The sequence below is a fragment of the Lolium rigidum genome, chromosome 3 (assembly GCF_022539505.1).
Source record: "Lolium rigidum isolate FL_2022 chromosome 3, APGP_CSIRO_Lrig_0.1, whole genome shotgun sequence".
Taxonomy (NCBI): domain Eukaryota; kingdom Viridiplantae; phylum Streptophyta; class Magnoliopsida; order Poales; family Poaceae; genus Lolium; species Lolium rigidum.
The window spans coordinates 316,047,195-316,119,283 of NC_061510.1; the positions used below are offsets into that span (position 1 = coordinate 316,047,195).

General features: G+C 45.1%; 1 protein-coding gene and 1 pseudogene across 1 annotated transcript; one reads left to right on the plus strand and one right to left on the minus strand.

The window, feature by feature from the left end:
- The first annotated feature begins 4,081 nt into the window (after positions 1-4,081).
- On the plus strand, positions 4,082-7,767 carry LOC124696894. The gene is made up of 8 exons (XM_047229556.1): positions 4,082-4,217; positions 4,544-4,631; positions 4,773-4,890; positions 4,986-5,668; positions 6,243-6,478; positions 6,576-6,830; positions 6,944-7,096; positions 7,211-7,767. The coding sequence occupies exons 3-8, from the start codon at positions 4,816-4,818 to the stop codon at positions 7,432-7,434; spliced, it is 1,626 nt and encodes a 541-aa protein (XP_047085512.1). The 5' UTR covers positions 4,082-4,217; positions 4,544-4,631; positions 4,773-4,815; the 3' UTR covers positions 7,435-7,767.
- A 4,881-nt stretch (positions 7,768-12,648) lies between these two features.
- Positions 12,649-38,723, minus strand: LOC124696896 (annotated as a pseudogene).
- Between the last annotated feature and the right edge of the window lie 33,366 nt (positions 38,724-72,089).

Sequence of the window (72,089 nt, forward strand, 5' to 3'; positions counted from 1 at the left end):
CAGGAGTAGAAACAATAGTTATGAGGCACTCGAAAGGAATATTTTTTGGGCAATGACAGTAGATAATGAATGAAGGAAGCGAGAAAGTCATCAATTCTGGTCTTGCATATCTTGGATTCTGTAAAATCTGTATATCAATTTTTATTCCGTAGAATATTGTAAGCCATTTATGTCCCAATTTTACTTTCCTGTTTACCAAAGTCAGCGTAGACTTTTAACTAACTAATGGACCTGTGTTACGGGCAGCATACGTATTGGGCGCATAAACGGAGCACTTGAAGAACGACAATAGGGAAGCCTCATCTGCCAGTGAAGATCACACATATAAAGCGAACATACGGTACTGGGAGACAACAGAGAAGCATCACCTGCCAGTGAAGGACACACATGTTGACATGTGAAGCAGCAGCCAGGGCACATCTTCCTCGCTAGAGAACACCATCTTGTTATAGAATGAAGAGGAATGCCTCGGTGGAAGTAGATGGTGGCAAAAGGAGAGCCGCAAAGAATGAATAAAGGGCAACCAATCTACAGAGCTACCAAGCAGATGTCAATCCTTGCATCATCGCCTAGTACGTTGTTCTTCCCTTAGTATTTATTACAAGGTAATATATTGAAAGCAATTATCTTGTGCATTTTGGTCTTCAAAATAGATAAAATTTGGAAAGAAATATATCTGTTCAAATTGGAAATTTGGAAAGAAATATACCAAGAAGACCTTGCCTTCTGGATAATTAAACCACGCAGTACATTGTTCAAATTTCCAATGCTTTCAATGGGTCCTTCGGGTCAATTTCATGGAAAAGAGGGAGATCTGACCTTGCCACCTCAATCTCGTGAGCTCAGGGTCGTGAACATGCATATAAACTTATATCTTAGAGATAATCCTTAGGCACACATATATCAGAACGTCCAGAAAAACACAAACACATATAGGAATCCAACATATCTGGTGAAACCAATACACTATAGATATGCCAATTAGTTTTCTGGTAACTACACTGTGAACCACTCGCTATTTTTTACTGATCGTCTTTCTTGGGTGGACAACTAAGCTTCTTTGCAGTAGTATCAACAAAACAAAAAATTGCCAAGTTTCATATGGTGTTTCCTACTACAGGCTAAAACACGGAATCTCTAATGAGGCAGCAGAAGATAAGGCTAAAATAAAAAACTTCATCACCTAGTAACCTTTAATTCTTGTGCCACACATAATAGAACATATAAATGAGATTCTTTGGACGTGAAGAATACACCTGTGGACTGGCACAAACCATTATACATTGTTTAAACCAGCCTGCATATATAAGAAACGACAAAGAATTCTCTTTAGCAACATCAAGGTTAGAAGCCGATGCAAATACATAACAAGCAGGCAAAATTAGCAACAACTTGTTTCAACCACACAAAATAACAGTCGCCTTAAGGTAATTGCACCGATAACTCAACGTGAAGGGAGGCAAAAGCAACTAAATCTTTTATGACCTGGAGACTACTAAATCAAGTGAAGAAAATGGTCAGCTGCGATTAGGAATTTGTGTACGTTTCAACTAACTGTTGCCTCGCAGCATCCTTTGCACAATATTAACATATGTGTGAATCTGCAAGTGCGTATTTCCAAGTAAAACTTTGCTACACCATATTCATTATTTACCATGTGGAATACCACATTCAGCAAGCCCAACCAAATAATAATGGCTTATGTGCAACAAATAGTAGATACATAATTTTGTTGACATAAGAGGTAAATGTTCTGGATCAAACAATTAGCAACTTCCACATAGAATAATTAGCAGGCACCACAAATAGTCAAAGAATTAGTTTGAATTCATGAAATATAAGCTTGCATAAGTAACAAACATCTTTCTTAGATACTGAACAATGATCTATCCCCATGGCACAAAAGAGTAGAAATACGTAACTGCGGTCATATACCTGTATCTCTCGCTCTCTACAAGTATTTGTTGTGCAGTTTTCTTATATAGTAGCTTTATCAACAGCTATGCAGCATAAATCCAGGAGTAGAAGCAAAACACCTCTGACAGGAGTCATGCTATGCCAATCATCTTGGCAAGCAACCCAGAATCCAGTGCCTTGAGTGCGAGATACATACTAAAGAATAAAAAATAGGTAAGTTATTTCTTCCAAAAAGAGATGAAGTTAGGCAAAGAAGAGAGTGCAAAATTATTGATATTACATCACTTGTTGACACTCACGCTGGCTTCATTTAAATGACACTACCTTCATTTAGATGCTAATAGTTCCATACTACTATATCGGAAATTATGATCTTTGCAAGCAAGGTTGCCTCGGGCTTGTACAACATCTTAGTTAGCTCAGTAACTATTAATAGTATACGTGTAGTTAAAAGTAAGATTATCACTGAAGTGGTACTGATATTACCCAAAAGATAAAGCTAAGATTATTTTAACATCTTGCATGAGTCTTTCAGTTTTCTAGGAAAAGTTTTCCTCTAGTTGCAGTATATTCAGTACATACAAACCTAATTAAGGAGACTAAATTAAGAATATTTGGTAGACATGTGTAGGATTCAGAATTCGTAGCATTAGGGTCATAAGTAAATCACATGAAGCATCAGTGGTGAATGAATTTGACCTGAAAACATCAGGGAGAACACATCTTATGTGTCCAAGAGGCTGTGATGTTGATTTGTAAGCCATGATTTCAGTCGACCAAAGTCAAAAATAGAGTATACATTTTGTTTCCAATGGCAACATGCCTTTATGGTTGGTGTTATTTCGTAGGCACTTATATAGGAAGATACTGTAGTATGGTCAGTGTTATTTCGTAGGCAAACCTCGTACATACAAACCACCATGAAGCTATTAGAGTAAAAATAATTCCAATAGATAATAGAAGTATAGAACCCATGATATAAATTGGGTGAAAAGAAAATTCTTGGTAATCCCGTAGGAGTGGAAGGCTTCCTGCTCCGCCGTCATCTCGCACTTCAATTCCATCTACCAAACCGCACACGGACTGGAGTAGCACATACGTGAGAAAACTCAAGATCCGAGAAATTTCAACATAGGTGGTCTAATTCATAGCTCGCCCACGTATCTCAGCAGTCCTAACACGCACAAACATAGAATAGCATTTTTTAGCAGTAAAGGAACAAATCACAAACCAATACAATACAAATCGTATCAAGAACAGGAGAAGGAATCGTGGAAAGAACAACCAAAATCCGGCCAAAAACTCACCAATTTGGCCGAGCCGGGAGGAGAAGGCATGGCCACGTCACGATGGTCCTCCTCCACCTTGCTCCTCCTCTAGGCCAGCCCTTCCCCAAGCCCCGCCCCGCCGTGCCATGGCGGCCGCCGTGGAGACCCGCGTCTCCTCCGTTGTCAGTAGCGGGATGGAAAAGGCGGCGGGGAGGAGGCGGGGAGGGGCAGCGCGCCGGCCCATAGGAGGAGCCGGAGGATGGGACGCGAGGGAGGGAGGACAGGCGGCCAGCCGAGAAGGCGGAGCGGCGCCGGCCCGGCAGCCCGCCTCTCGCGAGCAAGACGCTGAAGGAGGGCGCGAATGCGGCTAGGGTTTCTCGGGAACCTCTTTTATACCGGCGCGGTAAAAACAACGGACGGCCCAGATTTAATGAGGTAAGATCAATGGCCGAGAGACTCAAAACGTCGTGAGACCCCCCTATGGGGGCATCATATACAACGTTAGATACGAGCCAAGGTTCATCCAGACTAACAAAGGCGCCTTTTGTGATCCCGTTGAAACCAGTAGGGAATTGATGGGCTCGACCCGTCTAAAAATCAGTTTACCGAACAATGCAAGGTGTGTCTCAGAAAACCTACCCAGTCTGCCGAACAAGCCCTCAGTGGGATTATTACTCGAAAAAACAAAAAAGAACCAGAGACACGAGAGCAGAGCAGCAGCAGTAGGCTCTCTGCTCTCAAAAAAAAAAGCAGCAGTAGGCTCTCTCCTTTCTCCTTTCTCCTCACTCTCAATCCCCACCCCTGAGCTGGACGGCAGCGCGGCGGGGTGGCTGGAGGCGGGTGGCCGGGTGGACCTCAACTCGCCTGGATCTCAGGTTAGTCGCCGGCACCGGCTGCGGTGAGCAGCCGCCCGCAGCCGAACTCGAGGTTCCTGCCAATGGCGCGGTCAGCCTAGCTGCTAACTCTTCTGACCTGCACTTCTTCGACCTCCGCCGGAGGCTCTGCAAGCTCCTCTTCCTCCCTCTCCCTAAGGTAATTCTGTCTTCTAAATTTTCTTTTATTGTCTTCTTGGCCGGTTATAAACTTTGCATCTAGACTAGGTCACAGAAATTGTTGTTTACTGGTTTCTTTTTCAAATATGCAGTGAGAGGGCAATGAATCTTATATCCACTAGTGCTACTTTGATCCCGACAAATAAACTCAGCTCTTTCAAGGCCGGTGATGTTTGTGAAATGGTGAAGAAATAAATATGGACAAGATCAATCTAGTTATAGAAGTTTCTGAAAATGCTACAAATTCTAGCTTTTTTCTGTCATTTCATTTGGCCTTCCAAAATTAATTTACATTTCATTTTGCAGCTTCGCCCCGCCCAGCCCCAGAGATTTTGTTCAAGATCCGCCACACTGCCAACAAGTACTATTTACCTCACCATTGTCCCCAAGCATTAGCAGCTCTTCTTCCTCCTTCCCCTCATCCTCAGTCAGTTCTAGTGGGAAGCAACAATGGAGAACTGCAGCAAGAAGCCGAGGCTCGGTCTCACACCCATGGACAGGCTAAGCAAGAAGCAGCGGATCGTGAAACCAGCAGAGCAGTTGTGGTGGAGGACGACGCCGCCCTGCCGGTAAACAAGATGGCCATCGAGACCGATAGGACCATGTATGACTGCCCACTCTGCTATCGGCCCTTGAAGCCTCCCGTGTTGAAGGTATCTGTTGATCCATGCTTGATTCTGATTCACTCACTTTCTTATGAACATCATGTCATCTTATCTCTGTCCTTTCTTTTCTATCTGTGGTGCAGTGCCGAGCCGGGCACGGTGCGTGCGGCAGCTGCGCTAAAAACCACTCTCGCAAGTGCCATTTGTGCGCGGACGGCGGCGAGTACGAGCACGTCCACTGGTTGGACCCCTATGTCATGGCGGCCAAGGTTCGGTGCCCAAACGAGCCGTTTGGCTGCCGGACCTTGGTGACCTACTTCTTGGTTGAGGACCACCGGTTGGAGTGCCCACACGCTCCTTGCTACTGCCCCGAGCCTGGTTGCACCTTCCCTGGCTCGCCGCCGATGCTCTACGACCACCTCAAGGTGCACCACGACTGGCTCGTCACCTCCATCGCCTTCGGCAAGAAACTCGATCTCGAGATAGATGAGGCGCAGCGGCGCCATCTGCTGGCTACGAAAAATGGGGAGCACTTGTTCCTCCTGGTCATCACCGAGGTGGTCGGCGGAGGGCGTGAAGTCAGGCTCGTGCGTGTCTGTGGCAAGGATGCAGGCCCATCGGGGTACTGGTGCAAGGTGTGGACGCATGCGCCCATGGACCCAGGGAACGGGTACAGGAAACCAGTCCTGATGTTGGAGGACAGGGCAAGGAGCTGCGCGGTGCCCTCAGAGGAGGCGGCCATGGAGGTGGGCGGCAGGTACTTGTCTGTGCAGCTCCTCGACATGCACCCGAGAGGAGGGTTTGCTCTCCGCCTTCGCATCACGAGGTACCAGCTCCAAACAGCTGATGGCGCTTCTGCTCCTGCTTATCCAGTCCCAGCCAGGGCTGATTAATAATTAGTAGTCACATCAGCTTCTTTTGTCTAGCTATCTTATTGTGGGATTATTGCATGGTGTGGTTTAGTAGTGAACTAGTTTCAAGTAATTCGACTATTCAAGGATGTTTTTAGTTAGGCGTTGGACTGTGTTTTGATGCTAGTATGTAATGCTTGCGTGGAAATTTTACCTGAGCAACAACGGTGAATGATCTACCTGGAAAAAGTGTGCCACCTAGCAGAGATATGCTAAATTCGAGTTGTTGGGTGATTAGAAGTTGGATTGTAAACATCAGAGATTTGGTGAGATTATTAGTACTTCTACTTACGCTCTTCATGTTATGTCCCTATCTTTTTCAATGATGTATTTTGAAAATCATCAACCACTTCAAGATTTCATATAATTTTCCATCTTTCTTAATAGCTTAGAGTTAGCTTATCTATCTATTTTATATTATGGGATTATATTGGCCTAGTAATGAACCCTTGATTTCAATGACATTGCTGCAATACAATCTCGGTATAGGCTGCTGCTTGACTCAGTAAATGCTTTGGTAGCTGATGAAGGAAGGCAAGATGGGCAGGCTGCATTTGTCTCAGCTGGTGAAGGAAGTCAAGAGGCTACTGAGTCTGGAAATGTTTCCTTGGCTGCCACATCTCCCTCAGTTATGGAAAAAGCGCCTCTGGATATTGCTGAATCACAGAATTGTCCAAGCCCCCAACATCAGTGCCACTTGCCAGTAATTATTTTTATCTCTCTCAGTTCAGTTCATCAGTTGTGTATTTATCATGCAAATAATCCACATCAAGGATGCATTGTGGAAAATTCCTATTCAAAGTTAACAGTGACATACTGCAGGCTTGACTTCTATCACTCCGAAGGTTCTGTCCTCTGAAGTTGGTGATCCAAAGCATGATGTGTTTGTCCTAGCTGGTGAAGGACGGCAAGATGTGCAGACTGCATTTGTCTCAGTTGGTGAAGGAAGTCAAGAGGCTACTGAGTCTGTAAATGCTTTGGTAGCTACCGCATTGCTCTCGGTTATGGAAAAAGTGCCTCTTGATACAGCTGAATCGAAGAGTTGTCCTATCTCCCCAACATCAGCACCACTTCCCAGTAAATCCTTCTCTATCCCTTTGTCAGATCAGTAGTTTGTTTACCATACAAACTATCCATATTAGCAAACATTGCAGTAATTCTTATTTGAAGCTAACGCTGACATGTTGCAGGCCCGGGTTCTACCACTCTGAAGGCTTTGACCTCTGAAGATGGTGACACACAGCTGGTAGCTACTATATCACCCTTGGGTATGGAAAAAGCGCCTCCTGATACTGCTGAATCAAAGAATTGTCGTAGCTCCCCAGCATCAGTGCCACTCCCCAGTAAGTTCTTCTCTATCCCTTTGTCAGTTCAGTTATGTGTTCACCATACAAACGATTCATATCAAGCAAACATTGCAACAATTCCCAATTAAAGTTAGCGGTGACATGCTGCAGGCCTGGCTTCTACCACTCCGGAGGCTCTGACCTCTAAACATGGCGACACAAAGCTGGTGAGAGCAAAGCATCCTAAGAAGAACTACCATACCAGTAATCCAAGGAGAAGCGCTAGATTGCGTGAATGTTTTAACAATCCTGTGGAAGAGCTGGCAGCTGATCACAGGAGGTCTTGCATGCTCGATCCAGCAGAAGAATCAGTTGCCTCTATTGACAATGCATAATCTAAAAAAAAACCTCTACTGACTCTGCAAACTAAGGTAGTTGACTGAATAAAACAAATATTTATGCAGCAGTAGCTTTGAGATCAAAATCAATTAGTCAGAACATTTCACACGCTGAATTTTGTCGAAAGAGATGTAGCTGATATTCTTAGTTCAGAATTCAGTACCCTTCTGTTCATTAATTTACAAAAGAAAATTGTTGGGTGAATTTTCTAGTGATGGATTTGAGCTATGTGAAAAATAGTGTTGGGTGTTGCAAGCCAATTTTCTAGTAATGCTGTAATAGCAGTTAACAAAACATGCTTCAGTCATGGTTACTTGGTTAGCATCTTACATGTTCTTTTGCCAGCCTTTTTTGTCGTTATTCTTGCTTCAGAGTTAACAAGAGATTGCTTTTGCAATATTTAGCCATGGCATGTTTTATATTTTGTTTGAACTATGCATGACTGCTCAAAAGACGTGTTGCTAATTCACGCAAATTTAATAGAGACAAAGAACTATCTTTTAGTATTTAGTTATTTACTTTTGCATCATCTTGTGTATTGTCATATGAACCATGAATAATCTAATCAAGGATGAGAATATGATTTCCATTTGTTGGGAATAATGTGGCCTGGGTAAGTTGTCTAAGCTTCTCCACCACACTAAATGTTTATCTCTACGAAAAAAAAAATCATGTGCATGGTCCCTTGCTATTACTCCTATTTTTAATAGGAAAAGTATCAGAGATTTGGTGCGATTATTTTATTTCCCTGCCTACAATATTATTTTCCTTGAGGAATTTTGGAAGGCCAAGATTTTCAAAATTCCATATTGTTTTCCATCTTCCTTAATAGTTTAGAGTCAGGTAGCTTATTATCTATCTTAGGCGTGGATCAGAGTGTTTTTGGGTGATCAGAGTGTTTTACGTACGGAGTACATACAATGCTGGGTAGCTGATCAATGGGGCTAACCGAAAAAAAGGAGCGCATGTGTACCAATATCTGAAGTTCTGAACTGATCCATGCGAGTTGATCCACAGGTTGGGGTAAGAGCATCCTCTTCCAGTCGCCAGTGGCGCTCCAAAGGCTGTTTCAGTCCGAACGTGCTCCAAATATTATCCGGCGTTCCTAGCCATATAAAAGCTCTATCGGTAATGCTGGACACGATTTTTACACTTACTTTTTGTTTGGAGGTCATGTGTGGGGATGCGGCTAGAAACGGGAGCTTCCCCAAAGCGGCACCAAGCCGCGGTGTTCTCCAAACGACCACCAAAGGACCAATCCAACGCTTTTGCTGGCCGTCGTTTGGGGGAGGGACTGGAGATGCTCTTAGAGCATCTCCGCCAGTAGCCCCCAAATAGGTGCCGGCAGGAGCGCCGGCACCTCCGTTTGGGGATGTCGGCACTGCATCCTCTATTTGGGGGAGCTGTTTCCACACCGCCGCCCCAAACAGGCGGCCCCGATAGAATTTTAAATTTAAATTAACATTTAAACACCGAATTTAAACGAAATTCATACGAAATTTATACAAAAGTACGTCGAATTGATACAAAACGAAATTCAAACGACATTTAAAAACCGAATTTAAAAACGTAAACTTAATCAATCTACTACGGGGTGCGCGACGGGCCTGCCTCGTCGTCGTTCTTCGCCTTTGCCGCCTGCATCCGTGCCCGCCTCTTGGTCCTTCCTTCGCGCATCTGGCGGTGGAGCATGGCGGCTGGCGTCGCAGGAGCTTGCCGGCGGCGCTGTCCCCGTGCTTCCCGCCTTTGCTCGTTGTCGGCGCCCCCGCTTGCTCGCGGGCGAACGCGTCGTAGTGGCGATGGGCGTTGAGGGAGGCGAGCTTCGCCGCTCCGCCTCCATCAGTAGGCGTCCCGCCTCCTCCGTGGCCGCTCGCTGGCGCGAGATCTCGAGGGCGTGCTCGAGATTAGCGTCGTTGATGAACTCCCGATGCTCCTCCTTCAACGTCCGGAACTGCTCCGCGTTCAACGACGTCAGGATCACCGCCTGTTCCGGGTCGGGGGTGCCTGCGGCTGCTCACCCCACTTTGCCGCCTCCTCCGCCGCCTCAGCTTCCGCATCGGCGTAGTAGGCCTCGCGCCACACCGCGAACCTTGGGTCTACGTCGTCGTCGGAGCTGTTGTCCGCGTCGGGCTCCGGCTCCGGCTGCGGTGGTGGTGGTGGTGGCAGCGCACGGCCGTTGAGGCCCAGCATTGAGTACGTCGTCTTCAGACGGCGCACCATCTTGAGGTGGAGAGAATGGCGCCGGCGGCGGTGGTGGTGATGAGAGGATAGCACCGCGGTGGTGGATGGCGTGCGTACTATATAGCGGCCACAACTGCCCGCATTAACGGCGACGTACGCGACTGGACGACGCGCCCTCGTGGCCGCTTCGGTTTGCGCGCGACATATCATTAAACGCCGACGACCAACCTTCCCGCGTCGCGGCCAATGCGAACCGCCGCGTCTTGTCGCTGACAAGGCGTCCCCACCCGCGAAAACCGTTGTTCCGCGAGGCGCCAGCGTGCCCGATTCGTGTCCTTGGTCAAGGGGCCGGCACGAGGTTGCCGGCGATTCTATTGGGCTCGAAAATTAGCCGGCGCTGTTTGGGGCGCGCCGGTGCGAGCCCATTTTCGCTCCCGGCCCCCAAAAAGCTATTGTGGCCGCTATCGCGACCGCCGGTGGAGATGCTTTAAGTGATCCGTGGGGATATGAGTATGACGGAAGAAGTTTTAATCGGGAGTTTAGACCATCAGAAACGCGAGGTATGTGGCGTGTTTCTGATCCCCGTGGAACCAAGGATTATTTCAGTGTAATCGGATCAGCGATTGACGGGGTCAATCGTTGTTCAAAACACGTCTACCGAACAGGACCTGGAGTGATTCAACGTGTTACATAGTGCTGGAGAAAATTACACTTCAAAACCTTTGAAACCCGGCCTACCGAACGAGGCCTAAAGATAAAACTCTAACCCTGAGAACGGATCAAGAGGGAGAGCCAGGTTTTTCCTCTTCTCTTCTCTCTATAAATCTCTTGCTGGATGTCCTTGCAAGCAGGGATGAGTCGATGACGATAACATACCATGGACCGAAGGAATGAAGCAAACACTTGTTCTTAAAATCGGTAGATGAGATCATGCGGATTTTCCAGCAGGGAGGAGATGAGGGAAAGGGGGATAAGAGGAGTCAGCTATGCAAACAATAAATATTTAAAGTACACCCATTTTCTTTCTTTAAGAATCCTCACAGCACACACGGAAAGAGATTTCTGCTAGTTACATCAGCTCCTTCAGCAGGAGGTTTCTGCTAATTTCTTTAGCTCCTTTATCTTTGTGCGTAAAAACCAAAATAAGCCTAGTACTCTTCACACATGGTTAACCAGCATATAAACGGAACAACTTTCCTCACGACATCTATGGCAGTAATGTAATAAATTCTTATTCACGGTTGGAGCCTCCCATGTCACATAGAATGCGATATTCGCTTTGCCAGTATATATACCTTGCTCGTTGCACTACGCGGTCTACGCTTTGCTTTGTGTTTTAGCATTATGTCTGTAACCGGCAATAGAAATGTTCATTTATATGATTGCGAGGCATCATGAATTACTATACTCCCTACCTGGATCCCTGTATTAGTGTGTCAAACTGCGGAGATCACAACCGCTTCAGGATCAGCACTGATCTTAATATTGCCAGCACATCCATGGTTCTTAGAAATATCTTGACTACGGGCTTCTTCTCACTCTGATCTTCATCATGGTTTGGTGTTATTTCATGTACAAATAAAATAAACAAGTAGTCAAATTTCTTATTTATGAACCAGTTGTATTTTATATTGTCTATGGCTGAGTCATTTCGAAGATTAAATGGAACGGATATTCATGAAACACTCTGAATTTCTTATACCATAGATTAGTTCTTGAGCAAAAAAGATGCCATCCACAAGGATCGCAAATATTTGAGCTAAGGTCATGTGGATAATTTGTAGGTACCTAGCCTAGCTCGTACAAATCAAATCATTGCATCAGTGCCAGAAAGAAAACATGCATGGCTGACTAACTATCAACAAATCTAGCATTACTTGGTAGACCACCTTGGATATTAAAGTTGTTCCATATGATATTTTGGGCATACACATTTTTAATTATATAATTAAAATAAGCTTTACAGGGCTATATGATGTGTGGTGCCGGCATTTGTATGTTAGTATGGCAATGGGGTTGCATTATCCAACCATCAATACATGCATGGAGAAATCTTTGCAGGAGGCTAGCAAGAATTGTTTACGGGGACGAGGATCCTCTATTTGCATTTTTTTCACAACCACACAAGTTCTCTCTTATAATTGACAGTAAAATGGATTGGTTGACGACGTGGGCTTAGCCCAGTGGTTGGGGTCGTAGTGGCGCACCCTAACGACCGGAGTTCGATTCCTGTGAGGAACGAATTTCGGAATTATCACGCCAAGTCTCGCTTCTACTATATCAAAAAGTGTCTAGTTCCTCCTAGACACGGTTTAAAAAAAATTTGGATTGGTTGATTTACAAAGAGTGAGCACTTTTTTGGTTTGTTATATGCCAAACCAAAGGAAAATGATGCTGGTTTCTCGACCTACGGTCACGTTCACTAATTGTTCTTCTCTACCTCGAGCCATGGTTTTAGTGATTTGGCAATGCAGGGATGTGCCATTAGTCCGCTGAGGGCCAAGGACGACAATCAACCTTTTCTTCATGTCGACGCAAGAAGGAAGATGAGAGTATACAGTGGTGGCTCTGTTGGACCGAGCTGAATGGCTCTGTCTTTTGGACAATGGTGAAGAGCCGAAGTCGAGGGGGTGGCTTGAAAGAATAAAGGATTAAAGATGGAACTCTGTTGTGCCTTCGTGTTTTACTTGTGAAGACAAAACAGGAACAGCCGCATGCCCGCATTCAACTACTGGTCCTACAACTTTACGTCAAATAAATCTTGATAGCCATCATTCATCAACACAGCAAATGATGAAATGAAAAAAAAGACACTACTGGTCATTGCTATATATATACTGCACCTGTTCTTCCCCTCCCCAGGAGAGGTATAGCCATATAGAAAATGAAATTGCTTCAGCTCGGAAGTGATCTTCTACTTGGTGCCTTACGCGCGGGCATCGACGTTTGTTTACAGTAGTTGTATGTGGAGCAAAGGTCACTATACTTGTACCACAAAAACATCTGATCAAAATTCCGAAAAGACCTGCTCATACATTTAGATTGCTCCTGATACCAAAAAGATGCACCACGATGTTTACAAACATGATGAGGGCCACCATAACATATCTGGACCTAGCAGACCTGTTAGAAATCAGAATAAAACTCAGCAACATATAGGGGTCTCTCGATCCAGATTTTTAAAAATAAACTAAAACCTGAAGAAACAAAAATAAAAAACGAACCATATCCTCAGCTATGCTTTTGTGCAGAATCACTTACTAAATGCTCAATTGCAATCCACAACTGGTGTATTGTATAAAGAATTCATCATCGAAGAACGCCAGCGAAGTCTTGTCATGCATACAGAAGTGCCAAACTTGTGCAGCTGTGCTTGATACCAAAAAGACACACCACAATATTTTCACACATGATGAGAGCCACCATACCATATCTGGACCTCGCAGACCTGTCAGAAATCAGAATAAAGTTCAACGACATATATTCATCATCCAGAATTTTTTAATAATTTAAAACCTGAAGAAACAAAAATAGAAGAGGGACCGTATCGCCAGCTATGCTTATGTGCGGAATGCTTTGCACATACTGAATGCTAAATTGTAAACCAGAACTGGTGTATTGTATAACGAATTCGTGAGTCTTGTCATGCTGTCAGAAGCGTAAAACTTGTGCATCTCAGCTAGCTTTCTGTTCCCAAACATCCTTCTCCTCAAAGTCCAGTGTGGCCTCTCGCTGCTTTTGAGATTGGAAAATCAAAATTTCAATACCAACTAATTACTTCTGTCAAAGTTCAGTGTGGCCTCTCGCTGCTTTTCAGATTGAAAAATGAACATGTCAATACGAACTAACTGCTTTTGTCTTGAAAAATTCCGCTTCCCATAAAATTAGAATGAAACATCGAGTTCTTGTGAACTGATCTATCTTGTTTGGTACTTTGGTAAGCCAGACTTCATTGACATAGGAATTTTGCTACCCATGGATTTTGTCTCGTGGGAATTGAGGCGAGGAGACACTGGTAGAAAAATGGCCTTCCATCCAGCCCCATTAGTCGCCAAAATATAGGAACCGCGACTAATGGGGTCTTTAGTCGCGGTTCGGGTGGCGAACCGCGACTAAAGAACTGGGCCCAGCGCGCTCGCTGGCCAGCTGGTGGACGGGATGGGCTTTAGTCGCGGTTGGCCAGGCCAACCGCGACTAAAGGTCCTCAGGCCTGGACCGAAGGCCTTTAGTCGCGGTTGGCCAGGCCAACCGGGACTAAAGGCCCATCCCTATAAAAGGGTCTTAGCTCACAGCACTTAGCCATTTGGTGCCACTTCTCTTCACAAGCTTCACAAGGGGGTGTACATTTGCTTTTGGTTCCTCTTATGCACACAAGGTGTTTGATAAAATGCCCCAAGAGCATGAAACAAACATGATATGAATTGTTGGAGCCACACTTGAGCTTCCTCATTTATTATTTGCTCCTCGATCGCGGTTAGCAACTTGAACCTTTCATGCATGTGTGTCATTGATAAAATATGCATGTGTGTAGTTCATTGTTTAATTTATATTGTTTATAGCTAGTTAGTTTAACAAATGCATAATGCAGATGAATCGACAATGGATGTACGGTAACCGACTCTCCGGCGAGTTCACTACGGGTTTGAAAGATTTCCTCGTAGTGGCTAATGCGAACAAGCAGAAGGGTTTTGTTATCTGTCCATGTGTTGACTGTAAGAATCAGAAGGGTTACTCTTCCTCAAGAGAAGTTCACCTGCACCTGCTTCGGCACTCGAAGAATTGTCCTCAAGGAGGACCCGAAGAAAAAAAAGGGAAAGAGAAGAGGATAGACAAATCTTCGGGTCCATTGACTCGTCATTTGTTCCGAGCAAGAGTATCGGTGATGTGCCTACCGACAATATAGAAGAACCCAATATATTCGGTTGTCTCATCACGCCCGAGAAAAATGTAGAAGAACCGGCAAAATGGGTCATTGCATCAGCCGAACAAGGCACTCGACAATATATTCTCAGAACGCCAAAGTTGCGAACAATTTCTGAATGCCGCAAAACTTTGCGAAGGTAAGACCCCAGATCCGTTCTGTGTGGCGTAGCGCCGTCTCTGACGTCGGTTTGCTACTTTTATCCGTATCAACAGATACGAAGAAAAATCCTAACGGACGCGTTAGGTACCCGATAAAATATGACTGGGACTCGACAGAATGGTAAGACCTTAAGCGGCACCTGTCGAGTTAACACCAGTATCCCGGGATCATGTCCAGGGACGTGATCTTGAAGTAGGTTTTGTGGATTGCCACTAGAGCAGTTAACTAGTACCTGATCCGTCAGATGAACTAGCCCCAATTACCATTATCCCTGTACAATATAGATATGGATGTCAAATAAAAATAGCAACGGCCTGGAGTCGATAAAAAGAGGGCTGCACCAAGTTCTTTATCGAGTAGTACAACTCGAGCCTGTGCCTAGGTGCAAGCACCTGCGCATAGGCTCGGGGGCTACTCTTATCAAGAGTATTGTTCACCCTTCCGATAAGATACAAGAAAGAGGAAGAATTGTGGAGTCGATTAAAAGCAAGTTGAGCCTACACCCAAGTGCAAACACTTGGCTGTAGCCTCGGGGGCTACTCCCATCGGGAGCGCTGGTCGCGCACCCGATAGAAATATAACTTCGATAGCATCTACGACAATCAAGGTTTGAAGACTCAACTCGATTCTACGACTCGAGTGGAGCCTACTCCCATCGGGAGCACATGGATTTCATCAAGTCCTCCAGAAATATAGTTAAATTCTTCATCGAGTAGTACAACTTAAGTCTATGCCCAAGTGCAAGCACTTGCCCATAGACTCGGGGGCTACTCCCACCGGGAGCGCTGCCGCGCACCCGATAATTTCAAGAATCGTCGACATCATCTACGCTACACATGATCTACGACATGGATCTCGCCTTGTATTTCTTCGACTTCGGAGATGGTTATGCTTGAGTTTCTATGCAAGTCTTCGACTTCCCTATAAACTCGGGGCTACTGACATGGGCATACCCTTCGGGTACCCATTATTAGTATACCTGGCTCGGCCCAATATGGAGAAGGCCCAACAAGGCAACCCGAAGAAGTAGTCGACTAGGACTCTTGTAAAACCCTAAGCTGGTTGCATATATAAAGCTAGTCAGGGCACCCGAAATAAGGGAGAGAAGAGATAGACAATAGATAGACAACATAGCTCCGTCTACGGCGGCACCATGTAAACATATTATGCTCATATACTGGATTGCTAGCAGCACGTAGGGATCCTCCACCGAGGGGACCCGAAGCTGGGTACGTCGCGTACCTAATCTCGTTCCCGGAATCTCCATCGTCGCTCTCTCCCGAAACCCAAGTCTACAATACGTAGGCATTGCCGAGGTGATACCTCGTCACATGCCAAGCTATAATTGTTGGACCAAGCATGGAGAAAGAGGGGTTATAATGAAAGAAGATGAAGAAGGGGATGATTTCATCGATGAAAACTATCTTGATCATTTCGGTGATACTTTCATGGAGGATGCTGAAGGTGAAGGGGAAGGTGAAGGGGAAGGTGAAGAAGAGGCACATGATGAGCCCGTTGATGATCTTGGTCGGACCATTGCTGATGCACGGAGACGCTGCGAAACCGAAAAGGAGAGGGAGAATTTGGATCGCATGTTAGAGGATCACGTGAAAGGCGCTGTACCCGGATGCGATAATGGTCTGAAAAAGCTGGGCTGCACACTGGATTTGCTGAAATGGAAGGCACGAGCGAGGTGTAGCTGACTCGGCATTTGAAAACTTGCTGAAAATGTTGAAGAATATGTTTCCAAAGAATAACGAGTTGCCCGCCGATACGTACGAAGCAAAGAAGGTTGTCTCGCCCTCTAGGTTTAGAGGTTCCGAAGATACATGCATGCATCAACGATCGCATCCTCTACCGCGGTGAATACGAGAATTTGAATGAATGCCCGGTATGCACTCGCATTGCGTTATAAGATCGAGGCGATGACCCCGGTGACGATGTTGAGGGCGAGAAACCCAGGAAGAAGGTTCCCGCCAAGGTGATGTGGTATGCTCCTATAATACCACGGTTGAAACGTATGTTCAGGAACAAAGAGCATGCCAAGTTGTTGCGATGGCACAAAGAGTACCGTAAGTCGGACGGGGAGTTGAGACACCCCGCAGATGGAACGCAATGGAGAAAGATCGACAGAGAGTTTAAAGATTTTGCAGCCGACGCAAGGAACATAAGATTTGGTCTAAGTACGGATGGCATGAATCCTTTTGGTGAGCAGAGCTCCAGCCATAGCACCTGGCCCGTGACTCTATGCATCTACAACCTTCCTCCTTGGTTGTGCATGAAGCGGAAGTTCATTATGATGCCGGTGCTCATCCAAGGTCCGAAGCAACCCGACAACGACATCGATGTGTACCTAAGGCCATTAGTTGATGAACTTTTACAGCTGTGGGGCAGACCTGGTGTCCGTGTGTGGGATGAGCACAAAGAAGAGGAATTTGACCTACGAGCGTTGCTTTTCGTAACCATCAACGATTGGCCTGCTCTTAGTAACCTTTCGGGCCTGTCAAATAAGGGATACAATGCATGCACGCACTGCTTACATGAGACTGAAAGTGTACATTTGCCAAATTGTAAGAAGAACGTGTATCTTGGGCATCGTCGATTTCTTCCGAAAATTCATCCAGTAAGAAAGAAAGGCAAGCATTACAACGGCAAGGCAGATCACCGGCCGAAGCCTGCAGAACGTACTGGTGCTGAGGTATTTGATATGGTCAAGGATTTGAAAGTCATCTTTGGAAAGGGTCCCGGCGGACAATCGGTTCCGAAGGGAGCTGACGGGCACGCAGCCATGTGGAAGAAGAAATCTATATTCTGGGAGCTAGAATATTGGAAAGTCCTAGAAGTCCGCTCTGCAATCGACGTAATGCACGTTACGAAGAATATTTGCGTGAACCTCCTAAGCTTCTTGGGCGTGTATGGGAAGATAAATGATACAAAGGAAGCACGGCAGGACCAACAACGTTTGAAAGACCCTGATAACCGGCATCCGGAATGGTTTCAAGGTCGTGCCAGCTACGCTCTGACCAAAGAAGAGAAGGTCATCTTTTTTGAATGCCCGAGCGAGTATGAAGGTCCCGTCTGGATTCTCGTCCAATATAAAGGGAATAATAAACATGGCGGAGAAAAAGTTCCAAAACCCGAAGTCTCACGACCGCCACGTGATTATGACGCAATTGCTTCCGATTGCTTTGAGGGGCTCCTGCCGGAAAATGTTCGAGTAGCCATTGTGAAGCTATGTGCATTCCTCAATGCAATCTCTCAGAAGGTAATCAATCCAGAAGTTCTACCACGGTTACAGAACGATGTGGTCCAATGTCTTGTTAGTTTCGAGTTGGTGTTCCCGCCATCCTTCTTCAACATTATGACGCACCTCCTAGTTCACCTAGTCGAAGAGATTTCCATTCTCGGTCCTGTATTTCTACACAATATGTTCCCCTTCGAGAGGTTCATGGGAGTATTAAAGAAATATGTTCGTAACCGTGCTAGGCCAGAAGGAAGCATCGCCAAGGGCTATGGAAATGAGGAGGTAATTGAGTTTTGTGTTGACTTTGTTCCTGACCTTAAGCCGATTGGTCTTCCTCGATCGCGACATGAGGGGAGACTAAGTGGAAAAGGCACGATCGGAAGGAAATCAACGATATGTATGGACGGCCATTCTCCGACCGAAGCACACCACACAGCTTCGACCAATTCCAGCTTGGTGGCTCCGTACTTTGAGAAACACAAGAATATTTTACGCTCGGACAACCCGGGAAGCCTGAATCCTGGATTAGGAAGGCCCACATGGAGACTTTCGGCAGTTGGTTGAGAAAACATTTAATGAATGACAATAAGGTTGTAGATCAGCTGTACATGTTGGCCAAGACACCATCTTCGACTATAACGACTTTCCAAGGGTACGAGATAAATGGGAATACATTTTACACGATCGCCCAAGATAAAAAGAGCACCAACCAAAACAGTGGTGTCCGCTTTGATGCAGCAACCGAGAATGGGCAAAAGGTCACATATTATGGTTACATAGAGGAGATATGGGAACTTGATTATGGACCCTCCTTTAAGGTCCCTTTGTTCCGGTGCAAATGGTTCAAGCTAACAGGAGGTGGGGTAAAGGTGGACCAGCAATACGGAATGACAATGGTGGATTTCAACAATCTTAGTTACCTTGACGAACCATTCGTCCTAGCGAAAGATGTCGCTCAGGTTTTCTATGTGAAGGACATGAGTAGCAAACCGAGGAAACGTAAAGATAAGAAAACGATCAGTACATCATGCGATGATCCAAAGCGCCACATTGTTCTTTCAGGGAAAAGAAACATCGTGGGAGTGGAGGACAAGACAGACATGTCAGAAGATTATAGTATGTTTGGTGAAATTCCGCCCTTCAAAGTAAACACCGACCCAAGCATTAAGTTAAATGATGAGGATGCTCCATGGATACGGCCCAATCGTAAGCAAGCAGGGACACAAGGGAAGAAATGATGTGTAATAATTTATTGTACCAAACTTTGTTGAATGGATCATGTGAATTATATTATCCGTGATGTGTTCTGGTGTCCATTTTCGAATAATTCGATTGATTCGAGATAGCACAGATGATACATGAAATTTGGAGTGATTTAGTCATACTCCTGCCTAGGCGTATAATATGCATACTCGTAGTCTTCATAGTCGCCGCGGTTGTACTGGTAGTCGTCGCCTTCTAAGTTGCCGCCGTCGTCGTCGCTGCTGTCGTCGCTGTCGTCGGGCGGCGCTCGTGGCTCGAACTGAGGGTAGCGCAGGCGGGGGATATCGCCGGCCGTGATGTAGTCCATGACGCTCTGCAGAGTCCGGCCGTACTGTCAACACCCGGATTTTTAAGTCCGAATGCCTATTATGTCATACATCGCAATCCCAGGAATAGTGTTGTTGCGAGGCATAATAGTTAAGTATCACAGTCATCATTCATTACAAACCATAATGTCTTACAACTTGGAATCACATGATCCATATTACACGAATAGTTGATCTATTGATCAACGAACAAACACAAGTTCATTGCGGAAGCGTAAGATACAAGGACTCTCTAGTCCACAGGCCAACGCTTGACGTTAGAAGCTCCTAGTTGTGGTAGACGTCCTGCTGGTCGTCATCCTCGTACTGCTGCTCGGCTTCATAGTCTGGCCATTTGAATAGCCAGGGACAAAGCCGTGAGTACTTTAAGTACTCGCAATCTAATACTAATGTAAGTACTAAACTTACTATGGAAGTATTCTAAGCTCTAAGGTTATTTGCATAAAGCCAATTTTATTTGAATAGACAGTTTGGTAAACAACTCCTCATGTGCTAACTAACTCAAGTGGGAACATTAGTGTCATTCCCACAACTCAATTGTGATTCAAAACCCAAGTCACCGTTCAAGTTCAAAAAGATGTAAATTCTGATGACGGAAACAGTATGGCCTTTCCACTCGTCCATGACCGCGGACGCGGCTATTCGAATAGGTTTACACTCTGCAGAGGTTGCACACTTGTGCCACAACATTTGATTACATCCGTCAGGGATAAAACCCCGAAAAATCGTAACTCAGTACGCGGATCATCAACCATAACCTTTCACTTACATATCCTAGTATAGGCACCTCTCCCCATGAGCTTGGCCTCCCGGTGAAAACCAACTGTTAACCCGGGAACTGCACAGGGCTTGGGCCGGACATTCACCTCGTTACACGTCATTTCTCATCGTTTCTTTTGTTGTAGAGGCAGCCTTCAGCCTAACCCCGATGACGCTTGTTTAGAGGGAACCCATACTAAGATACATAAATTTCCAGCTAAGCCTTACCCATAATCGGGTATTGTGGGGGTACTCAAAAATTGGAATGGTATCGCATCCAACTCAATCATCGGCTTTTATCCAAAATCATCAAGTCAAAATCATGTCATATTCACCTTCAAAATCTTTCAATGGAAATGACTCATCATTCCAAGGTTTTCACCATCATCATTTCATAACACATGTTCCCATCTAGAGTGGTCATTTTTAGTATTTAGCACTAGCCACTAGGTATGAGGGGTGCTAAGTATTTGCCTTGCTTCTAGGCTAAGTTTGATACTCTTGTACTAATCCAATACTAACCAAGTGAATCATAAATCAAAAGTACTTTGATAAAACAAAAGTAAATAAAGCTTGTAAAGTAAAACTGGGAAATAGGATCATAAGCATAAAGTAATTGGGGTAATGCCTTGCTCATGGTGAGCTTTGCACTTTGCAAGAGTATTATCTTGCCTTGGTTGGGAAAGCTGGTCAAAGTGGTCTTCTTCTCCTTGGAAGTAGACCTCCTCCTCCTCCTGGTACTCCTCGGTACTAGCGTCTAAAATACGAATACGGGGTACACAATCATCACACCAAACTTATCTAATTAAACTAAGCACAAACATGGTTCACACACTTAAACTAGCATCACACATTACTATTAGGTGGGTGGATGTGTTTTTCTTATTATGTAAGAAAAATAATTTCCTCTCATACTAATCTTAAATGTTACTTTGAATTATTTAGAGAAATAATTTCCTCTCATTATCTTATTAAGATTTAATTTCTCTTATGCATAATATGTGACCTAGGTTGACCCAAGTCAACCTCTTCACACTTATCATTTGGAGAAAATGATTTAAATGAGGTGAGCACCTCATACCATTTAATTCTAACATATCAAAGATTTAATATCACCAACAAATCCTATGGGACCTAACTAACCAGAGTCTCCACTTCATTTGGACTTGGTGGTGACAAGATTTAAATGAGAGAAACTCTCTCATGATATTTCTTAATAGTTTTGGACAATATCTTTTACTAGAAAATAGCCATAAAGTCATTTAAATCAACTAAACCATGATCATTCAAAGTAAGCATGGAATATTTTTGTATAAACAATTAGTATAAGTGAAATGTGAATTATTGGAGGTGGAATTAACTGAAAGGCATTTATGGTTGATTTTTAAGAATTATTATAAGACAGAAAAGTCCCTGCCTTGTTTATTTTGTCATTTTAATTCTACAAAGGATCTAGGCTTCTATCCAGTGGCATTGTGTAGATAATTTCATGAGGTTTCCAAATATATAAAATTTGTAAAATTTGGCCGAGTAGATTTGTCACAATTGAAATTCAAAGTTTGCAACAGATTGTATATTTCATCTAATTTCCAAATTCGAATTCAAACGGTGGGCTTCGCGCGGGAAAAGAACTTGGGCTGCAGAGAGAAAAGAGTTGGGCCGGCCCAAGACTGCGTCTAGCGCAGCGGGCCGTTCGACGGTAGGTCCCACGCGTCAGTGGGACTTAAATCCCGAAGCGGTACGGGGAGAGGAGAGCCGTGCGATTAGAAGGGGATCGCACGGTCGAGAGAGGCCTTCGTCTCCGGCGAGAGGGGACTCACTGCGACGGCGGCAGGGGGTCGGCGAGCTCGTCGGAGCTCCGGCGGTCGAGGGCGATGTGCGCAGCGACGTTGGAGTGGATGAGGAAGCGTCTGGAAGCAGTTGCGTCTCCAGTGGTGGCCTCCTGCTCCGGCGACTCCGTGTACTGGCGGCGGCGGCGATCTTGCGATTGGAGCAGTGGGGTGGCTAAACGGTGAAATTGAGGTGGCGAGGAGTGTTGTGAGGATGAGAGGAAGAGGATGGTGTGCTCGAATCAGTGGGAGAGGGCCTCCTTTTATAGCGGCGGGAGGTGGCTGTGGCGTCCGGCTGGGGTCGTCGTCGTCGTCGTCGGTCCAGGGCTGCGAAAGGGCAAGGCGTGGGCGCGTACGGTGGCTGGCGTCCTGGCGAGGCTGACGCGCGTGCTCGTGGCGCATCCGAGGCTCTGCAGAGATGATGCGTTTGACGGGAGTGCTCGGGCCACGGCGGACAGGCGGCGTCGTGGTCGTCACGGCTGACGTTCCCGCGGGCTAGTGGGCGTGTCCAGGCGGTCCAGTGAGCCGTCGTGCGTCGACTGGTGCTGAGAGGAGGGGTCGAGGTGGCGCAAGGACGCGGGGCTTGTCACGCTCTGGCGCGTCCAGAGGGAGTGCCATGCGCGCTCTGGCGCGGCATGGGCAAGTCCTGGGCGCGTCTGGGCGCCCGTGTGCTGACGCGTGCGAGCTCGGTCTTGGTCAAGGGATGGCATGAGCGTGTCCAGGGAGGTGAGAGGAAGCCAGTGGACATGAGGGTTCGGGCCAGAGGTGGCCAGAGGTGAGAGGAGCATGGTGGTGGTATGTCATGCCACGGCATGGCCAGATTCTTGATGATTTGATCAAACAAAGTTTAGTGCAAGTGGTGCTACTGGTGTTGAGGGGTGAGAGGGTTCTCCAGAAGTGCAGAGAGGGCAAGGTTGGACCAAGTCCATGGTAAAAAATGGAGTATGGGCTCAGATATTTACCCTGCCTGCAATGTGTTCGACAGAATGCCCGCAAGAAAATTATTTTCGAATTTTGAAATTCTTTTTGGTGGGTTGAAATCATATATTAAGTGGAGCATTTTGGTGTTGGTGGTGGTCAAAATGGATTTGATATGCAAAATCACATTTTGCATATGATCTTAAATCTGTGAGAAAGTTCCAACTTTGCTTGCTTGCCATTTGAAATTGGTGAAGATTTTGGGGTGATGGTTTTGGGCAAAGTTGTAGTGCTTGATGTTGTCTTGGATGAGGTGAAAAGAGTTGACAAAGTTTAGAAGTGGAAAGAGGAAAGCCAGGGGCTCAAAGTGGCCATCAGGTTAAAAATGACACAAGTGACCATATTGCATGTATGTTGGAATTTGAATTTGATTTTGGTTTTGGTTGAGTTTCTTCACTTCCAAAAGTATTTAAAAGTGTTTAGTAACCATCTTCAACCAATGGGGCAAGCCAAAGTGGTCTAGGTTAAGATTTGCAAAAATGGCATAGGCCTTATGTGAGAGTAAAAAGGATTTTGGAAATTTTTTTATATTTCAGTTTTATTTGGTTAGGGGTGATCAAGGGATCATTGCTAGGGTTTTAGAATGAGAGTAACACACATAAACAAGCATCATGGCAATAGCACACTCAAAATAATTAATAAGGTGATCTAATATGCATAGTCCTATATGATGGAAAAAGTTTTTGTTGGCTTCAATTTTTGGGTTCTTGAATTCTCATTCTTGTTCATTTCATTTAAAGTTGGGATGTTACAAACCCTTCCCCTTACAAAAGATCTCGTCCCGAGATCTAGAGAAAACTAGGTACTAAAGAGATCCGGGTATTCCTTCTTCATGTCTTCCTCGCGTTCCCAAGTTGCTTCTTCTTCGGTGTGATTACTCCATTGTATCTTCGTGGAACTTGATACTTCCGGTGCGGGTGGTCCTGAATGCTTCTTCAAGGATGCGAATAGGCACTTCGCGGTAGGTTAGATCCTGGTTGAGATCAATGGCTCTGTGGTCGATGTTCTTGAATACTTCGGTCTTTTCCGGTACTTCTAGGCACTTTCTAAGCAGTGAGATGTGAAACACATTGTGTACGGCGGACATCTCTTCCGGCAGTTCCAACTGATATGAGACTTCTCCTCGGCGACTCAGAATCTTGAATGGTCCGACATATCTGGGGGCGAGCTTTCCTTTGAGTTGGAATCTCTGCATTCCTTTGAGGGGTGAGACTTTGAGATACACAAAATCTCCGATTTCGAATGTCATCTCTCGGCGTCTCTTGTCGGCGTAGCTCTTCTGTCTTGATTGGGCGGTCTTGAGGTATTCGCGGATCTTGTGCACCTTCTCTTCGGCTTCGCGGAGAATGTCTGGGCCGAAGACTTGGCTATCTCCGACTTCTGACCAGTTCAGAGGGGTACGGCATTTCCTTCCGTACAGGGCTTCAAAGGGGGCCATCTGTAAGCTGGCTTGGTAACTGTTGTTGTAGGAGAATTCTGCGTAAGGTAGGCAATCTTCCCATTTGGATCCATACTCTAGCACACAGGCTCTCAACATATCTTCAAGTATCTGGTTGACTCTCTCGGTCTGTCCGTCGCTCGCGGGTGGTAGGCGGTGCCGAAATTCGGACGGGTTCCTAGTCCTTCATGCACCTTTCCGCAGAATCTTGAGGTGAATTGTGATCCTCTATCTGACACAATTGACTTCGGGGTTCCGTGCAGGCTGACTATTCTGGAGATGTATAACTCAGCTAGCTTTGGGCCTTGGTATGTGGTCTTGACAGGGATAAAATGTGCAACCTTGGTTAACCTATCGATGACTACCCAAATGGAGTCATTTCCTCTGCTAGATTTGGGCAATCCTGTGATAAAATCCATACCGACAGAATCCCATTTCCACTCAGGAATCTGTAAGGGTTGCAACAGTCCTGCGGGTCGTTGATGTTCTGCTTTGACTCGCTGACAGATATCACACTTGGCGATGTAGCTTCCGATCTCTCGCTTCATTCCGTGCCACCAGAATTGTTCCTTCAGGTCTTGGTACATCTTGGTTCCTCCGGGGTGGATTGAATAAAGGGTGTCATGGGCTTCTTGCAGAATGACTTGTTTCAAGTCAGAGTCCGATGGTACGCAGAGACGTTCTTTGTACCAAAGAACTCCGGCTTCGTCTACGGTAAATCCTGGTGCCTTTCCCGCAGCTATCTGACTCTTTATTCCGTCAATGCTGGCATTTCCTTTCTGGGCTTCCTTTATCTGGCTCATCAAAGTGGGTTGGAGCTCAATGCTGGCGAGGAATCCTTCGCTCACTAGCTCTAGTCTGAATTGTTCAAACTCTTGGTACAGGCTTGGTTGCTCTATTGCGATCATGGAGTTTAACTGACACGGCAGTCTGCTCAAGGCATCCGCTACCACATTGGCCTTTCCGGGGTGGTAGTGAATTTCCATGTCGTAATCCTTGATTAATTCAATCCATCCGCGCCGTCTCATGTTCAGCTCCTTCGGGTGAAAATGTACTTCGTGCTCTTGTGATCCGAATATATCTCGCATCGATTACCCATGAGGTAATGACGCCAAACCTTCGTGGCTAAAACTACGGCTGCTAACTCCAAGTCATGAGTTGGATAGTTCTGTTCATGTTGCTTCAGCTTGCCTTGATAGGTATGATATCACCTTGCCTTCTTGCATCAACACACATCCAAGACCAATCTTGGAGGCATCACAATAGACATCGAAAGGCTTGGTGACATCGGGCATGATCGAATTGGGGCTGTGGTTAATCTGAGCTTGAGTTGTTGAAAGCTTTCTTCACATTTGTCATTCCAGTCAAACTTCTTGTCCTTCTTCAGCAGTTGAGTCATTGGTCGTGCGATGCTGGAAAATCCTTCAACGAATCTGCGGTAATATCCCGCTAAGCCCACAAATGCCCGGACTTCAGTCTGGGTGGTTGGGGCTTTCCATTCCTCAACGGTTTTGATTTTAGCGGGATCTACGGCAATTCCTCCTGCAGACAAGATGTGTCCCAGGAATCCTACTTCCTTCAACCAAAACTCACATTTGCTAAACTTGGCGTACAACTGATGCTGCCTAAGGGTTTCTAGAACCACTTCCAAATGTTGTTCATGTTCTTCTTCTGATTTGGAGTAGATAAGGATGTCGTCGATGAAGACAACGACAAACTTATCCATAAAGTCCATAAAGATCTTATTCATGAGATTCATGAAGTAAGCGGGGCATTGGTCAGTCCGAAGGACATGACATTGTACTCATACAGTCCATATCTGGTGGTGAAGGCAGTCTTTGGAATATCTGTTGCTCGGATCTTCAGTTGATGGTAACCTGTCCTCAGATCAATCTTTGAGAAAACTTGGGCACCGGTTAGCTGGTCAAACGGATCTTCTATCTTTGGCAAGGGATATTTGTTCTTGATGGTGACATCGTTAAGCTTACGATAATCCGTAACCAAACGAGTGGCACCGTCTTTCTTATCCACAAACAAAGCCGGTGATCTCCAAGGTGACGCACTTGGTCGAATCGGACCTTTGTACAAGCATATCATCCAGCTTGCTTCTTCGGCTCCACTAGTTCTGCGGGGTTCATGCTCGTAGGCTCTCCGGGCTATAGGTCCTGTTCCGAGGATTAACTCGATGATGAACTCGATATCCCGATCCGGGGGCATACCGGGTAGATCATCCGGAAACACATCGGGTATCGACAAACGACCCCGATTTGATCCGAGTTGGCTTGGCTACACTTTGGTTGCGGTGAATTTTTCCGGGTAGTTTTTCGGATAAGTGTTCTATTATTATTCCGGTGCTACTTGTCATGGTGATGGCCTTCTTGGCGCAGTCTATCAATCCATGATGTTTCGCCATCCAGTCCATACCCAGGACTACTTCCAATCCTTTGGTTCCCAAAACAATCAAGTTTGCATAAAAGTCTATTTCATGGATTCTGATGGGTACATCTTTGCAGAATTTTCTAGCTTTAGTGGTTGATCCAGGTATCTGAACTACCATGACATGTTTCAAGCTGATTGGTTGAATCTTACTAGTGCACACAAAATCTTCTCGTAACGAACGAATGCGATGCTCCGGAATCAAACAAGACTTTTGCTCGGTATTGAGTTAACGAGAGAACATACCCAGCACCACGTCAGGTGCTTCCTGGGCTTCCTCAGCATTCATGTGGTAGAGGCGACCTCCGCGGTTGTGCGGGTTGTTGGGGGCGAACTTCTTGCCGGTGGAGACACGGCGTTGCTGCTGAGCTGGTGGTGCGGGGTTGCCTGCGAGCTTGGCGAGCCTCTTGGGACACTCATTGGAGTAATGCCCCACTACACCACACTCATAGCAAGTGATGGTGGTCTTGTCTTGCTTGCTTGCGACGGGGATTGCATTGCTCCCGGTCCTTGGTGCGGTGTTGGTGTTGTTGTTGCTGTTGTTGTGGTTGGGGGCTCTCGGCGGAGCGCGGTTGAAGTTGTTGTTGGTGTTGTTGTTGTAGTGGCCTCCCGGCCTCGGGGTTTCCTCCACTCCGGTCTCGATAAACCGGACGTGGCATCCGTGCATTGGGTTTGTTGGTCCCGAAGCCTCCGCCTCGAGTTGGGGCGATACCTTGGGGCATTGCTAGGCCCACTCGGTTCATCATGCGGCGCTTGCGGTTCTCGCTGGCTTGGTGCAGTTGCCCTCCATTTGGATGGCGGAGTCAACAAGGGCTTCGAGGTCGGCAAAGGGGATGTTGATCAACACAGTCTGCATCTCATCATGCAGTCCGTTCAGGAACCTTTCCTTCCTCTTCTCGCAGAGTATCGGCCTCATCCGGGGCGTACCTTGACAGCAGTGAGAAACTTGTCGCGGTATTCCACCACGGACATCCGGCCTTGCTTCAGCTCACGGAACTCATCTCTCATCTTCTTTATCGGACCCGGGGCACATGGTACTTGCTGAACTTGAGCTTGAAATCTGCCCAAGTCATGAACTGTCCCGCGTTCATGGCACGGGTGCTTGTCCACCATGCTCTTGCTGGTCCGGCTAAGTAGTGCGTGGCAAACAGCACTTTCTCATTCTCTTCAACTCCAGCTACTTCTAGATTGTTCTCCATGGTTTGGAGCCAATCATCCGCATCAAGTGGTTCCTCGGCCTTGCTGAAAACTGGCGGGTTGGTATTCTGGAAGTTCTTGAGCTTGGATCCTGGATGATCATGGTGGCCTTGATTGTTGTTGGCAAGCTGTTGAAGTGCTGCAATGTTGGCTTGCCTTTCAGCTCTTTCCGCTTCCCTATCTTCCAGCATAACTTGCAACATCTGCATCATTGCGTCTTGATTCATGTTGCGGGTTGGAGGGGCCATCTGAGTATTGAGATAGATCATGAGATAAGAGGGAAATTTTCTATGGCTTGTTTTGTGTTTAAGTTTAAAAGCTTAAAACTTGAAGTCTTTTCATGATGACACAAACATACATTCATTCATAGCAAACAACACACATTACAAGCTAACACACTAAGGGTTTTAAGAACCCTTCTTCTCCAAGCTACGATACATTGGGGCGGGATACAACTCACACCTACGATAGTGCACAAGTGAACTACTCCTCATCCTCATCGACATCGATGGGGGTGTGGGCTTCATCTCCGTCGTCCGAGAAGTCGTAGTCTTCCCCTCGGTGTTCTCATCATCCTCGAAATCGTTGTCGTCACTCGGGTAGTCGCTTCCTCCCCGAATGTCTTCTCCATCTTCCTCCATCTTCTTCATCTGCTCCTCCCGGGCCTTGACAGAGGGCCTCGAGTGCTGCTATCTTTGCGCGGAGGCGAGTGATGGTGGCATCCCTCTTCGCCCGCTGCGGCGGAGAGTCCCGCGGTCATTGGCGAGCATCTTGATGGCGTCGCCTTGCTCGATGATGCGGGCGTGAGTCCGGTTGGCGTACTCACGGGAGTGGTCGAGATCCCGCTGAGTGTGATACAAGCATGAAATCGAGATGCTCCACATGGTGCTTCAGTGCCGGGTGGGATGGCATGTCCATGGGCTCTCCAAGCAGAGTTACGCCTCGCGAGGTGAGAAAAACGAGGGTGGTTGAGTGCCTCCCCGCTCATCCCGCACAGGCGTGCGAGTCCCTCCCGAAGGGCGCGGGCAAGTCCGTCCAGCCAGCTTGCTCTCCATGAAGGAGAAGAGGATCCTCTCAGAAGTGGGAGGCTCCATCTTGCCCCTCAAATCCGCAGCTGATGATCCACCGCAGCTCGCCTCCCGGCCGGTTCGCGATCCGGGCTCCGTGGAACTCCGGGTGCGGGCGACCCAGTGTGGTCGGACAGGGCGTTGAGGTCGTGCTCGAAGATCAAGCTTCCCCATTCCCGAGCTGGTAAAACTTCGTGTTCACGGGCTCCATCCGAAAGTGAAGTGAAGGATTTAAGTTAGAGAAGTGAACAAGTGTGGCAAAATTTTAAGTATTTTTCTAAGGAAGAACATGACTTCTTATTTTTCCAAGGAACTCAAAGAGAAGGCAAAGATTTAAATTTTTCAGAAATACTTCTTTCCTTTTTGAAACTAAATTTTTCAGAACGTCCATTTCTAACTAGGGTCTCCTATGGTCAAACAATGGCTCTGATACCAACTTGTCAACACCCGGATTTTTAAGTCCGAATGCCTATTATGTCATACATCGCAATCCCAGGAATAGTGTTGTTGCGAGGCATAATAGTTAAGTATCACACCATCATTCATTACAAACCATAATGTCTTACAACTTGGAATCACATGATCCATATTACACGAATAGTTGATCTATTGATCAACGAACAAACACAAGTTCATTGCGGAAGCGTAAGATACAAGGACTCTCTAGTCCACAGGCCAACGCTTGACGTTAGAAGCTCCTAGTTGTGGTAGACGTCCCGCTGGTCGTCATCCTCGTACCGTCTGCTCGGCTTCATAGTCTGGCCATTTGAATAGCCAGGGACAAAGCCGTGAGTACTTTAAGTACTCGCAATCTAATACTAATGTAAGTACTAAACTTACTATGGAAGTATTCTAAGCTCTAAGGTTATTTGCATAAAGCCAATTTTATTTGAATAGACAGTTTGGTAAACAACTCCTCATGTGCTAACTAACTCAAGTGGGAACATTAGTGTCATTCCCACAACTCAATTGTGATTCAAAACCCAAGTCACCATTCAAGTTCAAAAGATGTAAATTCCGATGACGGAAACAAGTATGGCCTTTCCAATCGTCCATGACCGCGGACGCGGCTATTCGAATAGGTTTACACTCGCAGAGGTTGCACACTTGTGCCACAACATTTGATTACATCCGTCAGTGATAAAACCCCGAAAAATCGTAACTCAAGCACGCGGATCATCAACCATAACCTTTCACTTACATATCCTAGTATAGGCACCTCTCCCCATGAGCTTGGCCTCCCGGTGAAAACCAACCGTTAACCCGGAACCGCACAGGGCTTGGGCCGGACATTCACCTCGTTACACGTCATTTCTCATCGTTTCTTTTGTTGTAGAGGCAGCCTTCACTCTAACCCCGATGACGCTTGTTTAGAGGGAACCCATACTAAGATACATAAATTTCCGACTAAGCCTTACCCATAATCAGTATTGTGGGGGTACTCAAAAATTGGAATGGTATCGCATCCAACTCAATCATCAGTTTTTATCCAAAATCATCAAGTCAAAATCATGTCATATTCACCTTCAAAATCTTTCAATGGAAATGACTCATCATTCCAAGGTTTTCACCATCATCATTTCATAACACATGTTCCCATCTAGAGTGGTCATTTTTAGTATTTAGCACTAGCCACTAGGTATGAGGGGTGCTAAGTATTTGCCTTGCTTCTAGGCTAAGTTTGATACTCTTGTACTAATCCAATACTAACCAAGTGAATCATAAATCAAAAGTACTTTGATAAAACAAAAGTAAATAAAGCTTGTAAAGTAAAACTGGGAAATAGGATCATAAGCATAAAGTAATTGGGGTAATGCCTTGCTCATGGTGAGCTTTGCACTTTGCAAGAGTATTATCTTGCCTTGGTTGGGAAACTGGTCAAAGTGGTCTTCTTCTCCTTGGAAGTAGACCTCCTCCTCCTCCAGGTACTCCTCGGTACTAGCGTCTAAAATACGAATACGGGGTACACAATCATCACACCAAACTTATCTAATTAAACTAAGCACAAACATGGTTCACACACTTAAACTAGCATCACACATTACTATTAGGTGGGTGGATGTGTTTTTCTTATTATGTAAGAAAAATAATTTCCTCTCATACTAATCTTAAATGTTACTTTGAATTATTTAGAGAAATAATTTCCTCTCATTATCTTATTAAGATTTAATTTCTCTTATGCATAATATGTGACCTAGGTTGACCCAAGTCAACCTCTTCACACTTATCATTTGGAGAAAATGATTTAAATGAGGTGAGCACCTCATACCATTTAATTCTAACATATCAAAGATTTAATATCACCAACAAATCCTATGGGACCTAACTAACCAGAGTCTCCACTTCATTTGGACTTGGTGGTGACAAGATTTAAATGAGAGAAACTCTCTCATGATATTTCTTAATAGTTTTGGACAATATCTTTTACTAGAAAATAGCCATAAAGTCATTTAAATCAACTAAACCATGATCATTCAAAGTAAGCATGGAATATTTTTGTATAAACAATTAGTATAAGTGAAATGTGAATTATTGGAGGTGGAATTAACTGAAAGGCATTTATGGTTGATTTTTAAGAATTATTATAAGACAGAAAAGTCCCTGCCTTGTTTATTTTGTCATTTTAATTCTACAAAGGATCTAGGCTTCTATCCAGTGGCATTGTGTAGATAATTTCATGAGGTTTCCAAATATATAAAATTTGTAAAATTTGGCCGAGTAGATTTGTCACAATTGAAATTCAAAGTTTGCAACAGATTGTATATTTCATCTAATTTCCAAATTCGAATTCAAACGGTGGGCTTCGCGCGGGAAAAGAACTTGGGCTGCAGAGAGAAAAAGAGTTGGGCCGGCCCAGTACTGCGTCTAGCGCAGCGGGCCGTCTGACGGTAGGTCCCACGCGTCAGTGGGACTTAAATCCCGAAGCGGTACGGGGAGAGGAGAGCCGTGCGATTAGAAGGGGATCGCACGGTCGAGAGAGGCCTTCGTCTCCGGCGAGAGGGGACTCACTGCGACGGCGGCAGGGGTCGGCGAGCTCGTCGGAGCTCCGGCGGTCGAGGGCGATGTGCGCAGCGACGTTGGAGTGGATGAGGAAGCGTCTGGAAGCAGTTGCGTCTCCAGTGGTGGCCTCCTGCTCCGGCGACTCCGTGTACTGGCGGCGGCGGCGATCTTGCGATTGGAGCAGTGGGGTGGCTAAACGGTGAAATTGAGGTGGCGAGGAGTGTTGTGAGGATGAGAGGAAGAGGATGGTGTGCTCGAATCAGTGGGAGAGGGCCTCCTTTTATAGCGGCGGGAGGTGGCTGTGGCGTCCGGCTGGGGTCGTCGTCGTCGTCGTCGGTCCAGGGCTGCGAAAGGGCAAGGCGTGGGCGCGTACGGTGGCTGGCGTCCTGGCGAGGCTGACGCGCGTGCTCGTGGCGCATCCGAGGCTCTGCAGAGATGGTGCGTTTGACGGGAGTGCTCGGGCCATGGCGGACAGGCGGCGTCGTGGTCGTCACGGCTGACGTTCCCGCGGGCTAGTGGGCGTGTCCAGGCGGTCCAGTGAGCCGTCGTGCGTCGACTGGTGCTGAGAGGAGGGGTCGAGGTGGCGCAAGGACGCGGGGCTCGTCACGCTCTGGCGCGTCCAGAGGGAGTGCCATGCGCGCTCTGGCGCGGCATGGGCAAGTCCTGGGCGCGTCTGGGCGCCCGTGTGCTGACGCGTGCGAGCTCGGTCTTGGTCAAGGGATGGCATGAGCGTGTCCAGGGAGGTGAGAGGAAGCCAGTGGACATGAGGGTTCGGGCCAGAGGTGGCCGAGAGTGAGAGGAGCATGGTGGTGGTATGTCATGCCACGGCATGGCCGGATTCTTGATGATTTGATCAAACAAAGTTTAGTGCAAGTGGTGCTACTGGTGTTGAGGGGTGAGAGGGTTCTCCAGAAGTGCAGAGAGGGCAAGGTTGGACCAAGTCCATGGTAAAAAATGGAGTATGGGCTCAGATATTTACCCTGCCTGCAATGTGTTCGACAGAATGCCCGCAAGAAAATTATTTTCGAATTTTGAAATTCTTTTTGGTGGGTTGAAATCATATATTAAGTGGAGCATTTTGGTGTTGGTGGTGGTCAAAATGGATTTGATATGCAAAATCACATTTTGCATATGATCTTAAATCGTGAGAAAGTTCCAACTTTGCTTGCTTGCCATTTGAAATTGGTGAAGATTTTGGGGTGATGGTTTTGGGCAAAGTTGTAGTGCTTGATGTTGTCTTGGATGAGGTGAAAAGAGTTGACAAAGTTTAGAAGTGGAAAGAGGAAAGCCAGGGGCTCAAAGTGGCCATCGGGTTAAAAATGACACAAGTGACCATATTGCATGTATGTTGGAATTTGAATTTGATTTTGGTTTTGGTTGAGTTTCTTCACTTCCAAAAGTATTTAAAAGTGTTTAGTAACCATCTTCAACCAATGGGGCAAGCCAAAGTGGTCTAGGTTAAGATTTGCAAAAATGGCATAGGCCTTATGTGAGAGTAAAAAGGATTTTTGGAAATTTTTTTATATTTCAGTTTTATTTGGTTAGGGGTGATCAAGGGATCATTGCTAGGGTTTTAGAATGAGAGTAACACACATAAACAAGCATCATGGCAATAGCACACTCAAAATAATTAATAAGGTGATCTAATATGCATAGTCCTATATGATGGAAAAAGTTTTTGTTGGCTTCAATTTTTGGGTTCTTGAATTCTCATTCTTGTTCATTTCATTTAAAGTTGGGATGTTACACGTACCACCATAGCCGACGGCCGGCCTCGTGGAAGTTCCCAGGAGGCAGACCGTCCTCCTCATACCTGGCGAGCGCCCTCTCATGCCGATTGATGAAGAAGGCGTCCCAAGTATGCTGGTTATCGGGATGCCGCGGGGATTCATCCGCTGCTCCGGCGTGAGGTCGAGGTAGTAGTGGTTCGTGATGGCCGCCCGGCGCGCAGCACTCGAGGGACGGGAGGGACCGGCACGCCGCCGACGCTTAGGCTCCGGCCCGGCGGGAACGCGGTAGCCCGGTGGGCAAGGGTAGTTTGAGGGCGCAAAGCTCCTCCACCTGCTCGGTAGGTTAGAGTGGGTGCGGTGGAAGCCATGAGAGAGTGATGAGAGATTGTAGAGATGTGATAATGCCGGCCAAGCCGGGCTACATATATGTAGTGACAAATGGCGGGAAAAATGGGAGCGGGAAGACAGGAGGCGGGAAGAAAGTGGCGGGAAGAAAGAGGCGGGAAGAAAGTGGCGGGAAGAAAGTGGCGGGAAGAAAGAGGCGGGAAAGAACTGGCGGGAAGACAGGCCGGGGAGAACTTATGGGAAGACAGAGGTGGCCGGGAAGAACTGGTGGGAAGCGGGGGGGGCGGGGGGAAGACAGATGAGGGAAGAAATTGGTTTTTCTGATTTTTTGGTTATACTATTTGTATTTTTAACATTTTGAATTGAATTAGTTTTATTTTTCTGATTTTTTTGATATATTATTTGTATTTTTAACATTTTGAATTGAATTAGTTTTACTTTTCTTCATTTTTTGATATACTATTTGTATTTTTAACATTTTTAATTGAATAAGTTATATTTTTCTGAATTTTTTGATATATTATTTGTATTTTTAACATTTTGAATTGAATTAGTTTTATTTTTCTGAATTTTTTGATATATTATTGTCTTTTATGATTTTGAAATGAATTAGTTTTATTTTTCTGAATTTATTGATATATTATTTGTATTTTTAACATTTTTAATTGAATTAGTTTTATTTTTCTGAATTTTTTGATATATTATTTGTATTTTATGATTTTGAAATGAATTAGTTTTATTTTTCTGAATTTATTGATATATTATATGTATTTTAAACATTTTGAATTGAATTAGTTTTATTTTTCTGAATTTTTTGATATATTATTTGTATTTTATGATTTTGAAATGAATTAGTTTTTTTTTTCGGAGTTTTTCTGTATTTTTAACATTTTGAAAAACAAAAAGTAATTTGAAAAATACCTTTAGTCGCGGTTGGCCTCGCTAACCGCGACTAAAGGTCTGTGCGCGCGGGAACGAAAAACCCGGCGAAAAAAAGCCTTTAGTCGCGGTTGGTCTGGCCAACCGCGACTAATGGGTACCCTTTAGTCGCGGGTCGCCTCCCCAACCGCGACTAAGGGGGGGGGGGGGCTATAAATACTTTGGCCCGAACCGTCGCCTTCACATCGTCTTCTCCGCGCGAACCGTCGCCTCCACATCGTCGCCTCCGTCTCTCTGCCGAGCGCCGTCAGGCTGCCGCGCCTCGCCGTCGCCGCACTCTCGCCGTCGCCGCAGACGCCGTCGCCGCCGCCCTCTCGTCGCGCCGTCCCGTATGTCGCCGCCCCGCCTACCGTACTGTCGCGCGCGCGGCCCCGGCCCGCCCGTACGCGCGCGTCGCCGGCCCCTCGTCGCCGCCGGCGCCGCCGCCGCTCGCGGAGAGAGAGAGGAGAGGGCGGGCTGCGCTCGCCGGCGCCGCTCTGCTCGCGTGAGAGAGAGAGAGGCCGGCGGCCGCCGCGTGTGGCCGCGCGGTGTGCATGAGAGAGAGAGAGAGAGGGGAGGAGCAGATCGAGCCTCTGCCCCTGCCTTTTTTTTCTTTGTTTTTTAGTTTTTGTTCTTGTTAATTTTGAAATTAAAAATAACTAAAATTTGAGTTTAAAGTTTGTGTAAAAGAAGAACTACAATTTGACTTAAAAAAACAAATAATTGAGACTTAAAATTTTGTCTCAAAAAGAACTACAATTTGACTTTAAAAAGATTGTGTAAAAAAAACTAAAATTTGACTTAAAAAAACTAAAAATTGACTTAAAATTTTTGTCTCAAAAAAGAACTAAAATTTGACTTAAAAAAAACTAAAAATTGACTAAAAAAACCACCGTACGTGCTCGGAGTGAATTGTTCCAGCTGTTCAATCTGCGCGAGCTCGACAAATCTATCATCAGTTGCTACATTCTGTAAGTGATTTATTAATTTCTACCCCATCTCGTTCATTGCCTGCACTATATATATATATATATATATATATATATATATATATATATATATATATATATATATATATATATATATAGTCCTAACTATCTTGTTGTGTACGCTATTATGCGGAATGAAGAAGCGGGAAATGCGAATAAGGAACATCCATGATGTTGGGTTCATTGACCCACACATCGTTAATTCATATGTGTTAGAACACCACCCGCCGACGTGGAGGAAGACTCGTGGCGGTTTCTTACAAAACAGGAACTCAAAAGTGATATTCTATTTCCTTACCATTTTGGGTGAGTTTTTCTGTCTTGAGCACATTCTCTTTTGTTTACTCCATGCATGGTATGTGCCTAATCGATGAGTTATGCATGATCGTGCATGTATCGTGTCCGCAGGTTCCACTGGATTCTGCTAGTAATTCAATTTCACACCTCCACAGTTCTCATCCACGACTCTCTGAATATGGATCCGGCGCTTTGGGCCGACATGAGAAAAATGATGCAAAAGTAATTATTTTCCATTTGCGCTCTATATCGATCGGCCTATTTCGTTCATTTCCTAATATCAAGTAACTAATTAGTAACTCTCTTGTTCATTTAATTTTCTTTGCCTCGTAGGGTTTGGAGACGGTTCGCAGATGAAAAGGTCGGTGAATTAAAAAAAGAGCTACAATTTAGAAGGGCAGTGCCTGGGACTGGGGATATTCAGCCACCGGGGACCAATCTATGTGGATTCTATGTTTGTGAGAGGATCCGGAGATACACCAATGAGCGGGACCAGTCGTCTGAGAACAACATCAAGAGGAATAACCTCCGGAAGACGCTTAGTCCAGAAGCTCGCTTCCGACCACTTCAAAAGGAACTAGCTGGATGGTTCGCGAGGGAAGTCATCGATCCTAGAGGAGAACACTACGTAGAGGACGTAGAACTTCATATGCACTAAATTATGGATGGAAACTTGTTCAAAATTGTACTCCCTCCGTTCCTTTCTATAGTGCCTATAGATTTTTGGCACGGAAATTAGCGTAAGATTATTTTTTACACAAAACCCCCTGGCTGAACGATTTGAGATCAGACTAAAATTAGGGAAATCGATAACTTGCTAACTTACCGTAACAAATCCCACAAATTTGTGTGGTTGACTCTCCATATATGTGCAGCCAGGTTTAAATAAGGAAAGAAAAACACTACTTCCTAAATATAAGCAATCCTTGGGGCTATGCATTAGGAATCTCAATTAACTGTTTCCTATTTTGTATGGATTTTTTTGCATGCATGTCGTGTGGGAGTTGACTGGTGGAGGGGGTAATTGAAAAAAGCCAAGCTACAACCTTATATTGTGAAACAAATGTCAAAAATCTATAGGCACTATAGAAAGGAACGGAGGGAGTATATGGTCATCCGATATTGAATATATATTGTATATTCCTCTTGAATTCTTTTTGGTTCTAATTTCAAATTTGTTTGAAATTGTACATTCATATGCATGTATGTAGTACCGTAGAATATGTGAAACTCCTTCAAAACTAAAACCCAAAAGAAATAAAACAATACAAATTAAAAAGATACCAGGTTTAGGAGGGGGGGGGGGGCTAAAACCCTAAACCTGCGGCGGCCTTTAGTCGCGGTTGGCCAGGAGAACCGCGACTAAAGGTCCTCCGCCCCGACGGACTGCTGGCCGCCACGTGGACGTGCCTTTAGTCGCGGTTCGTAAGGAACCGCGACTAAAGGGGGCCTTTAGTCGCGCTTAATTGGTCGCGGTTGCGCAACCGCGACTAATGGCAGTTGCGAACCGCGACCAATGGCCGTTTTTCTACCAGTGAGAGGTATCGTACATGGATGTTGCGACTGACCTGGATGGGGTTGCCCTTGGCCTCGACGCGGTCGCCGAAGCTGACGGGCCTGAGGTGGTTGACGGAGAACTGCATGCCGGCCGGCCACCATCTGGTACACCGACGCCATGTACCCACCGATGCTGGCCGCCAACTCCGCGATCATTGCCAGCCCGCCGCCGTTGAGCATCCTGAACTGCTGCGACCACGTACACGGACGGCACAAACTAAATGATTCAGACGATCATGGCGCATATACAGACATGGATTGGTGCCGACAAACTACCTGGCAGAAGGCCTTGTTGACGGTGAGACGGCGAAGGACATCGTCTCCAGTGATGCGAGTGTACTCGAAGGCCAGGGCGTGCAGGACGTTGTCTGGTGCCATAGCCTCTCTGAAGCTGGGGGCGGCCGGAGTGGAGGTGACGCTGAAGGTACCCCGCTCTGTCCCGTGATAGACATCGCTACATCAACCCTTGCTGCTTGGTTGTTCGTGCGTCTGTTTCTACGCCGAACACGGAGCAGAGTCAGCAGATAAGAGACAGGGAAGTAGATAACAAACTCATCCCCATGACTTTACTTCTCCTGCCGTTCCGACGTGCACGCACGGCTAGTTGGTGAGGGTCGGTGCAGGACTCCGGATGGCGACCTCCATGAGCGCGAGCTCATCGACGGCGCTGCGCGGAATGTTATATTGTTGGGGCTGCACCTCGCAGCCCCATCTTCTTCTCTGTTTCTCTATTCTCTTCGTGTCAAACTGAAACCTGCTGATTACAAAGTCTTAAATAGACTCACTGACACCAACGCACATTGGCCACACACGCACTAGCACACACTACTAACTCCACAGAGCACTAACCAACTCACGCACCAAGCCACGAACGGCTGATCCTATCTGTTCCTAGAGTCACTCTAGTAGCCACACATCCACATGCAGCTAACGAACTAAATAAAAAGACCACCGATTCACTCGGCTGACACTGGACCATGCAGACCGTCGTTCTCTTTCCTCCATGAGTCATGCCGCTTCACACGGCGGTACTGCATCGCACAGCACCACGGCATCTCGCCAAGCACCCTGCATCACACAGCGGTAACTCGGCATCTCGCCATCGATGCGCTCAGCTGGAACTTCAACGGCCTACAAATCCTAGTAACTTGAAGTACATGCTACAAAACTAAAAATGTAGATACATGAATCAAGATTAAAGCTAACAATCACCCCCTAATGTTGATTCTCTAATTTTGCCGCAACTTCAACGAGAAGTCAGCTCGTCTCCGACATCGTCTCCTCGTGATGGCATCACACCGTCGCCTTGTCGCCGCAGCATCTCGGTGTTATAAAAGCGACAAGCAAATAACGAATAACGAAACAAGAACACACGCAGGGGACACAAGATTTAACGTGGAAAACCCCTTCCAACACAGAAGGGGAAAAAACCACGGGCGCCAGCCAGCAAAACTTCACTATATCGGGGAGTGTTTACAAATGCCGCGGGATATCTTATAATCTGATAAACCCTAGCCGGCGGCTTACAAGATGTATATATAGGCGGTGCCAATGATCCGTACCGCGGGTCGCTCCGCTCGTCAGAAGTTAGTCTCCCTTTAGTATATGAATTTGGATCACAATACAACAAACTCCACCTTGAGACAAATTCCATCTTGTAGCATGAACTTCAACAATCTCCTGAACAACAAAGAAAAACACTTGCTGGCGCCAACAGCCACTTGGGCTAAACAGTTATACCAACCAAGCTCGAGCAAAGCTCAAACATGGAAACAGGAACTGGCTTTGTCATCATATCAGCAGGATTATCATGAGTACTTATCTTGCATACCATCAGTTTACCTTGAGCAACAATGTCACAAACATAATGGTACTTGATATCGATGTGCTTTGTACTCTCATGGAACATTTGATCTTTAGTAAGGTATATTGCACTTTGACTATCAGAAAACAAGTTAATGCAAGAATCATCTCCACAAAGCTCAGCATACAAACCTTTCAACCAAACAGACTCTTTGCAAGCTTCATTAATTGCTATATATTCTGCTTCGCTTGTAGATTGGGCAACAACAGATTGTAACGTTGCCTTTCAACTCACAGCACATCCACCAACAGTGAACACATAACCTGTGAGGGATCTTCTCTTATCCAAATCGGCAGCAAAATCTGAATCCACATAGCCTACAAGTCCCTCACCGGTCTTGCCAAACTTCAAGCAAGCTTTGGATGTGCCATGAAGGTACCTGAAAATCCACTGAACAACTTTCCAATGTTCTTTACCAGGATCAGCCAGGTATCGACTGACCAAACTCATAGCATATGATAAATCAGGATGAGAACAAACCATGGCATACATCAAGGAACCAACAACACTAGAATATGGAACTCGAGACATGTACTCAATATCTTCATCAGTACTAGGACATTGCAATGCTGACAATTTGAAGTGAGAAGCAATTGGTGTACTAACAGACTTTGCATCATGCATATTAAAACGATGAAGAACTTTCTGAATGTAATTTTACTGACTAAGAAATAACACACTAGATTTTTTGTCTCTTGTAATTTCCATACCTAGTATTTTCTTAGCAGCACCAAGATCCTTCATATCAAACTCACTACTTAACTGTGACTTTAAAGTAGTGATCTCTTTCTTGCTCTTGGCAGCAATCAACATATCATCAACATATAACAACAAGTATATTGGTGATCCATTAACAAACTTGATATAAACACAACTATCATACTTAGATCTCTTAAACTCATGTGCAAGCATAAATGAATCAAACCTTTTGTACCACTGTCTTGGAGACTGTTTCAAACCATAAAGGGACCTCTTCAACTTGCAAACAAGATCCTCCTTTCCAGGTACAACAAAACCTTGAGGCTGGTCCATGTATATCTCCTCCTCAAGCTCTCCATGCAGAAAAGCAGTCTTCACATCTAACTGCTCAAGCTCAAGATCATGCATAGCCACAATACCAAAGAATGCACGAATGGAACTATGCTTCACAATCGGAGAGAATACATCATTATAGTCAATACCTGGAATTTGGCTGAAACCTTTTGCTACTAACCTTGCCTTAAACCTTGGAGGCTCATTAGGAGACAAACCTTCCTTTCTTTTAAATATCCACTTACAGCGGACAGCCTTCTTTTGTTTAGGCAAGGGCACAACATCCCATGTGCCATTCTTGTCAAGCGATTGCATCTCCTCTTGCATAGCAGAAATCCATTTCACACGGTCAACGGATGCAACGGCCTCAGTATATGTAGCAGGTTCAGTATCATGCTCCACCTGTTCAGCACAACCCAAAGCATGGTGAACAAGATTACATTCTTCAATTAAACGAGGACGTGGACCTTTGTTACGCCTCGGTCTATCAGCAGCAATGGAACTATTTGTTTGCTGCAAAACATGTGGTAACTGCTGAACAACAATATTATCATTTTCAGCAACTTCATTTTCTTTCTCCTCCACGTGCTCCACCTGCACGCTAATCCTCTCTGGCTCATCATCAGAAACATCAGAAAAATCAGTAGCATCGGAAACATCTGTAGATGAACTCTTATGAAACATGGCAGCCTCATTAAAGACAACATTCCTGCTATGCAAAACTTTCTTAGTTTCAGGATTCCATAACTTGTATGCCTTAACTCCTGAACCATAACCAAGAAACACGCACTTAACAGCCCTAGGCTCTAGCTTTCCATTATCAACATGAGCATAAGCAGTGCAACCGAAAACTCTCAACCGTGAATAATCAGCAGGTGAACCGGACCATACCTCAATAGGAGTTTTCTTATCAAGCGGAATACAAGGTGACCTGTTTATCAAGTAACGGGCGGTGGAGGCTGCTTCAGCCCGTAAACGTCTATGCATACCAGACATTAGACAACATGCGGCGAGCCTTGGAGATGATGGTTCTGTTCATCCTCTCCGCCACACCATTCTGCAGAGGAGTATATGGGATGGTGTGGTGCCTGACAATGCCTTCGTCGCTGCAATAATCATTGAAAACAGTAGAACAAAACTCCATGCCATTGTCAGTACAAAGCAATTTAACTTTCCTTTCTGTTTGCTTCTCTACCATAACTTTCCACTTTCTAAAAGCATCAAACACATCAAATTTATGTTTCAGAAAGAAAGGCCACACTTTTGTGGAGTAATCATCTATGATAGTAAGCATGTAATTTGCACCACCAAGAGAAGTCTTGCGGGAAGGTCTCCACACATCAACATGTACATAATCTATAATCCCTTTAGTGGTATGAACGGAAGCATTGAATTTAACTCTTTTATGCTTACCAAAAATGCAGTACTCACAGAACTCAAGCTTACTCAAATTGCAGCCATCTAGCAGGTCTCTCCTGTGCAATTTTGTCATGCCATGTTCACTCATATGTCCAAGACGCATATGCCACAGATTAGTTTTACCAGGTTCATCAGGAATAACAGCAGCAGCAATACAAGACAAAGTGCTACCTCTAAGAAAATATAACTTTGCAGAATTCATATCACCTATCATGTGAATGAGGGAACCTTTTGATACCTTCAGAACTCCACGAGAGCCGGAGTGTTTGTACCCATCAACATCAAGGGTACTGAGAGAGATCAGATTTCTGGCCATGCCAGGTATGTGTCTCACATCCGTCAGAGTGCGTGTCATGCCATCATGCATCTTGATCTGAACGGAGCCAATGCCCACGATCTCACGTGGGTTGTTATTTCCCATACGCACAACATCTCCACTCGCACAAACTCATAAGAACTGAACCAGTCTTTGTTACGAAGAAATATGAAACGAACATGCGGAATCAAGGATCCACTCATCATTACCAGAAACACAACCAACAAACACAACTAGGCAATCGCCATCAGAATTATCACTGGAAACAACAGCAGCCTTACCATCACCTTCAGATTTGTTTTTCGGTTGGTAAGTACCGTTTCTTTTCTCTTTGTTCTGCAACTTCCAGCAATCATCAATATTGTGACTAGTTTTCTTACAATACTTGCAGAACTTACCATCTCGTCCCTTGGACTTTGAGCGACCTCTGTCGGTCTTGCTCTTATCTCTGTTGTAGTTGTTGTAGTTGTTGTTTCTGTTCTCGGTCCTGCCTCGGACCTACGAGTAGCTTACGCCTTAGATGACGAACCCTCTCGCTCGCACCATAGATTTCATCTTTTCCCTCTGGTGGAGGGCCTCATAAACTTCGGCAAGGGTTAGTTCATCACGACTGTATAACAAGGTGTCTCGAAAATTCGCAAAAGAATTAGGCAACGAGACTAATAGTATAAGAGCTAGATCCTCATCATCATATTTTACCTCCATGGACAACAAATCAGAAACGATCTCTTTAAAGATCGATAGATGATTCATCATTGACGCACCTTCTTGCAGCTTGTGTGAGAACAACTTCATCTTCACGTGCATCTTACTAGTTAGATCTTTGGACATGCAGATCGATTCCAGTTTCAACCATAGCGCCGCATGGATTTCTCAACCAGCACTTCCTGCAAGATATTGTTGGATAGATGAAGCTGAATTAATGAAAAAGCCTTACGGTCTTTCCTCTTTTCATCGTCGGTCCAGGTCTTGGCATCTTTCTTGCCAAAACCATCAAGAGCTTCATCCAGATCGGAAGATTGGGTAAGTATCGCCCTCATCTTCACTTGCCACGGAGAAAATCTCGTGGTATAATCCAGCTGCGGTAGATCGAACTTCAAGGAAGACATGTCGCAAAACCCTAGATTGAAACACGAGCTCTGATACCACTTGTTATAAAAGCGACAAGCAAATAACGAAGAACGAAACAAGAACACACGTAGGGGACACAAGATTTAACGTGGAAACCCCCTTCCAACACAGAAGGGGAAAAAACCACGGGCGCCAGCCAGCAACTTCACTATATCGGGGAGTGTTTACAAACGCCGTGGGATATCTTATAATCTGATAAACCCTAGCCGGCGGCTTACAAGATGTATATATAGGCGGTGCCAACGATCCGTACCGTACCGCGGCTTCGGCCCAAGCCTCCGGCCACGGGTGAAAGGATCGTATGCCGCACCTAGAGGGGGGGTGAATAGGTGCTAACCAATTTTTAGTTCTTTTTCAAATTAGGCTTGACACGAAAGGTAAATTCTCTAGATATGCAACTATGTGAATTTACCTATATGACAAGGATATCAACTAAGCAAGGTATAGCAACGCAATAGTAGATAGAGTGGGATAGAGGTAACCGAGAGTGTAGCACGCGATGACACGGAGATGATTCCCGTAGTTCCCTTCCTTTGCAAGAAGGTACGTCTACGTTTGGAGGAGTGTGGTTGCTACGCAAGCCAAACCAACAGCCACGAAGGCTTCACTCGGATCTCCCGTGAGCAACGCCACGAAGGCCTAGCCCACTTCCACTAAGGGATTTCCTCGAGGCGGAAACCGGGCCTTTACAAGGTTCTTGGGGCACACATCCACAACCAAATTGGAGGCTCCCAAATCTGTAACAATACAACAATCAACAACAATACATCAACAACAAATCAACTAGGGGACCAAATAGGAACACTAGCATGAGATCCCTCAAACAAGAGAGGGGGAAATGAAGAACGCTTCGGTGAGGATGTAGATCGGTGTCTTCTCCTTCGAATCCCCAAAGATCAAGAGCTTTGGTTGGGGGAGGAAGGAGATCTTGCAAATCTTGACTTTCTTGAGGTGGCTCTAATGGAGGTGGCTTAGCAGATTTCTTGTGTAATGATTGAGCGAGCAACCAAGGTAGAAGAAGGGGGGTATTTATACCCCCTCTCGAAATTGAGCCGTTGTTGCTTCCGGGGGGCCGGATAATCCGGTGTAAGTAGGGCCGGATAATCCGCCCCCCCCCGGATAATCCGGCCTACAGAACAAAAGTGTGACATTGTCCGGCCAATTATCCGGCCCATGTACTGATTCACATTTCCTCCAGTCCTTAGCCAAAATCGAGGGGGCCGGATATTTCCAAAATATCCGGCCCGGATAATCCGGCCCTGGTACAATACCGGGACATTATCCGGTCAAATGTCCGGCCCCCCTCTCGAGCTGCTTTTCCTCGAAGACTTAGCCAAAATCGGGGGCCGGATATTTCAAGAATATCCGGCCCGGATTATCCGGCCTGGCCAAACTTTTCCTGTTATCTTTTGACGAGACCGACCAAATCCAACACACGCAAATATGAAACTATGTAATCCCCGTACCACTTAATCAAACATTAGTGTATCACATATATTGACATCAAACACACAAAACAAAATGCAAGAGATGTTCTTTCAATCTCCCCCTTTTTGGTGTTTGATGACAATATACGGATTTGCCAAGGAATCACTATAGAGACAAGCATGATGGCAAAACATAGAGGCACTCCCCCTACATGTCTGCATATAAGTAATTTGCATTTGAATACAAATACACAACACATAGGAGTATGGTGCCTCAACACAAGAGATATCCAACATGAGCTCTAACAAAAGACATTGACACAAATGAAGTTGAGATAGGAAGCAAGAAATCATACCCATGTGTAGATATATAATGCGGAGATATAGCATCACACACAATGTAATATCCTTGATCTCAACAAATAGAAATCCGAAAACCATAACAATGTCTCACACCACATAGCACATAGTTTTGAACGGCACACAAACAAACCAAATAGTTCAAATAAGCGGGAACACAAGCAATATAAGAATGATAAACGCAAATGCTTGTGCCCAAACCATGCAAATCCCCGAGAATCCTAATAGAACACTTCTCCCCCTTTGGCATCGAGACGCCAAAAAGGGGACAAGCGCGATGCTACACGTCCCATGGCAATCACTCGGAGGCATAATCATCATCAGACTCTTGCACCTCTTCTTCTTCTTCTTCCTCTTCATCAGTGTCAGGAGCATCCGGAGAGCGACGAGAGGTGTTGGACCTTTGAAGGCAATCATCAAGATCACTCCATGGAACTCGTGCGAGTGCCACCTAGTGTAACCCGGGTGAGCTGGAGGCTGAGGCGGGGGACCTTGATCACCACCGAGCTTGTGTAGAATAACCGCCCGAGTATGCTTGATCTCGTAACGCTCACGGCTAGCTGCATAGTTCTCCTTGTGAATCTCAATGTTCATGCAAAGGATGTGACGCTGAAACCAACTAAGCCGAGTCACTTCCTTCCTCGGAGCCGGGACATCGGGATGACGAGCGGGAGCAACACCACTAGAACGAGCATCATGCATGAAAGAGTCGAGGTGCAGGTACAGTGAAGAGACCGGCTTGAGCTTGTAGGCCTTCTTGACATGGTGCTGCACTAACGGATACCCACTCAAATCTTCACTCACGGACACGAGTTGTTGATGAGAAGGCTGGATGTAGGGGGCATAAGGTATGGTGGTCCGGGAGACCATGGCATCACGGATCTCATGGAAGATAAAGTCCATGATATCAAGAGTGTAGTCCCGCACCTCATCACCATCACGAGCACACTTATAGCCGAGGTGCATAAGATCCACAAGAACTCCCCGGATAGCATCATTGTTACCACCACTTGGGCAAATGGTTGCCCGAAAGAACCGGAGCAACTGACTGTATATGGAGAGCAGCCCCTTAGTATAACCAATCCTTCCAGCTGAGGTATAGAGATTTGCAAGAGCATTCTTGTCGGTCCGTTGAGGTCCATGAAGACGACGACCCTCATCAATAGAAACTCCAAGGATACCGAGCAAAGCGGCGCGAGTGGCGAGTGCGAGTGTGTGGAGCCGGACATCCATTCCATAGTGCGTTCCTCATCGGTCTTGATTGCCAAAGTGGCAAAGAATTGCTTCACCAAATCCGGGCTATAGTTACATTGAATCTTCATGATATCTTTCAAGCCCATTCTTCCAACAACCCGGATAGCATCTTCAAAATGATTGTTCTCAGCTAGAATGTCCACATCAATGGCTTGCATGGGTCTCAGATTCTTCATTGGTTCATAGATGTCCTTGTAGATGTACATTTGCTCCATGCACCAATATCTCCTGCCCTCTATCTCTTCATCCCTTGGAACGTCTTCATACCAGTTCTTCAAGTGGATAGCTGAATAAGAAACAGGATCCATGGCCTTGTAGTTCTCCCTCACTTCCTTGTTCTTCCTCCTTGAAGTGACCGACTTGCGAGGTGCATTGGGTGCAAACTCGTCACTAGATCGATCATGCCTCTGGCGTCTCCGACCACCCCGAGAAGCACCACCTGTGAGAAGCAAAGGCGGGTAGCAAAGAGAAGGTAATGCTCATAAGTCATGTAAGATATAGTAAAATACTCGAGAAGCATGCAAATAAGTCGGTACATATCTAGACATGATAGATTGAAGCAAACTGCAGCGGCGATGAAGCTCCAGGCCGGATAATCCGGGGCCCCTGGGGGCGGATAATCCGGCCGGCTCGGGAGCGGATAATCCGGCCCTTCGAGATGTGCGGATTTCCAATCAAAAAACATGTCTAAGACTAGATCGGCCTCATAGCATGCAAGAGGAGTACACTACACACGATTTGGAACAACTAGACACCAATTCCACCAAGAAAATAGCACATATAAAACACAACATCTAGGGATAGAGATTGTGAATCATACCCACATCCATTGTGGAAACCGCTTGGAGGAGAAGGTAGCTAGGGAGGAGATCCACCCGATCCACCCAAGAACTCCGAGAGGGGCGGATGGAGCGTCTCCGGCGAGGAGGAGGAGATCCGGCGGCCTTGAGAGGAGAAAGAGGAGAGGGGCGCGTGGGGGGCAGGTTCTGAACCGTTTTGCCCCTTGCGCCCTCGACCTCAACCCTTTCAAGGTCTGCCCAGGCCGGATAATCCGGCCCTATCTTAGGGCGGATAATCCGGCCGGGCCGGATATTCCGGGGTGGCCTGGGGCCGGATTATCCGGGGTCCGGAAAATTCCGGAATCACTAGGGAATCCGGCCCATCTTTCGTTGGTTATTTGCAATACCCATATATGACTTAATAAAGCATCATGTCACATATAAGGTGCAAATTTACCAATAAGATGGAGCACCCTAGATCATCCGACCGAAAAACCTCAAACTCCAAGTTTTTACCAAACATGACAAATGAGCAAGATGGAAGTGGCTTATTGGAGAGATTAGGCTTAGGTTTAGAGGGTTCAAACTCGTTAATGGTACATGATCACTCAAGTTTGCAAGATATGAGCAAATAAGGCCAAACTTGAGTGATTTCCCATAAGAACATGGAGTTGTCAAATAAGAGGCTATAAGATCCAAATAACTCCAACTCTTCACAAAGAAGAGTGTGGTGGCCTAGACCACCATATATGAGTGTTGTGGCATGGCACCGCGAAGATATATCTTGGGTCCAAGCCACTACTCATCATTGAAGCTCACATATCAACATATGATATAAAGAGAATGATTTTTTTAATGTTGGCATTATGGGGGGAGGGATAGCTCAATAATTTAAACCGCACTCCCCCTATTTCCATGCCCACATCTAAACCAAATAAAGTTTTGAGACGAAAGTGTGTTTGCAAGATGGTCAAGCTATACTCCTTGAATCAATGATATTTAGCTCATTCCTCAAATAAGAGAACCTTGCTTCATCAAGAGGCTTCGTGAATATATCGGCAAGTTGATCTTTGGTAGGAACATAGATAAGCTCAATATCACCCCGGGCAACATGATCCCTAATGAAATGATTCCGGATCTCAATATGCTTCGTTCTTGAATGTTGCACCGGATTATAGGCAATCTTGATGGCACTTTCATTGTCACATAATAAAGGCACTTTGTCACAAATGACACCGTATTCCTTTAAAGTTTGCCTCATCCATAACAATTGAGTGCATCCACTTGCGGCGGCAACATATTCGAGCTTCGGCGGTGGAGAGAGATATACAATTTTGCTTCTTAGAAGACCAACACACCAAGGACCTACCAAGGAATTGGCAAGCCCCGGAAGTTGATTTCCTATCATCCTTGTCACCCGCCCAATCCGCATCGGTATAACCATTGAGAATAAAACTTGAGCCTTTGGGGTACCAAATACCATATCTTGGGGTATCAACCAAATATCGAAAGATTCTTTTGAGAGCCATCATGTGGCTCTCTTTAGGAGAAGCTTGATACCTTGCACACACACCAACACTCAACACTATGTCCGGTCTAGATGCACAAAGGTAAAGCAAGGATCCAATCATGGAGCGATATACCTTTTGATCCACCTCTTTACCATTGGGATCTAGTGCAAGATGACATTTGGTAACCATAGGAGTGGCCACACCCTTCATCTCGGTCATCTTGAACCTCTTGAGCATGTCTTGGAGATATTTTGCTTGGTTGATGAAGGTTCCTTCCCTCAATTGCTTGATCTCAAAACCAAGGAAGAACTTCATCTCTCCCATCATAGACATCTCAAACCTATCGGTCATAAGCTTTGAAAATTCATCATTGAAAGCTTTGTTAGTAGATCCAAATATAATATCATCAACATATAATTGGCAAACGAAAAGCTCCCCATTGACCCTCTTAGTAAAAAGAGTGGGGTCGATTAGCCCAACATCAAACCCACGGTCTACCAACAATTCCTTAAGGTGCTCGTACCAAGCTCTAGGAGCTTGTTTGAGACCATAAAGTGCTTTATCAAGCTTGTAGACATGGTTAGGAAAGTTGAGATCCTCGAACCCCGGGGTTGCTTAACATAAACCTCTTCATGTAAAGGACCATTAAGAAAAGCACTTTTCACATCCATTTGTTGTAACTTAAAGTTATGATGCGAAGCATAAGCAAGAAGGATACGGATGGACTCAAGGCGAGCCACGGGAGCATAGGTTTCTCCAAAGTCAATACCCTCAACTTGAGAGAACCCTTGAGCCACCAATCTTGCCTTGTTCCTCACAACATTTCCAAACTCATCTTGCTTGTTCTTGAAAATCCATTTAGTGCCTATAACATTGCGGCACTCCTTTGGCTTCTTTACTAAAGTCCACACTTTGTTGCGCTTGAAGTTGTTGAGTTCTTCATGCATAGCTTCCAACCAATCCGAATCTTCAAGGGCTTCAAATACTTTCTTGGGTTCCACTAAGGAGATATAAGCATGATGATGGCTAAAGTTCGCCAATTGCCTTCTTGTGGAAACCTTTGCCCTAACATCACCAAGAACCTTGTCATGAGTGTGTCCACGTAGCTCGAGGTTCCTATCTCTTCTTGCTAGACGACGGGCCTCGATCTCCTCCTTGGTCTTTCTAGGCCTTGGAGGTGTCACTTGATCAACTTGATCATTTGGGTCCCCGTCTTGACCTTGAACTTGAGCTTCCTCAATTGCTTGGGGTTGCTCAATCTCATGTGCTTGATCTTGAACAATGTTCGGAGAAGGGCAAGAGTTGATTGGTTCCTCATTGGAGGCATTGTGAGTGATAGGTTGATCTTGACCTTGATCTTGTCCTTGATCTTGCACATAAGAGGGAGAGTCTTGTTCTTGTTCTTGGGTTGGTGCATCATTTGCTTCACTAGGTAAGGTTTGTTGATGTTGAGAAGATGAGGGCTCCACCGTGGTAGAGCATAGTTCTTCCCGAGACGCCACACCGTGTCCCTCAATGGGGCGGAAAAATCCCACACCCATTCTTACTATGGCATCTTGAGGTATTTCATCACCTGCACAAACATCAACTTGCCCCACTTGGGAGCCATCATTTTCTTCGAACTTCACACTACAAGATTCAATGATAATCCCGGAGGACACATCAAAGATTCTATAAGTGTGAGATTCGGCACCGTAACCAACAAATATACCCTCCAAAGCTTTAGGAGCGAATTTAGATAAACGAACTCCTTTGATTTTGTAGAAACACTTACACCCGAACACCTTGAAGTATGAGATATTAGGCTTGTTCCCGGTGAGTATTTCATATGGAGTCTTGTTCAAGCCCTTGCGGAGATAGAGCCGGTTGGAGGAGTGACAAGCGGTGGAGATGGCTTCGGCCCAAAAGTTATAGCGGGATTTATACTCCGCCATCATAGACCTTGCCATATCCATAAGAGTCCGGTTCTTCCTCTCCGCAACACCATTTTGTTGAGGGGTGTAAGCAGCGGAATATTGATGACGAATCCCCTCATCACTAAGAAAATCATTGAGTGTGTAGTTCTTGAACTCGGAGCCGTTGTCACTTCTTATTGCCATAATGAGGAGGTTGTGTTGGCGTTGCACCTCGGTAGCAAAGTCAATGAATATTTGTTGAGTCTCATCTTTCGTCTTGAGAAAGTAGACCCAAGTGTATCTTGAGTAGTCATCGACAATCACCAAGCAATGTTTCTTCGCACCAAGACTTGCATGAGTAACGGGACCAAAGAGATCCACATGAAGGAGCTCCAAGATCCTCTTGGAAGAGATAATGGTCTTGCTTGGATGCGGAGAGTCATGCATTTTGCCTTCAACACAAGCCCTACAAACACGATCTTTGGCAAAAGACACATTTTCCATTAGTCCCACAATATGGTTCCCCTTGTGAAGACTTTGCAAAGTTCTCATGTTGACATGGGCTAGGCGGCGATGCCACAACCAACCCACGTCCGCCTTTCCGAATAGGCACAACGCACTTGACGTGGTGGCCCCCGAAAAGTCCACCACATACAAGTTGTGTTCGCGATACCCAACGAATGCGACTTTTAGAGTCTTGCTCCACAAGAGGACCACAATATCATTATCAATAAAGACGGCGAAACCCATCTTGCCAAGGGCGGAAACGGAAAGCAAATTGTAACCAAGGGTTTTGACAAGCATGACATCCACAAGAGTAATGTTGTGTGCAACCACAACCTTGCCAAAACCCAATACCTCGGATGTAGAATTATCGCCAAAGGAGACGGTGATATCATTAATGTTAGGCCTCAACTCCTTGACGAGGTTCTTGCCGCCGGTCATATGACTTGTACATCCACTATCAAGTACCCATTTTGAACCTCCGGCGGCATAGTCCTACATGAGATCAATTCTTGGATTTAGGTACCCATTTTGCAATGGGTCCTCTTTTGTTAGCAACAAGGGTCTTTGGGACCCAAATAGACCAAGCAACATAACCATCATATGGGCCAACATATTTAGCATAAACATCACCATAATAATCTTTAAATAAAACATAGTGAGGGTTAGCAATTCCCGCATCATCATCATTCATGGTTTTGCCCTTGGAGGCTTCACCATTAGTGACGACTTTCTTCTTTTCTTGTGCGGGCTTGGCCTTTTGCTTGTTTGCCTTCTTTGCCTTGGCATTAAAACCAAGGCCCTCCTTCCCATTGTTTGATCTTTGCTTACTCAAAAGATCATCCAAAGAAAGTTTACTTTGGGGAGAGGAGGCCTTAGCAAGTTCATCCTTCAACCTAGCATTTTCCTCAACAATGTTTGCATGATCACATAGAGGAGTAGAGGAACTAGGCACATCATATGAAGCAAGCCTAATTTGAAGTTGCTCAAACGACTTGGATAGGAGAGTGTATTCACTCTTCAAAGCTTTGTGAGCTTTGTCTAGTTCATCTAGATCCTTCACAAGTTTCTCATGATCAACCCCAAATTGGGCCTTTTCCTTTGTAAACACTTTATTCTTAGCCCTAGCAAGATCCCTAGCTTTAGTGAGCTTGTTAATTTTATCTTGAGGCTCTTCAATATTTTCTAACCTCTCTTCAAGAGAAGATATGGTTTCTTGACATTCCTCAAGAGCATTTTTAAGAGCATGGATTTCGAGAGAGTCTTCTCTCTCTATTTGACCCTTTTTCTCAAGCATAGCACTTTGTTGAGCTAAACGAATCATGAGGTTTGAAACATGCTTTTTAGTGTTACCTTGTAGGTTGAGAATGAAATCATCAAAATCTAGCATTTCTTGTTTCACTTTTAGACTAGCATCATCAACCCCTAGTTCACAAGATATGTTAGGCATAGAGGGGTTAGGAGATGATACCTCGGAGGATTTAGCCATGAGGCAACTTTCTTCCTCCACAAGGATGACCTCATTGGGGGATTCACTTGGTGATGAAGAGTTAGTGGAGAGGGAGGCAAGAGCAACCAATCCATTGGAAGATGCATCTTCTTCATCATCAACATCATCATCTCCGGAGGTATACTCTTCTTGAGTTGATAGCACGATAGATGTGTCCAAGGAGGACCTTGCCATGAAGCAATGTGCATTCTTGATAGGAGGGTTCTCATTGGGAGATTCAAAGAGGGATGAAGAGGGTATGTTGGTGGTGGCAATGGCGGCCAATTCCTTTGAGCTTTCTTCATCTTCATCACCACTAGAACTTTCAACTTCATCGGAAGAGTATTCTTCCCTTGTTACTAGCACAACTCTTGAGGGCCTCTTGCCCTTCTTGGTCTTGTTGTTGTAGAACTTCTTGTTGGGGGCTTTTGAATACTTGCCCTTGGTGTCCTTGCTCTTGTCCTTGGGAATGAGCCTTCCATTATGAAGCTCTCTATTTTCATAGGGGCATTCGGCAATGAAGTGGCGCTTGTCATCACAATTGTAGCAAGATCTTGTCTTTGGACCAAAGCTAGTGAAACCACTTTTGTTGTTCCTCTTGATGTTGTCTTCCTTGGCCTTGGAGGGATCAACCCAAAAGGATTTTGCATGGAAGGCCATGTGATCATGGTAGTGGCATTGCAAATCTTCCGGATAGGACATACTCCAAGATGCCCTATAAGATTCTTGAGGAATCACTTCTTCACCGGAGTTGACCACCAAGGCAAGATTGGAACCTTTTGCCATTCCAAGAGCACGATTGCGAGAATCATGAGAGGTTTCTTCAAGCACCTTGAGAGCTTGCATCTCGTGCACGACTTGTTGAGAAGTAAGAGAGGAATAGCATTCCCTTCCCACAAGAGTCTTGACATCAATGGGAACAAATGGCATCATGCATTCAATGTACTTCTCCTTGATCCAAGAGTCATTGATGTGGGAGGCACCAATAAGCCGGAAGGCATCGGCAAGCCGAGACAAGTCTTCCATACATGAGTTCATGATCTTCATCCGGTAGCCTCATGAACCCTTCGGCTTTATTCTTAAGAGCATTATACTTGTTCCTTCTTGTGCTCTCACTTCCAATACAACTAGCGATCAAGCCGTCCCAAGCTTCCTTGGCGGTGGTGTAGTTCCGGACTCGATGCAATTCCGGTGTCCCCACACTAGTTTGAATCATGTGTAGGGCGGTGCTATTGAGTTGACTATCAATTGCTTCTCTTCTAGTCAACTTGTCGGGGTTGTATGGCTTGAAGCCCTCCAAGATGATTCTCCATAGTTCATTGGAGGCACTACAAACATGAGAGCGGAACTCAAATTTCCAAGTATCGAAATTATCAACGGAAAACTTAGGTGGGTCACCCCGAATGTTCAAATGAGGCATGGGAACCGGTATATCGGGTGATAGGAAAGGTGGAGGTACTCGATTGTAGCTCTCACTTTCACTAGTTCCCTTGGGAGATGCACTTGTAGCTTTGATAGTGTTTAAGTTGTCACCTTCTACGGGTTTGGTAGATGAGGGTAAGTCCGAAGCCTCTCCCTCATTTAACGCACCCGTGTCTTTTACCTCTAGACTAGGAGCCTTGGGAAGGACCGGAGCCAAAAGCTCGGCTATCATCTTTTTCATGCTTTCCATTTGGGCTTCCATGGAGGACTTCAACGAATTGAAGTCTTCCATGGAGACCGTCGTGGCGGCCCCTTCCGAGGGCTCCTCGTTCGGCATACTCTTAGGCGGTTAAGCCCGAAATAAGAGCCGAGGCTCGATACCAATTGAAAGGATCGTATGCCGCACCTAGAGGGGGGTGAATAGGTGCTAACCAATTTTTAGTTCTTTTTCAAATTAGGCTTGACACGAAAGGTAAATTCTCTAGATATGCAACTATGTGAATTTACCTATATGACAAGGATATCAACTAAGCAAGGTATAGCAACGCAATAGTAGATAGAGTGGGATAGAGGTAACCGAGAGTGTAGCACGCGATGACACGGAGATGATTCCCGTAGTTCCCTTCCTTTGCAAGAAGGTACGTCTACGTTTGGAGGAGTGTGGTTGCTACGCAAGCCAAACCAACAGCCACGAAGGCTTCACTCGGATCTCCTGTGAGCAACGCCACGAAGGCCTAGCCCACTTCCACTAAGGGATTTCCTCGAGGCGGAAACCGGGCCTTTACAAGGTTCTTGGGGCACACATCCACAACCAAATTGGAGGCTCCCAAATCTGTAACAATACAACAATCAACAACAATACATCAACAACAAATCAACTAGGGGACCAAATAGGAACACTAGCATGAGATCCCTCAAACAAGAGAGGGGGAAATGAAGAACGCTTCGGTGAGGATGTAGATCGGTGTCTTCTCCTTCGAATCCCCAAAGATCAAGAGCTTTGGTTGGGGAGGAAGGAGATCTTGCAAATCTTGACTTTCTTGAGGTGGCTCTAATGGAGGTGGCTTAGCAGATTTCTTGTGTAATGATTGAGCGAGCAACCAAGGTAGAAGAAGGGGGTATTTATACCCCTCTCGAAATTGAGCCGTTGTTGCTTCCGGGGGCCGGATAATCCGGTGTAAGTAGGGCCGGATAATCCGCCCCCCCGGATAATCCGGCCTACAGAACAAAAGTGTGACATTGTCCGGCCAATTATCCGGCCCATGTACTGATTCACATTTCCTCCAGTCCTTAGCCAAAATCGAGGGGGGGCGGATATTTCCAAAATATCCGGCCCGGATAATCCGGCCCTGGTACAATACCGGGACATTATCCGGTCAAATGTCCGGCCCCCCTACTGAGCTGCTTTTCCTCGAAGACTTAGCCAAAATCAGGGGGCCGGATATTTCAAGAATATCCGGCCCGGATTATCCGGCCTGGCCAAACTTTTCCTGTTATCTTTTGACAGACCGACCAAATCCAACACACGCAAATATGAAACTATGTAATCCCTGTACCACTTAATCAAACATTAGTGTATCACATATATTGACATCAAACACACAAAACAAAATGCAAGAGATGTTCTTTCAACGGGCCTCGCTCCGCTCGTCAGAAGTTAGTCTCCCTTTAGTATATGAATTTGGATCACAATACAACACTCGACACGATCGCGGCCTCGCGGCATCACACCACGCCCGACTGCTTGTGGCATCACACCGCTGACGAGCACCACCTTGCACTGCCGGCCTCCACTTCGCATGGAGTCAGCCGCGGCCACCATCATCGACTTCAGCGGCATCGCACCGCCGCCGCGTAGGCCTAAGGGATATTCTCGCTCTGATACCAATTGTTGGTGCTGCATCTTGCAACCCCTCTTCTTCCACCTCTAAACTCTGATTCTCTGCTCTCTTGGCTTCTCTCAATCTCGCTTTTGTTTACTCACACAAGAACACACACGCACACCTCACGGAGGAAGAGTGGAGGCAGAAACAATGTAGCCTCTGTGTTCTCACGAGGGGAAAAATGCAAAGCAAGCCTTCTCCTTCATGAGGTGTGCGTGTGTGTTCTTGTGTGAGTAGACAAAAGCGAGATTGAGAGAAGCCAAGAGAGCAGAGAATCAGAGTTTAGAGGTGGAAGAAGAGGGGCTGCAAGATGCAGCACCAACATGTTAGACATAATTACCGACCTTATATAGGATTAGGAATACGTGTCTTATACGAGTCCTCATTGTACGCTAGCACCGCAACGTGCACCTCCCATAAATAGAAGAATCGTGGGGCTCGGTAATCATCCGAGTAGAACCCTCTACCTGATCGTTTTACATGGTATCAGGCCGGCTCTTCCGCCGATGAAACTGATCGCGATATCGATCTAGAAACCATCCCCTACGACGACATTCTCGAGCTCCTTCGTCGCTCCCATGGCGTCGTCCTCCACCAACCAGATCATCAACCTCGGCTCCCCTCCCTCGGATAAGCACACCCGCACCAATTATTCAGGATGGTGAGCCTAGGTCCTGCCGGCGATTCGAGGCGCCCGTCTGCTCGGCCTCCTCGATGGCACATATGTTGCCCCGCCGGAAATCGTGGAGATTGAAGCCGCTGACAAGACAGCTAACAAACTGGCGAAGACAACATCCAATCCAGATTATGAAAATTGGATCTCCAGAGATCAGATTGTTCTCTCATACCTCCTCCAATCGCTCTCCTCCGAGGTTCTTCCTCACGTCCAAAGGATCGAGCATACTGCCGGCGTCTGGCAGGCCATAGAGGAGATGTTTGCCTCTCAGTGCCAAACCAAGGCCATAAACCTTCGGATCGCCCTGGCAAACATGAAGAAACTCCAGATGTCCATGACGATGGCGATGTTTCTCACGAAGATGCAGTCGATCGTCCACGAACTTGCTGCTGCTGGCGAGGTCATCAGCGCCCGAGAACATGTGTCCTTCATCCTGGCCGGGTTGGGATCTGACTACGATTCCATTGTCCCGGCCATTGGTGTCGTCACAACGCCTATCTCACTGGCCTCTCTCTATGCACAGCTAAATGCATACGATCATCGCCAGGAGATGCTCCGCGGTTCCCCCAGCTCCGACTTCGACAGTTCTGCCAACATTGCCTCCCGCCAGCATTGTGGGCGCTACAACAACCAACCACGCAGTGACTGTGGTGACTATGGCGATCGCCGTGATGATCGCCGCAACGAGCACCGCGATGACCGCCGCGATGAACGCCGTGATGACCGGCGTGAAGATCGCCAACCTCGTCAAGGCCGCGGAGGCGGACGTGCGCCTCCTGGAGGGGGGCGTGGGCGTTGGTGAGGACGCCGTCGGACTACTCCCTGGGCGGATGTTATCTGCCAAATCTGCAATAAAGAAGGACATGCCGCCAAAGATTTCTGGCGGCGCTTCCAAGACGATGATGATGACTCCGACGACAAGGAAGCCCATACGGGGTCGATACAAACTGGTACTCCGACACGGGTGCGTCGCATCACATCAATGGAGAGCTCAAAAACCTGCCGGTCCGTGACAAGTACAAGGGCCATGACATGGTCAACACTGCAAGTGGGCACGGTATGAATATCTCACATGTTGGTCATTCAATTGTTTGTAACCCTGCTCAAAAATTTCATCTCCGCAGTGTCTTTACATGTTCCCGATGCATCAAAAAAATTGCTTTCTGTGCATCGCTTCACTTATGATAATCGTGTGTTCTTCGAATTTCATCCCTTCTTATTTTTGATCAAGGATCATGTCACATGGAGAATAATTCATAGAGGACGCTGCGTAGGAGGGCTTTACCCACTCATATCATCATTGGTGTCTTCATCTCAGTCCAAGCATGCTTTTGTTGCTGCCAAGCCGTCACAAGCAATGTGGCATAGTATTCTAGGTTATCCGTCTTCGATCATTGTTAGGAAAATTCTTAGCAAGAATAAACTCTCATGTGTTAGAGATACTAGTATCGAGTCAGTTTGTGATTCATGTCAACAGGCTAAAAGTCATCAGCTTCCCTATCCTATTTCCACCAGTAGATCTACAGCCCCACTTCAGTTAATTTTTTCTGATGTACGGGGTCATGCACCTACTTCTATTGGTCGTCATGATTATTATGTAAGTTTCATCGATGATTATAGCAAGTTTACATGGATTTATTTGCTCAAAAAGAAATGTGATGCTTTTCCTGCCTTTGTCAATTTTCAAAAACTTATCGAATGCAAACTTAACACCAAGATCCTCACTGTTCAATCTGATTAGGGTGGAGAATATGAGAAATTAAACTCTGTGTTCCAATCCCAAGGTATCTCACACCATATGTCATGTTCTCATGCTCACCAATAAAATGGCTCTGCTGAATGCAAGCATCGCCATATAGTTGAAGTAGGACTAGTTCTTCTTGCTCATTCTCATATGCCTCCAAATTTCTGGGATGAAGCTTTCCTCACCGCCACATATCTTATCAACATGCTTCCAAGCCGATTTATAAATAATGATACACCAGTTCATCGTCTCTTAGGTACTCGACCAGACTACACTTCTCTCCGTGTGTTTGGGTGTGCCCATTGGCCTAATCTTCGCCCTTATAATAAACGCAAGTTAGCTTTCCGCTCCAAAAAATGCGTCTTTCTTGGCTATAGTCCTCGCCACAAGGGTGTTAAGTGTCTCGATGTTTCCACAGGGCGTGTCTATATCTCGCGTGATGTTGTTTTTGATGAGGCTGTTTTTCCCATCCAACATCTCCATCCAAACGCTGGTGCCCATCTTCGGAAGGAAATTCTCTTACTCGACCCATCTCTTCGAGATTTTGAGCTTGGAAACATACAAATTGATGACCTACATTTGGATAATATTGATGAGATTCGTAGCATAGAAAACAAAAAATTTCCTACGGCAAGAACGAAAACACAAGCCAAGATCTAATCTAGAAGACGGTAGCAACAAGGGGATCACGAGACTAACCCTTGAAGATTTTCAAAGCCTTTAGATATCGTTGTTGCAGAACATGATCACTTGCCACTTTCAAAAGCGCGTAGAAGATCTTGACGGTGCCACAATCGGGCAGCACCTCCGTACTCGGTCACACGTACGGTGTTGATGAAGACGACGTCCTCCTCCCCGTTCCAGCGGGCAGCGGAAGTAGTAGATCCTCCTCGGAATCCCGGCAGCACGACGGCGTGGTGACGGTGGTGGTGGAGATCTCCGGCAGGGCTTCGCCTAAGCGTATGCGGGAGAGGTGGTGGAGGAGGAGAGGCTAGGGTTTGGGGAGAGGGGGGTGGTGCGGCCAACTCATGGCTTAGGGGTGGTCGCCCCCCTCCCCTTGCCCCTCATTATATAGGTGGAAGCCCCAAGTGTTGGTATCCAAGTCTTCGAATAAGACCCGAAACCAAAACCTACCATAGGTACGAAACCTACCCAAGGTGGTAGTCCTACTCAAGGTGGGACTCCCACCCTTCCTTGGAGGGGGGTGGCCGGCCACCTTAGGTGGAGCCCACCTGGGACTCCTCCCCTTAGGGTTGGCCAGCCTAGCTAGTGGAGTCCCTCCGGGACTCCACCTTCCATAGTGATTTCTTCCGGACTTTTCTAGAACCTTCTAGAACCTTCCATAAATGCACCGGATCATTTTCAAACTTGTAAAATGACTTCCTATATATGAATCTTATTCTCCGGACCATTCCAGAACTCCTCGTGATGTCCTGGATCACATCCGAGACTCCGAACTAAACTTCGAACTCCATTCCATATTCCATATCTACTCATAACGACATCAAACCTTAAGTGTGTCACCCTACGGTTCGCGAACTATGCAGACATGGTTGAGACTTCTCTCCGACCAATAACCAATAGCGGGATCTGGAGATCCATAATGGCTCCCACATATTCAACGATGACTTAGTGATCGATTGAACCATTTACATACGATACCGATTCCCTTTGTCACGCAATATTTTACTTGTCCGAGGTTTGATCATCGGTATCTTTATACCTTGTTCAACCTCGTCTCCTGACAAGTACTCTTTACTCGTACCGTGGTATGTGATATCTTATGAACCATTCATATGCTTGCAAGCTAATTAGACGACATTCCACTGAGAGGGCCCAGAGTATATCTATCTGTCATCGGGATGGACAAATTCCACTGTTGATCCATATGCCTCAACTCATACTTTCCGAATACTTAATCCCACCTTTATAACCACCCATTTACGCAGTAGCGTTTGATGTAATCAAAGTACCCTTCCAGCATAAGTGACTTACATGATCTCATGGTCGAATGACTAGGTAACTATGTATCGAAAGCTTATAGCAAATGAACTTAATGACGTGATCTTATGCTACGCTTAATTTGGTGTGTCCATTACATCATTCATCAATGACATAACCTTGTTATTAATAACATCCAATGTTCATGATCACGAAACAATGATCATCTATTAATCAACAAGCTAGTTATACAAGAGGCTTACTAGGGACTCCTTGTTGTTCACATAACACACATGTATCAATGTTTCGGTTAATACAATTATAGCATGGTATGTAAACATTTATCATAAACATGAAGATATATAATAACCACTTTATTATTACCTCTTGGGCATATCTCCAACAAATATGCCTGCTACTAATCCTGCATCTAGCACTACATGTGTTGTTCCACATGTTACAGCAGCAAGAGCTGACCAAGCTGGACAAAATTTGGGTCAAAATGGTGCTCAAATGAGTCAAAACAGCTCACATGAAATATCAACAGATGAAGACGAAAGTACAGAACACGAGGAGGATTTCCTGGCAAAATGTGCGCCGGGATCCTCAAGATTCCGCTTGGATCGCGCGCGCGCCAATCCCGGAGCTGATCCGGCCGCGTCTGACGTTGGCGCAGATTCGCCTGGCGCGCGGATCCCCACACCGCGGTCCCCGGCGCGGTCCCCTGCTCCTGCCCTGCCTGCTGGCCAGGGCGCCGGATCTTCTGCGCCGCCCCTCACTCCCACACCGTCGGCCACAGGATCGTCTGTGGCCACACCCGCGTCAGCTGCTAACAGCCCGGCAGGTCCCGGATCCTCTGCATCCTCTCCGATTACACAACAACATGTGGCGCATGTACATCAACCATTGGCACCGTCTGTTTCTCGTCTAGTCACTCGCGCCTCTAAGGGAATTCGGAAGCCCAAATCGTACACTAATGGTACTGTCCGCTGGGGTCTGTCTGCTATGTCTGCTGAACCAGCAAATTTGCAAGTTGCATTGCAAGACTCACGTTGGAAAGAGGCTATGGATGAGGAGTATGGTGCTCTAATGAAGAACAAAACCTGGCGATTGGTTCCCACTCCGCAAGGTAAAAATATTACTGATTGTCGATGGATATACAAAATCAAGCATCGAGCAGATGGTCGATTGATAGATACAAGGCACACCTAGTTACCAAGGGATTCAAGCAGCGTTACGGTATTGATTATGAGGATACTTTCAGTCCAGTTGTGAAGATAGCCACAGTCAGACTTGTCCTAGCTATTTCTGTATCACGGGGATCGAGTTTGCGACAGTTAGATGTCAAGAACGCGTTTCTTCATGGTGTTCTAGAAGAGGAAGTCTATATGCGCCAACCTCCTGGATATGAACATGGAGGGAAATTGGGCTATGTTTGCAAACTTGACAAGGCACTGTATGGACTGAAACAAGCACCTCGTGCATGGTATTCTCGTTTGAGTTCACAACTACTTTGGCTTGGTTTTCGTGCATCCAAGTCTGATACATCGCTGTTCATCTACCATAAGTCCCATGTTACTATTTTCATGCTCATATATGTGGACGATATTATAGTGGCTAGCTCGTCTCAAGAGGCTACGAATAGACTTCTTCATGACCTACACAAACAGTTTGCTTTCAAGGACCTTGGTGACCTCCATTATTTCTTGGGTATTGAAGTTCATCGGTCACATAATGGGCTTGTTCTAAATCAGGCCAAGTATGCTCAAGATGTCCTTGCACGTGTTGGCATGACACATTGTTCAGGCTCACCTATACCTTTGTCCTCCTCTGAGAAGCTCACAGCAAGGGAGGGAGATTTATTGGGTCCTGAGGATAACACCAAATATAGAAGCATGGTCGGTGGACTACAGTATCTTACTCTCACAAGACCTGATATTCCTTATGCAGTTAACAAAGTGTGTCAGTATCTATATGCTCCTACTACTATGCATTGGACTGATGCGAAGCGTATTCTCAGATATGTTAAGGACACATTGAGCATTGGGTTGACTTTCACCAAGTCTAGTTCTATATTAGTTAGTGCCTTTTCTGATGCAGACTAGGCTGGTTGTGTAGATGATCGAAGGTCAACTGAAGGCTTTGCTGTGTTCTTTGGATCAAATCTTATTTCTTGGAGTGCTAAGAAACATGATACAGTTTGCAGGTCGAGCACTGAAGCTGAATACAAGTCTGTAGCTAATGCAACTTATGGGTGCAATCCTTGCTTGGAGAACTTGGAGTTAAATTGTCTCAAACACCATGCTTATGGTGTGACAATCTTGGGGCAACATATCTTTCAGCAAATCCAGTGTTCCATGCTAGGGCAAAGCATATCAAGATAGATTTTCACTTTGTTCGAGAACGAGTGATGAAGAAGCAGCTGGAGATTCACTTTATTTCTTCCAGGGATCAAGTAGTTGATGGTTTTACAAAATCACTTCCTGTGAGAAATTTCATGGAGTTCAGATATAATCTCAACTTAACCAAGTTGTGATTAAGGGAGGGTGTTAGACATAATTACCGACCTTGTATAGGATTAGGAATACATGTCTTGTACGAGTCCTCATTGTACGCTAGCACTGCAACGTGCACCTCCCATAAATAGAAGAATCGTGGGGCTCGGTAATCATCCGAGTAGAACCCTCTACCTGATCGTTTTACACGGAAAGCTCCGACCTTGCCGCAGGGGCCGAGGCACGTCGGGAGGAGGCGGAGACAACGACAACGAGGCACGGCAACGGCGTCGCTGGCGACCACACACGTCTTCTCCTCTACTTAATTCCTCCGGGGAACACGCCGAAGAGGAAGGCCCGAGTTCCTCCACCACACCGCCAACTGCCTCGATCGGGTAGGAGAGGAGAGCCCAGAGCTCCTCCTCGACACCGTCAGCCACCTCCGGAGAGAGAGAGAGGAGCGCGTCTGTGTCACATGTCACGCTGATAGCTATCTCACTAGGTGGCACGCCGGTCAGAGAGGGCGAAAGGGATTAAGATTAAAGGATACCTGTTCGGAATTAGGTGTAGGATGACTGAGATTAAACGATATCACGACGTTTTTTCGAAGGTTTACATGTTTCGAAATTTAGGGGTGTACGGAAGCACAAGCCATAATTAAAATAGGCTTACATGGCTATATGATATGTGGTGTTGGCATCTGTATGTTAGTATGGAAATAGGGTTCCATTATCCAACCATCAATACATGCATGGAGAAATCTTTGCACGAGGCTAGCAAGAATTCTTTATGGGGACGAAGATCCTCTGTATACATTGTTATTTTTTCAGCAACCACACAAGCTCATTGACAAAAAAATGATTGGTTGATTTACAAAGAGTGGGCACATGTTTTGGTTTGTTAATGTGCCAAACCGAAGGAAAGTGACGTTGGGTTCTCGACCTACTGTCTCTGCTCGTTAATTGTCCTTCTATGCCTCGAGCTATGGTTTTAGCGATTTAGCAAGGCAGGGATTGCCATTAGCCGACACTTTGGAACTGGTAACAAACTAACAACTGTATGCAAGCAACCTTTTCTTCATGTCGCTGCAAGACGAAAGATGAGAGAATGCTATGGATTTTTTGGTAGGGGTGAGAAGGGGTTAAGGGGAGTCGGCTATGCCAATAATAAGTATTTGAAGTACACTCGTTTTCTTTTCTTTCAAAATCCACGCAGCAACACACAGTAGGAGGTTTCTGCTAGTTTCATCATCTCCTTTATCTTTGTGCGCAAAAATCAAAATGAACATAGTACTCTTCACACATGGTAAACCAGCATATAAAAGAACTACTGTCCCCATGACATATATGGATTCATAAGTTCTTATTCAAGGTTGGAGCCTCATTGTGATCATTATTCTTGCTTAGCCGTCCTCCCAATAGCTAGGTCTGCCTAGGCAATTCTGCCAGACTCACGACATGGTAGCTTAGTTATGTGGCTCCCTGGACGGGTTTGTAGCAAAGGAGAATGTGTGTCGTGATACTCCACCTTTTGCCCATCTTTTGGGGTGGACCGAATATGTGCGCACATTTGGATACCCCACTGCAGGGTCACAACTTTTCTAAAAGCCGCTTCCGAGATTATGGGTGACTTAAAGTTGTTTAACTCGATCATAGAAAACTTACACCTAAGTAATAATAGCTTTATTTAGTAAGTTAGAATAACTTTAATAATAACCTATAAATTTGTCAAACATGTGAGTGCCTTTGGGATTGCTTCCTCGCAGGTCACGTGAAGGAGGTGATGATGGGTTGGGTTATATAGTATCTAGTTGGTTTCTTATGCACTCTCTTACCTTCTCTAATAGAAAAAATTTGTATCCGTTTCTCTATAAATTATTTTACTGCATGCTTTGCCGCCGCTAATTAAGTCCACCATAACAATTGATGTCCGATGTCATATTCTAAGTCTCGTAAGTATGCTTCAGTACTTACTCTCCCTTCTCTTGGCAACCGTTAGCATGATGATGCAGGTGTGTTGACACACGACGTTAGTAAGGTTACCCTTCCATCTACATCATGTGTATTTTTCGATGTACACCTTGTGCTTTGTGGAAGTCTTAGGATTGTTACTGTGTGAATTTTTGTCAAAACTGTAGAACCTGCTTAGTTTCGATCCTGGGACATCACCAAAGACACGTTCTTTTTTGGGGATACGCGGATAGCCAGATGCGCAAAAAGATTTGGCCCGTCTTACTTACTTTTATTGATCTGAACAATGCATCAGATTGGTCTCCTCCTACTTACTTTGATAGATTCAGTGAATACTTTATAACTAAACATGCAATGAATATAGTTTATACAAATTTTGAATATACTAGCTCTAAATAAAAGAGATATGTGATCATAATTCAGAGATATGCATACGTGAAGTACGAATCTTTCAATATCTACGAGTTGGTGGCTCTACAGAAATACCCTTGACAAGCAATGAATCAATTAATGAGAATCACACAATAAATGAATCATACAAAAGGACATCCCATAGTCACTAACTGTGCAAGGATTGGCTGAACCCTGAGAACCATCACTGTATATGATGCCAACCAAATTTACTAAATGAATACAAAATATTTATTAAAATCTAAAATAAATAATAGAATATGTTACATTTATCTGCACTTAATAGAATAGAATATCTTAAAACAATATTTTGATAACAACAATGTTGTGTGGAAAATAAATGCTAGATAGAGCGACTACATGATATTTAACAGTGGTTTAATCTACATGAGCATGAACATTTAATACCACATTGAAGAATATATGAAGTAAATAGTGTATACAAAAGTGGGTGTACATAATTTAACAAAAATAAAGCAAGTGAACATTAATTTAGAGATATGCATAAATTACTTTATGGTGGCTCTGTCTAAACTACTTGTAAAATCACAAACATCACATTAATAGACAGGGCAAAAGAACATCATACTATCAAATGGGGTTCCATATTTATTAGTAGTATAAGTTTTTATTGCACCTTTCAAAAATACTATCAATTAATATGGTGCCAATGGAGCTACAAAGCTAGTATTTATTGTTTGTACAAATCTTGCAAAACATAAATGTGACATTTAATTGAACTTAATAGCTAAAATATTTTACGATTCAAAGAATATTTTTCTATCAACCTTATGTGTGAGAAAACAATTGCATGGTACAATCAACGAATGATATTTAATAGTGCTAGCACCTAATTAAAAAACATCATAAAATGCCAATATAAAGGAATAAATAATATAGTGTATACAAAAGTGGGTGTATATCTATTAAGATCTAAAAAGATATGTGAACATTAGTTGAAAGATATTCATATATGTAATTAATAGTAGATCAATATCCATGATTTTATGGTAGCCTTATAAAGTACTCGTAGAGGAGGTTGTTAAAACCAATCCCAAGTAGGTGTGAGGAGAAGCATAAAAAATACAAGTAGTCTCTTCTGGAAAAAATGACAGTCGCCACTAGCAAAGCAAGGATGGTTATCTACAAAATTGCAATTTCTCTCTTCATCATTGGGATGATGTCTTCTATGTTTCCATCATGTCATGCAAGTATGCAACAATTTCCTTGTTTACTATGCAATTTCCATATGTGAAATACTATTAAAAGAAGTCGGGGAATTTCCATATGTGAAATACAATTTCCTTGTTTACTATGCAATTTCCTTCTTAATTTTATCTATATATAAAAGATAATCCATTTTTAATGACGTAATGTATTTCATTTGTAGTCGGGGAATGGAAATGTGAGGATTTAAAACACTGCAGTGCCTCGTCATGTTTAAATGATTGCAGAGAAAGAGGATTTAACAAAGGTGGTCACAGCTTTAGTTCCAAATGCACAGAAAGTAGGGATAAGTGTTGCTGCCAATCTTTACATGTGATATCAAAATGACATCACCGATAGTTATCGCTTTAGTCTAAAACAATGTTGATTAATAAACCCGGTTGATGTAATTTATCAATATGCATTTAGCACATCAATCGATATTTGTTGAATAATTTGTGTTTCTTATCGCGGTTGTATTTTTCCTGCTTTTGATTCCTATTCCATGAAAATGAACGGTATACGATCGTCATGTTATGTTGGACAAATTATTGATAGTTTATAATTCCATGTAAAATGTTGTTACGGGCACACCCATCATATTGGCGTACCCCCGAGAACCAAGGTCCGCATGATCCTTCTTGTGCGGGCTACAACGGTGTGTGATCCCGGCAAGAAGTTCCAGATGGGTCCACTAGGCAGGGCCTCAAGTCCCGCCAAGGCCGAAAATCCTAGAAGGATGTGTAAGCAATGACGTATATCACTACAAACAGTTCGCAAGTCCATAATGATTTTAGTTCGACAACAAATGGCCGAAAACCGTCATAGAGACGTGCTGCTGACGATTTGGAATTTTGTGACGAACCTCGCGTCACAGATGGCCAGACTGAAGGTTAGTCTTGCCCGTCATGGATCCATGACGACTTTGTGCTATCCGAGAACCCACCCGGCCCGCTCCGCTGTGACAGTTTTGGCCGTCGCGGATTGATGTCCCTTGGTCAGATCCTTGGAGGCATTATGTTAGTTCAATGATTAGCATGTCAGTCATATCGCATGATGTCATTATTGTCGTCTAGCTGACCACTCCGGATGAACCTCCTCCCACCACGTGGCTATGTAGAATTGCATTCGAAGGTTGACACGTGCCTCGAGTGTAGCCATTGGCATGTCGCATGTCACTCGAAATACCAACATGTGCGTGTAGAAGGCCCACTACCATCTCGACACGTGGCAGAATGAACTGTTGACATGTGTACATTCGGGTTCCACATGCAGGAACACACGTGGCACGGAACTGGACTTTGGGTCCATTGATGACTGGTTTCCTATGTCTACAACAGGGTTATTGCAGTACTCGTAGCGGCAACTATTTATTAGAAAGTTCGTTCCAACTCAACTTCACACAATTCCTTGGGGTGCAGGGGCATCCCAAGCTTGAGTTTTTATCCATTCTTCATCTCATCACATCATTGTTCTCTCCCTACACTTGAAAACTTCCTTCGTACAAAACTTCACACAATTCTCTATTAGCAGCATTAGTACAATCAAAATAAAAAAATCCACTTGGATTCAGTTCTAACATATATCAAACATCTATTAAAGCATTAGCTACTGTAGCAAGATCTCAAAAAGATCTTTAATCAAAAGAACTCAAAAAGAAAGAGATTTAAGAGGCAAATGCAAATAGTGCAGAAATCTGTCAAAACAGAACAGCTGGTAAAGATCGATTTTTATGAAACTCCTCTATTGCTCATCTCAAAACGTGGTAAACTAATGAAAGTTAGATAATAATCTGAGCCATATGAATAAAGAAATGGCAGCTCAAAATTCCACTCTGGCTATTTTTACGAATTTTTGTGGTGACAACACAGAATCTATTTTCAGGACAACAACTTTCTCAAATCTTACTTTCTTTCTATTAGAGGTTATTCTTGGCACAAAAACGAAATAAAAATGATAAGGAGAGGTTATTACAGAGGTAATAACTTCCAAGACACAACAAAAAGAAAAAATACAGTGAATAAACATAGGTTATCTCCCAAGAATGCTTTTCTTTAACGTCTTTCAGCTAGGCGCAGAAAAAGAGCGAGCATCAAGTATTATCAAGTGAAGAAGCTTTAAGATCAATGCGAGAAGTCTTTTCAACAAGAATTTGTATTTTATCATTATGAGTTTTAGAAGATCCTTTTTTTCTGCACTTTTAGGTTCACTACTTTTATCAAATGGATTTTCAGGAACAATCCAATCAAAATTCTTTTCCCAAGCTTCATGCATTGCTAATAGTTTGAAAGGTATTGGTATCTCACTTTCTCTCCTATTTTTAGTTTTGTCTATTTTTTCAAGTGTACCAAAGATATCTACACATGAGCCTAGCATCTCTAACTGATCAAAAGCTTTCCTATCTTCTATAATAACATCTTTAAATTCTCTAAGCAAAGTTTTTAGGATAAAATCTTTCTTTTCATCATCCTCAACTTCATGGAGTTTAAGAAATATTTGCTGCATTATAGGGTTAAGGCTAACAAAATTAGCCTCCAAAAATTTGAACTAAATAAGTTGCAGTAGTTTCGTAATTAGGAGCAAGTTCTATCAGGGATTTATCCTTAATATCTTTATTCTTACTAACATGATTGAATAATTTTTCAATGTTATCTTTCCCAATTATAGAACCACTACCTACAGATAGGTCCTTCAGATCGTACTAATTAGGAAACAACATAATGAACTAGAAACAAAATAACAACTATGTAAGAAACTAGTTTTTGTGTTTTTGATATAAACACGACCATAAAAGAAACTAATTTTTGTGTTTTTTGATATAATGAAGCAAACAATATAAAATAAAATAAACTAAGAAAAATAATAACAAAGTAAAGAGATTGGAGATGAGAGGCTCCCCTTGCAGAAGTCCTCTTTCTCCCGGCAACGGCACCGGAAAAAGAGCTTGATGAGCGCAGATTGCACACCGTTGGGGAACCCCAAGAGGAAGGTATGATGAGCACAGCAACAAGTTTTCCCTCAGTAAGAAACCAAGGTTTAATCGACCAGTAGGAGAAAGGTGTAACTTCTGAAGGTGTTGCTAGCTGACTAGTGGCAGGAGGCACTACCGGTGTCAGCAACAACGTGGAACCTGCACACAACACAACCAAAATACTTTGCCCCAACTTACTGTGAGGTTGTCAATCTCACCGGTGATGTGGGCATTACCCTTCGGGTAACTAATGTTGCACTACCTCTTGCGGCCCAACCAGGGGCCCATGAAGGCAGTCAATGGCCAGGTGGGCCACTATGTCGGTTCCAAAGAAGAATCCTTGAAGAACAAGACAAGGAGATGAAGATTACATGGAAAGCTTAGAACTAGGACCCTTTGTAACCTAGTCGTACCCGGACAGATCTCTCGAGACCTTGCTCCCAATATAAGGGCCAGGAGAGAGGCTGCCGAGGACACACGCAATCTTAGCAATCATAGCCATCGCAAGTCTAGAGGTAGGTCCCTACGAAATGAAGTAAGGGTTTTACCTCATCGAGGGCTCCGAACCTGGGTAAATCGCTCTCCCCGCTTGTTTGATAACCGATGTCTCGTGTCAGTCTACAGGATTCCATCAACTCTAAGCCCCATACGGAGGGTATTGCCGAGGAGTACCCTCGACAACTGGTTTCGCTAAACACAAAAGATTAAATGTATCGAGTGGAAGGATATGTTTGCAGTAAATAAAGAGAACAACGATTACAGTAAGTAAACTGAGCAGGATTGCAGTGGTTGAAACTATCAGTGTAAAGGAAAGGAGCAGGGTCAATGGTTCACTAGAGGTGTCTCTCCATAAAGATAAATAACAAGCTGGGTGAACAAATTACAGCTGGGCAATTTACAGAATATTGACCATACATGACAAGATGATTACTACGAGATTCGTTTGGGCATTACAACATAATACATAGACTGTAATCAACTGCATCTATGACTAATAATCCACCTTCTGGTTCCCGTCCAAACCCCTTCCAGTATTAAGTTGCAAGCAACATATTATCGCATTAAGCAATGTGTATAAAGTAAACAATAGAATTACCCTTGGATAAAACATTATTATTTTCTCCCTAGTAGCAACCGCACATCTACAATCTTAGAAGTTATTGTCACTCTTCCAGAAAACTAGAGGCATGAACCTACTATCGAGCATAAATACCCCCTCTTGGAGTCACAAGCATCTACTTGGCTAGAGTATGTACTAGTAACAGAGAGCATGCAAGATAACAAATAACATATGATATGAATATACAATCGACCTCAACCTAGTATTCAATATTCATCGGATCCCATCAACACAACATGTAGCATTACATAAGGATGATCTTGATCATGTAGGGCAGCTCACAAGATCTAAACATGAGGCACAAATTGGAGAAGACAACCATCTAGCTACTGCCATGGACCCATAGTCCAGGGACGAACTACGCACGCATCACTTCAGAGGCATCCGACGATGATTTCCCCCTCCGGTAGGGCGCCGAAAAGAGCTTCAGAACCCTCTCGAGATGGGTTCTGCAATGACGGCCGCGAAGGAACTTTTCGTGGATGGAGGCTCGGGGATTCAGGGTTTTCCCGAGATCGTGAATAAATAGGCGGAGGGGCGATGTCGGTGGCGGCCAGGGTGGCCCACACCACCCCTAGGCGCGGGCCAGGGCCTGGCCGCGCCTAGGGATGGCGTGGCCACCCTGCTGCCCCCCTTCGACTCCACTTTGGACTCTGTATTCGTTACAGAAAATATTGAATTCGGCTTTTGTTTCATCCAATTCCGAGAATATTTCCTATACAACTTTTCTGACATACAAAACAGCAGAAAACAGAGAACTGACACTGTGGCATCTTGTTAATAGGTTAGTGCCAGAAAATGTATAAAAGTGCAACGAAGTATGAGCAAAGAATATATGAATTGGCGTAAAACAAGCATGGAGCATCAAAATTTATAGATATGTTTGAGACGTATCACCCGACGATATGGGTTCTGTGGTGCATACTACGTCAGGTAAGGGCTTACAGATTTTTCGGTACGTCGCGTTTGGGTGCCCTTTGGCCACGGAAAATCGGACCGTTGCAAAAGAGTTTTTGGGAGGCCGTTGACTGCTGACGTCATGAAAACTAACATGTGGCAGACGCTGTTAACTGTCTGTTAACGCCGTTAACCGGCTGAAACCCCATGGTAGATGGTAGGCCCACACAAGTCCTGCCATGCCTTAAGAAGGCCGGCCCATTTAGTTGGCGGGCTGGGCCAGCTGACTTAGTTTGA

Excerpts from the sequence above, each read along its gene's own strand:
- LOC124696894 (XM_047229556.1), top strand. The coding sequence starts at position 4,816 with ATGGCCATCGAGACCGATAGGACCATGTATGACTGCCCACTCTGCTAT. Across the intron at positions 4,891-4,985 it reads TGAAGCCTCCCGTGTTGAAG|TGCCGAGCCGGGCACGGTGC; the intron begins GTATCTGTTGAT and ends TCTGTGGTGCAG. Across the intron at positions 7,097-7,210 it reads AGCATCAGTGCCACTCCCCA|GCCTGGCTTCTACCACTCCG; the intron begins GTAAGTTCTTCT and ends GACATGCTGCAG.